The following is a 72,089-nucleotide window of genomic DNA, read 5'->3' as shown; positions in this document are numbered from 1 at the left end:
CATAATGACACCTGACAATGGTAAGGACTACTTCTTAATCAATAAACTGGGAGATCATCAAATGGCAACTGTCAGAACTAAAAGGTTTTTTGAATTTACAGGGTGAATTTACACCCAAGTATTTAAAGGGCTTTTAGGGAAACTCTCTGGACCATGATGCTGATTTAAAAAAAAACCAAAAAAACAGAGAACAGTGAAGAAGTTCCAGAGGACTAAAGCAAACTCAATGCACAGATGACCTAGGTGAGTAAATGCATTGCCATAAATCGAGTTGGTGACCTGCTAATTATCTCAGACCAAACCTTAGACTAAGAACTCAACCAGTAAAGATAAGAATGATAAATATATATACCCTAGTGGGCCATGTTAAAAACTGTTTAACTGGGGTAGAATGTAAACATGAAGGAGAAACCATCATCATTTGCCTGTTTGTTCTATCTGAGTTTTTCCTTCACCAGTGTTATTCATTATTTCTGGTAACAGAACAAGCACACCATGGCAATTCCTTCCATGTCCCAGCCATGGGAATTCCAGGTCAGAGTTCCCAGGTGTGTGCTCAGAGAGCAGCCAGGGCTGAGCACTGCTCTTTTGCATGGGGTTCAGTGGGATGTGCAAGGCTTGGGAGAAATCACTGAAAACTCGCAGTTCATTAAGTTTAGAAAACTCAGAGAACAAAAATAATTACAAGTGCAGCCGTTTTACATGATCAGAAAAGAAATCTCTCTCTTGTAAACACTTCCCACAAATCGGCAAAATACAATTGAAAAAGGAGGCTGGCTTGCTAAAGCTAAATCTGCCTCCAAAACTCCCACTGATTTCACCCTGAAGGGGTGAGGTGAAGCTTAGGTCACTTGGATGCAGATCCTGGGGCAAGATCACGCCTGCCCTCAGGAGTTACAGCCCCAAAATGCTTCAGAGCTGCTTGTGCTTCTCCTCAAAACACTCAAATAATGTCTGGGCTCCTGTAACAAGATGTGTGTTTTTTCAAACTGGTAAGCAGCAGGCTGAGTGTGTGCAGGAAGGACACAGGCATACCTGCTGCTGGCAAAAGACCTTGTCCCAGTCCAGGATTTGTTGGGCACTGGAACCCCTGAGTCCCTTCAGGAATGTCCTGGAGTGTTTTCTTGCTCTGCTTCAGCTTTCTTGAGCACAGAACCCAATTAGGCCCTAGGAATGATTGGGTGCTAATGTTTTGTAAAATGCCTTTTACTACAAATTAGATTTTTATGATATGCCTGCTCAGTACACTGCATTTGAGTCATGGTATGCTGCTAATAGCAATAGGAATTTCTACTTTTATTCTCAGAGCTGAGGTCTGGACACTACAGCCTAAGCAGATGAGCTGATGCTCAACCCCAGAAAAGAAAGATAGAGAAAAGCAAGTCTTGCAATCTATATATAAAGCCAATAAAGGGGCTTTTTTTTTTTTTTTTTGTCTTGACATTGTCAGTGCATCATCTATAAAGAAAATAGTTCTATTTTTATGTCAGTAAAGCCTACAGCATGTGTCAGTAATGGATCAAGTGTGAAAAGTAATTTTTAATAAGTGTGAATCAAAGAGGGATTAGAAAAGCTCAGGGGATTTGGGGATGAGACTTGAGTTCAGGGAATTCCACAGCTCAGGGGCATAACAGGTGAATGCTCTGCTACTCATGGATGAGAGACCTGGCAAGGGGGCTGATGAATTTGAGATTTATTATTAGAAAGTAAGCGCTGAGGGTATGTATCAATGGAGACCAATTTTGATAGGTATGAAAGGGATGATTCAGGCAGGTAATGAAAAACTCTGAACAAAATTTTAAAGTCAATTCATTGACTGATAGGAAGCAGGTATAAATCTGCCATAGCTGAAGTAATGCAATTGGATTTATTGCCATAAGCAAACATATGGGATGCAGCATACTGAACAACGGGGTCATTTGTGAATATTGTTCCTTACAGTGTGTGCCTATTACTGTAATCTAAAAGCCATAAAAATGAAGTTTAGAATGGGGCAAGCAACACAGGGAGCAGCAGTAATGCCTGCCCTACACCTGCAGAGTGGAAATGTGTCACCTGAGTGAGTGCTTCTGAGAAAAGCTTTTAAGAAGTTAACAGCAAATGAACTGAGGAGCCACAGAAGGATACAAAGCTGAAAGTTTTGGAGGACTCATTAGATGTACACAGCTGCCACCAGATGGGAAAACAGAATATGACAAACAGTGCATAATGAAAGACAGGCAGGAAGGGGGAGGGTGAATTTGGGGATTTGATTATAGAAAGCAGTGTCTTATGTGCCCATCACAGGGAATACCTTCCACTTCCTTTGTTTGTGGAAATGTGCCTGCCTTTTCCCCCCTTTCCTCCATCCCCCTCCCTTCCTTGCTTTTTCCTTCAGTGATTGACAGCCCACAGTTTGAAGAGAAACTTAGAGAGAAATCCATACCCTTTTTTTTTTTTTTGTGATAAATTATAAGCCAAATAATCTTGAGAAAGAGAATTTTCTCACAGTGGGGGCTTACGAAGAATTTGGATATGGATCCTCCACAAAGATTTTTGTACACTGTAGTAGGTAAGAACCAGATCACTGGGATCAATATTGGAACTGTGCATTGTTTAGAAATAATGTTGAGAGCTATTGCTCTTTGAGCAACCACTCAGAAAACATTTATCTAAAGCTCTCAAATTTACAATGTAAGTTCTTGTGGGTTTTTTTACCATTATTTTTGGCTTCATTTTTTTTGTGTTTTCCGTGACTTAGAGAAATAGCCATTAAACGATGATTTTTCTGTCTCTGGAGTGAATTCAAGACTGGAGAGTTACAGCTGCCTCCTTTTTGAAACCCTCTCTGTGACAGATTTGTGATCAAGGTGTTCAGCATTTCAAAGTAATGCAATATTTATTTCTGTGACTAACTCATCTATGTTGTATAGAGAATCTAATATCCTTTATCCGTGAAGTCTCACACATCAGAATATTCCAATATTTTATTATCAACTCTTCAAGGATTTTTTATTATTACAGCTTGGTGAACCTGGTATTTAATGAAATCATAATCTAGCTTTGCAATGTAGTCTCTGCTTGTTCTGGAGCAGCTTGTGAATGGAGTTGGGCTGGTATATCTCTACCCTGGAGGCACAATACCAAGCTGTGCATGGCTGCAATTCTCCTGCCCTGTCCTAGAGATATGGTTTGGTATCTCCTGGTATCTGTGGTCTAAACTAGAGCTAACAAGGAAGGAAGGTCCTGAACTGATGATTTACTTTGTTACAGAAAAGATAATTCCTAGGATGACTTTCTCAGTTTGTATACATTAGCATGCTCTGGTTAATAAGTTAACCAAAGTCAGCATGTTCTTTTTTAACTCTTACTCAGGGTAAGTAATAATGTCCCCTATAAATGTTCTGGCTGACATTTAATTTCCATTACCATGCCATTTTGCTGCCCTGTTATGACCCACTCAAGATGGAAAAAACATTGATAACTTTGCCAGTCATTTTAGATTTCTTGATGGCTCTGTAACTCTTAAGCAGAAATGTTTCTGTGTCCTGAAGGGTAAAATAAATTATTGCATAAGATCACTGTATCTTTCTGTTTATAGGGAAAAGAGAGAGCATTGCTAAATAGCAGGTAAGATAGCCGGTAGATAGGGATGGCTTTTTTATTTTTTTGTACTATAAAAAAGAAAACTACTTATAAGGAAATCCATAAACACATTTAGTGGCTTAAATCCTGCTACCAGCAGAACAACCCCCGTGCGTGTGGGATGATTCCTGCTCGGTGATGCCGAGCGCGCTGCCCGCATTCCCGGGGCTGCAGCGCACTGAGCCGGCCCCGGCAGGAACTGCACCCGCGGCCCCAGCCTCCTGCAGCCACCATCGGACACGGGGAGATCAATCTTTCATCAGCTATGCTGTGGATTCACAGCTCGGGCGGCTCTGCCGTGAAGGTCAAATGCAAAAATTTGTTAAAGTGCCCCCAGTGAAAGGGCGCGATCAATTGTTGTCGCGTTTTAATTAGCGTTCTTGTAGATGGTTTTTTTTCTTTTTTTTCCTCAGCATTCATATTAGACTAGAACATCTTCTTAACAGTGTTAGTTAGGACCTTCAAAACGAAGTGAGAGTGAATATTTATGTGGTTTTTTCTTTCGTTTTATGATATATTATTACAGAAATTAGTGTAGCAAACTTTTCAACCTTTTAGGAGATCATTTTAATAGCATGAACCTTACAGCTCTTCGGGTAATAATAGGCAGCAGTTTTAAGAAAAATAAAAGTCAACCAAAAAGCTACTTTTCTGAAAAACATTTTAAAAGAGTGAGTTAAGGAAAGCCTTGATTTAGACTATTTTTTTAAAATCATAATTATTAAGAAGTAGAATTCACTGTAAACTTGTACAGAACAACAGTTAATGGAAGTTATCATTTACATTTCTGTGTTGGAGTTCCTGACCTGAGACAGTAAATTGCTTTACCCACAGTTTTACCATCGGTGGACTTCTACCAGCCAGATTTTTGTCTGACCTCATGGCTGTGTTTTAACAGCACAGTTTAGGCAGTATTGAACTGTACCCTTACATATATATGTGTGTATATATCTATATATCTATATATATATCTGTATAGCTATCTATCTATATATATATATATATCAATATATGATAGCTCACTGGTAAGGATACCTGTCCCACCTGACTGATTTACTATTCTACCTATTATTCCAAGGGTTCTTTTTTTTTTTTTATCTTTGAATGGTCATTTCTTCAAATAAATGAAATATTAGAGGACCACCTGCAAGCAGAGATGTAGATGTGCATTGCACCCCTTTCTTTTGTTGCCTGACTTGAAGGATGTTTAGCCATGGCTACGTCTTTCCAATTAGCAGAGAGGAGGAAGGATTTTCTCAAACAAGACATGGCTTGTGTGATGACAAAAAGCTGGCCACCTATCTAAGTAAGGCACTGTTATAATTAAAGTGGAACAGCAAATCAATTTTATGAAACATCAAAGGTTTGAAGCCTATTTCATTTTGCAATAAAATGAATGTGAGACTAGGTTTTCACAGAGGAGAAAGACTTCAAACAGGCTACTACTGAGTATTTAAAGCATGGAGTGAGGATGGCTGAACTAGATTCTGTGCTTTGTCTCTTTTGGAGCAGAGGTGTTTTATTAATTTCTGCCCATTCTTATTCAAGCAATTGTTATTTCAGATCTGAGAGATTCTTTCCACGACCTGTCCTTTCCTAGCTCTCCATCCAAGTCTTCTGTGTGTAAGAATTCATCCTAGCAAATGTTTAATTGAGACTTATTCATTTTCACAAAACATTTAGATTCAGCCAAATTGCATATTCCTAGCAGGGAAAAAAAATATAAGGAAAAAAATAATGGGTTGTAATTATATTCTGCACATAGCCATAGGGAAGAGAGTATACAAGATCCCAATGGAAACCAGAGTGTGAATTACAACTCTTTTTACTTTCTTGCATAGAATAATAGTAAACCTCATCTATTTTAGAAAGATGTGGTACTTATCCAGACACCAGAGGTGGTCTACGCCTCTGTATATAGCAGTCACAAAATAATGATCAATATTGAATGTTCAAGGGAAGCAGATTGCATGCATAGCATAATTAGGTTGCTTAGGTGACCAGCCCTTGGAAAAAAACAGTTTCCAATAAGCAGCAAATTGATTTGCTCATTCTCACCTTCTCCATATTATACATGCCACTTATGCATTGCAACTCACATTTTCTTGTGCCAGGGTAAGTTTTGTCATTGAAATATTCCAAGGTGAGATTTCAGTGAGGAAAGAAGTCAGGTCAGTGCAGAACCTTTTAAAAAATATGCAACACTGAAACTTTGGCATTGTAGTTGGTTGACCCAGTTAACAATTTATTCAAGAGGTTTGTGACTCCTGGTGGGTTTGGTGATATTAAATTTCTTTTTCCATCTCTCATTCCCTCATTCCTTTCTGGGCAGAAGTCTGTTTTTTCCCACTCTAGATGTTGATGTTGCAATACTTATTTCAGTTGTACATGAGGTAATATCATCAGGATTTTTTCCAGAACTGAAAAGGGGAGTCATTACCGAATGAATCGGGTTAACTAAGCTGTAAGGGAGGCTCTGCAAGCTGGAATTGCTCAGCTGGCTCACTGGTGGAAAACAAACCTGCTAAAGCAACATCTTTTCTGCCAGATGACTGTGCTGACCTGCCTCCCTGGAGAAAAACCTGTTTCCACACACGAGGCAAGGCACAGGAGCAGGGAGGAGCAGCAGGAGGAGGGAGGCAGCGTGGGACTGCCTGACCTTCAGTGGATGCTGCTGGGCACACGGGAGACGTGTCTCAAGGCAGCAAGCAGGAGAGAAAAGAGAGCTGGGACTGCAACTCTGAGCCTCGTGTCAAGACATCACAGGCAGCCTGTGAGCTCACCCTGCCCTGCAGCATCCTAGGTACCTCAGGGGGTTTAGCTCTCTCCAGGTTGCTGCTTGCAGCATCTCCTCTCCTGTCTCCTCTGTGTCAGACCTTAAATTCTGAATGTTCATTTCTTTTCCCAACTTCTTTTCTGGAAGAAACTGAGAGTAGCTTCTCTTTTCTGTGCAGAAGTTGGGAGTAAAGTTAAAAGATTTACTCTTTCCTGCTGTTTTAGCTTTGGCTGTTCTGAGTAGCAAATGCTTGTGTCTGAAAAAATTACCTCAGGTGTACCAGCTATCAACAGTCCCTTCTTAGTGGGACACTCTCAACATTCCACACTGGGAGCAGTGTTGTTTAAAATCTTCATTAATGGCACAGATGGGGGGATAGAGAGAACCCTTTGCAAATTTGCTGTTGATACACCTGAAGGACAAGATGCCATCCAGAGGGACCAGGACAAGCTCAGTGACCAAGTGGCCCATGGGAATCTCATGAGGTTTAACAAGGTCCAGCTCCAAAGGGCTGCACCTGGGTTAGAGGAACCCCTGGTACCAATGCAGGCTGGGCATGGGCAGACCCAGAGCAGCCCTGGGAGGAGGAGCTGGGGGTGCTGGTGGGTGAGAGGCTGGCCATGCCCTGGCCATTGGGAGCCCAGAGCCCCCCGTGTGCTGGGCTCATCCAGAGCCCCGTGGGCAGCAGGGCAGGGAGGGGATTCTGCCCCTCTGCCCCCTCTGCTGAGACCCCACCTGCAGGGCTGCATCAGCTCTGGGCTCCAGCACAGCAAGGACAGGGACCTGCTGGAGCCAGGCCAGAGCAGGCACCAAGGGGATCACAGGGATGAAACACTTCTTCTTCTTCTGTAAGAGTTAGGAAAGGTCAAGAGAATTGAGTTTGCTCAGTCTGGAACAAAAAAGGCTTCATTAATTGTGGCCTATCAGTGCCTGAAGGGAGCCCACAAGAAAGATGCAGAGAGAGATAATTCACAGGAATATGTAGCAACAGGACAAAGGGGAACGGCTTCAAACTGAAAAAGAGTAGGTTTAGATTAGATATTAGGAAAAATTTCTTTGATATGAGGGTGGTGAGACACTGGCTCAGGTTACCCAGAGAAGCTGTGGATGTCCCATCCCTGGAAGTGTTCAAAGCCAGGCTGGATGGGAATTTGAGCAACCTGGTCTAGGAAAAGGTGTCCCTGCCCAAAGCAGAAACTAGATGATCTTTAAGGTGTAACAGAAACTGTTCTATAGTTTTATGATTCTCCCTACATTATTTTACAGGCTTGTGAAATGTACGTATTTAATCTTGAGTTCAAACATACACATTAAAAATTGCATGAATTAACACTAACACAAGTTTTACATCCATAATTAAGATGTAGCCCACGGTCTGTTCTCACCCCCAGCAAGGTGTCAACTCCAACATACATGGTGCTATGAATTATCTTTTTTTTGTATCAAAACCATTTCTTTAAGGAACTGCTGTTATCATATTAACTCATGTTGTAAGTGTGAACTGCAAGCCACAAAGGTTTTTCATATTTAAGGATATAAGCACAACCTATGAATGTGGATTTCTCTTAAGCAGTTCTCATAAAAGAATTTTTAGTTTTGTTGCATATGATTCATACTTTGTTTCTTTTCAGGTAGTTTCAGGTCTTTGACTGCAGACTTCTGCAAAATGTTTTCATTTCAAGTATAATGACTCCATCCAAGCATAGAGTACTGCTCCAGGTTTATTTCCTTGTCAAGATTTTGAATAACCTTTCATGCTAGCTTATATCAACTCATTCCAGTAGCAATTTGCAGGTTTCTCTCTTTAGGTTTCATCTCTGTTTTCCTTTTCCTGTTTCAAAAGCCCTCGCTTTTAATAGCCAGGGCCATCATTTCATATCCATTTGTTTTAATTCTATTCTTTATGGTGCTGCTTTCTTTTATTAAATAATTAATTCCCTAATAATTTTATTAATATTAGTTAAGATATCAAAGCACTATCTTTCTCAGATCTTGATTTCTAATACCATTGCTAGTTGACCTCAGTTCATGTTTTCATAAATTCTCTAATTCAAGAGGACTTTGACTGGATTTCATATTTGATGAAAAAATTTTCACAAGTTTCCTACGCAAGTTTCTTCTGCTTCCGGAGTTCTCAGATGAAATTCTTCACTTTCTAAAATAATTCTTTTAGAGAGCTATGTTTTTGAATTTTTATGGGCTGAACTGGTAATTGGTTTTCACTTCTTTGATCCATCTATAGACTGCTAAACAACTTTTGATTATCTGAAAGGTTATGTTAGGACAAAAGAGTTTGATTTAGTGTATCTCTACCTGATTGCATAAGTAGACAAAGCTCCTACATTAATTTCTTCCAGATGTCTTCTGCACTTCTAGATTACACAGATCAGTATTCTCTTCGCTCCTTATTTTATTCACTCTACTCTTTTTTTCTGTTTTTTTCACTCTACTCATTTTTCTGTTTTCAGGTTGGTACTTCTGCTCCTGTCTTGAACCAAATGTACCCTGGCAGGGCCTGTGGGGACAGAGGGACCCCACTGACAGCTGTCCTGTGCCAGGTAATACAGGAAGGAAGACAGAAAACTATGAGGATGACCCAAACCAGCAGGTACACTTGTCTAGACCAAGTTTTTTGTTTTGTTTGGTTTTGGGTTGGTTTTTTTTGTGTGTGTGTTTTTCTTTTTGTTTGTTTGTTTTGTTTGTTTTCTGAGAGTGAGCTTCCCAAAGAAGATCAGAAGATTTTTATGCTAAGGAAAATTCATTGGGTTATAAACTATAAACTAGTTGGTTTAACTTTTTTAAGAGAGAAAGCCACACAAATCAGATTAGGCAGCAAAAGTTAGTAAAGGCTTTACATCCCTCTTTCCCCTCAACTTCTGTGTCCTTGTGTTTCCAGGCTGAATTTTAGCCAACTTTTAATTATAGGAAAGCTGACACAGCTCTCTCTGGGAGATCAAGTAACAGTAGATTTTCTGCATCATGTTCTCCCAATACTTTCTAAATTTCAACATCTTTCTTCTTGCCCCTGCATTTGGTCCCTTCTTTCAGCCCTTGCAAGAGGCTCAGTGGTTTCTTTCCACCGGGAAGACCACATGAATCAGTTGGGGTTTTTGCCTCAAAATAACAATACATACAAGTTTAGAATGGGCAAAAAAAGGACAATTATTGCAATACTTAACACGAAGGTGACAGAAAAGTCGTGAAAGATGCAGAAGTTTGTCTCTGTCATATTACTAAAATCCATCAGTGGGAGCAGCAGCCTTCTCAAAACAGCCTTCCCAGTCTCCTAAGGCCAATTATCTGTACAGTTGAGTTAACCATGAGATACTGGCAGTTTTCATAGGAGTTGAAAATACGGATTTGTTCAGCAACTCTATAGTTTGATTGCCGAGGAATTGAAAAACCTTTCCTGTGTATTTCCTTTCTCATTTTCTGGCACTGGAAACGTAGCAGTAGTTTTCTTAAAAAAAAATCTAAAATAAAAAAAAAATAATCTAAACCTATTTTCTTTCAGTTTGAATACCTTGTTCTACCACAACTTGCCCTTGTAAAAAGTATGCATCCCTAAATCCACCAAGTCCTTACTGCTTCTCCTTTGTGACTCTTGAAAATGGGTTGAGACTTCTATGACCCTTTGGTATTTTAGGAATCTTTACTCCTTTTGTTTGTATGTTGTTTATATTGCAGCAATTTTTTCCCCCATTCTTTCCCATTTTGTATTTGTTTCAGTTGGTTTAATTGTTGATTTTGGGGGTGTTTTTTGCTTGTTTCCGTTTTGTTTTAACTAAAATTTTACTGATTCTTGAAGAAAACTCTACAACCAGGAATTTGTGACTATTGTTAAATATTAACATTGAAGCTAATTTACAGGGGTTTTATTTTACGGGCCTTGTGTTTTTCTTCAGTGATAAAGAGGATAGAAATTCTTAAAAAGTGAAAAAACAGGAAATAGTATAAAATGAAGTTGGCAATGGGAGAAAATTTCTCTTGTGCTCTGTGGGTAACTGCTGTATTTTGTGACACAGCATGTGCTACAGAAATATGTTTTCTCAGGTACAGGTGCTTTTTAACAGCTGTATTTTGATGATGCTTTGATACTTTAATTATATAAATAATATAATATATATAAAATATAATATATATAATCTATATAATATAATATATAAAGTAATATAATTATATAAAGTAATTTAATTCCTTTAATTATATAAATTCAATGAAGACTTCTGAGAAAAAAAATCCAGGCAAATTAAAAAAAAAAATTTAATAAAAAATTCGCCACAGTTAAAGACTGATTTGTGTCCTTAACTGTGATGATCAACATCTGTGCTGGAGAATCTGAACCTTCCTTTCAACACTGCCTCGGGGGTTTCTGCTGCAAAACTGATTAAATTGTACAGAGATAAGACACTTGTAAATAGTCAATAAGAAGTGTTCCTGCAGAGGCAGGAAAGGTCATGGAGAACAGTCCTCTGTGTGTAAGATACTTAGGAGGTGTTTTTAATGGAGTTTAAATTAGCCAGTTGCAATGGATCCTGCATGTGCCACAGAGGTCATGCTAAAACCATGTGCCAGCTGCATTATTGGAGCCAAGCAGAGCAGCAGTTCAGGGGGCTTTGCCTGACATTACTGAAGGTGTCATTGCAAGGATCTTGCATCCTCTCTTCCCTGCAAACACTAATTTATGCCAAGATCTCAAAAAGTAAATTAGCTTTTCAATACAGGCTCTGCATTTTTAATGTCTGTATCACAGGTTTCAGGTATAGTGCCATAATCTGAGTAACAGTCTGGGCAAATTCCCAAAAGTACTTGAGAAGGGGGTAAGTTAGGCAATAATAGTGGATTTTTAAATTTCTGGAGGATGTGGAATTGGAAACAGAGATGCCTTGATTTTCCAAAATAAGAGCTGTGAATCACTTTGAACTTGTCAGAATTCATGCAAGCAGGTGAGAGCTGACCAACCTGTGAAAACCTGGTTCTGACTGCTGCTCCCCCACCAATGCCTCCAGGCTGAACAGCTGCTTGTAGAGTGACTCTACAAACCAGTTCAGGTAAATACAAACCATTTGGCATCATCTTGTGAGACTGTCCTCTGTTCAATGAACAACAGTGAAAATAAGATAACTCACTCAAAGGGGTGAATTTACAAAGTGGAGCTGATAATTTACGTGGCTTTTAGTATTCATTTCCAATTTTTCTTATATATTTCTTCCTTTCTTTAAAATTATTGCTCTTTCTGGAAGATGCTGCAATTTATTATGTCACATATTGGTGTTGTTTTCCACTGGGGAAAATGCTTCCTGCTTCATGTGTGGCATAGAAAATGCTGTACTTGCTCCCTGGCACTGGAACACACACAGTAAACAATTTTAAAAATGTCCCATTATATGATTGCTTCCTCTCTTCCCTGAACAGAGTTATTTTTAAAACTACATATTGATTTCCCTCTTTTCACTTTAAACCTTCCTGGAAACGACCTCTCCTGTCCTGCAAGGGCCCCTGTTTGTAGATGGTGGCTCAGTTTCACAGTTAAGTAGGAGTCTTCCATTGATTCCTGGAGGACCACTGATGAGTTCCTCAGGGACCCGGGGCCAGAACAGGGAGCACTGCTCTAACAAGCACCCTTTGAGAGAAATACTGTGTGAAATAAAAGAGAGAACCTCCAAAATGGCCCTAAATTTATATTTTCATCAAAATTTCTAACAAGGAGCACAAGTCTCCCAGACTTAGCTACATTTCGGTCATTCAGTAAAATGTTTTTGCCATTCAACAATTCAGTTCACTCCTAAATCACTTGGGATATTGCTATAGGAAACCAAAAGTGCAGAAAGCCACAATCACCTCAGCATAAATCCTATGGAATCCTGATTTTGGTCTAAAAAATTTATTATGATTTCTCCATTGAAAAGATGTCATTGTGGGAAGAAGTGCAGAAGCATCAGGACTCTCAGCTGGAGTGTATTCTCTTAAAAAAAACCCAAAAAACAACAAATTGAATATTGTGTGTTTCTTCCCCCTAGAGTTCCTGGTGAAGATGTTGAGATACTTTCAAAAAAAAACCCAGAAATTGAGCTTGTCATGTAGGGCTGCTCCAGGGCCAACATTAGAAGTCACATTTATTTTTATGAATACTTTTTTGCCCATCTGAACAGGTAAATCAGACCTGCATATTCAAGACTTAAAGTAAATACTTCAAATCTTAGACACTTAAATATTCCACAACTGTTACATTTTCTAAGCAAGGTTTGGTTTCTTTCTCTAATGTGAAGAAAGTGTACAAGTATTGATATCTAAAATGAGATGTTGGAAGGGTAAAAGGACTTTCTTGCAAGGTTGAATGTATATGTATTTCCTTATAAAGGGACTGAGACTATCTGCCATTGTGTGTCCTTTCCCAGAGTTTTGTCATGTCAGTAACAAAAGGGATTTCTTTGGAAATAAAGAACTATAGATTTTTTTTTTTACATTTTCACAACACTAGGTGTATATTTTCACATAGATTAAAAGCAAGTTCCCTAAATGTTTCTTGTAAAATGAAATGATAGAATTATCACACAAAATGTTTCCTTTCAGGTTTGAAAAAAAGTAAAAAAAATAAATTACAGTAATTCTTGTGTCCATCCATCAGCTGTATTTATGTTCCAGACTGAATTGAAAAATCAATTCAAACATTTACAAAATAATCTGCTCAGTATAGTAATTGGCTTTTTCTATGACAAGGTGAAATATTTTTTTTTAAAACCATAAGATATTTCCATGGATTCTAGTGCTTTACTAGATATAATAAAATAATAACCAAATCATAAAAACTCTTAAAAAAAAGTAATTGTTTTTGCTGATGCACAACAGATCTATTTTGTTCCAAGCAGGGTGAAAAGCAAACTCCAGAGCAATGCCTGTTGCAGACTACTGAGCAGTCTGCAAGGACAGAATATTTTGTAAGTACAAATCTTATAATTCTTCACATTTTCAGTAGCTAAATGGTAATATGATCCCCTTTGTAGGTGCTTTGTCTTTTTTTTTTTTTTTTTAAGCAGTCCTTTCTTATTTTTGGTGAAACACTTTCCTGTATCAAAGCAATTAGTCTTGTCCTGTGGTTGGAATGCCACTATATCTGGTGGGTTAACTGCTTTTTGTCAAATTGTGAAATCTATTTTAGCTCTTTTTGCTGCCTGGATTTAAGAGGTGCCATGCCAGTGGGTAGCATGCTTGGAGATGGTGGCAAAGGAATGGTTCTGAAGAACTTAATTTGGTCTAGTTTAAAAGATGCCTCAGGGAATTGAAGGATGCAGCACACCCAGATGGCAGACAAGTGTGAGACAGAAAAACATGTGAAAGCAGAACATGGCTCTAAAGAAACATATGTGTGGGTTCTGACAGGTCTGCTCTAAAATTTGTCTGGCGCCACCTTATTTCTAAATCTGAAATCCATCAAAATTCAGTCTATATTTTAATATATCTTGAGTGTACCTAAAAAGTAGATGGTTGAAAATTGCTACTGGCTGTCCACATGCCAGAGCAAGGGAAAAGTGGGAGGAAAGGAGGAGCAGCAGAGAGAGAGAAATTCTTATGGACTGACTGTGGTCCCCATTCCCTTTCCCCTGCTCTGCTTGTGTTGGGAGATGTAGAGGGAATGATGGGTGTGAAGCTGAGCCTGGGCAAGGTTATGAAGGTGTTACTTGAGTTTTTTGTCTTTGTTCCTCACAACCCAAAGTTATTTTGATTACCAATAAGTTAAATCAATATCCCCCAAGTCAAATCTGTTTTGTCTGCAGTAGATACTGATATGATGTTTATCTTGCCCCATGAGGTTTTTTGTCTTATTTCTCCCACTGTCCTGTTGAGGAGAGCAAATGAAAACTGCTGGGTGAGCATCTGGCACTTGGATGAGGTCATCCCATCACAATTCTCCTTATTTTTGAAAGATTTTTGGAGCATGAATTTATAGGCAGCCTAAAATATTAAGAAAAATTTTCAATATTTTTTTTTGGTTTAGAATAAAGATGTTTTATCCTATCAAAAAGCCACTTACTAAAAAAACCCCTTCTAAATAATGTACATTTTCAGTCTCCTACTAAGGCAGAGTATAAATTAAAGATTTTTGGCATTTTGTTTGCTGAGGCCCCAGATACCAATAGAATTAAACAGAATATATTATCCATAAGAGTAACTGAGTTCAGGTGTAAACATGGGTATTTATATACATGAATATTCTTGCTTAAAAAGTGTAGCACATTTTAAAACATTTTGTCTGCCTGATGTTTCCTGTACTTGCAATGAGGAATGTATAATATAGACAGTTTTCCAATCACAGCTCCAAGGTAAGAACAGTAATAAAAGACTGTGCACACAAAAATAGAAGTTGTGTAATTCTGATCACTTCTGAGCTTTCATCTGTGTTTAATACTGATGCAATTTACCAAAGAGGAAAGAAAGGGACATCTAATATGGGGTGAAAAAAATATGTTTAGGTCAGTGAAGATTGTCCCAAAACTTTGCAGTTTCTGAGTTACATTTCTTATTAGAATGAATGTCTCTTTAATATGAAGGTGTTCCAGAATTAAAATTAAACTCTCATGGAGTTACTGTTACCAGTATCTTATTCTTTCTAGAGTATACTTCTCTATATTTTGCTTGCAATCTAAAATGACAATCTGGAAAGTGAAAAACAGAACTGGCTTAATATTTTGCATATACTTTATAACATATTTGAATAATTTATTTGAAAAAAAAAAAAGTTATTTTGACTCCTAACCTGTTACCCATGAGGAAGATGCCCCAAGTTATGCTTCTCTGAAATTTGCTAGTTAAAAAAATTCAAGAAAGGAAATTCTCTTATGCATAGGTATTGGAAAAATAACATTAAATACATTAATTTGTAGGAAGATAGCAAACTCAAAGACCCCTCAAAGTGTTAAAGACATATAAGAGAAAAATGTTTGAGCTACTAATATGATTTTACACACAATTTAACTTTGTTTTTTCCAAGAAGGTTGACTTGCATTTATAAAATCTGCTTCAAGATGTCTGAAAGTTGTCTTATGTAATTCAAATAATTCGAATAATTATCTGTCAGAAGTTTTACACTACAGAAAATTAATACACCTGCATACATCTAATTATTGCAATTGTTGTGCTTTTCAGTGTGCACATAATAATATGAGGTAATTTTGCACTACTTTTTGATAACTCCAAGAATGCTGTTTCACTAGTCTCAAATTTGTGAAGAGGTGCCTATGATATGTGTTTTATTATAATCATCCCTTGAATAATCAGATGATAGTCCTTAGTAGAAGTGAAATACCAGACTAGATGTGCTGTTCTTGTGTTTGCTATGCCAAAATCATGTGTTTCTATGGCAACAGAGTTAATCTATACTGTTTCAATTGGATGAGCCCTGTTAAATTTTCCTACCTAAAGAAATCTCGACTGTAGCCCAGCGACATTAGATTGCATAAAATAAATTGTCTGAGTCTAGTCTTTGTCACTATTTAACCAAGATGCATTAAAGAGTTCAAGGTAACACAGCACTCCCCATTCATAACTGCAGTGTGGAGAACAAAAGCTGCCTACTCTATGAAAATATGGTTGTATTTTCTCAGCTACTGAAGGATCTAAGTCATACCAAACTGACTTTTTACCTTTTGTTTGATTCTCTGCGATAAATGCATTTTGAGATTTTGAAATTTTGCCTCTCTAAACATTAAAATTTTAGTCTCTTTTTGCCATAGAACCTTGTGGAAGTTCAGATACAAAGACACCCTCATGATGTTTCTAAGCTTGGCTCCCACACCATGGGGTCAGTGAGACTCTTAGAAAACAGAATCTTGGATCCAGCTCCCAGAGATCCAACCCAATCTTCCCTGGTGTGCCAGAGAAATTCAGGTGCATTGCAGTTTCACCTTGTGAAACACCTGGTTTTCAACCAAATTAAGACACCCATAGATTTTTGTGTGTAAAAGAAAAAGAGGGGGGAAAAAAAGAAGGAAAAGAGCTCTGTCTTAGTGCAAGGAAACACAGAGCTCATTTAGGGGATGAGGGTGTGTCATGTGTCTGCTTTTGCTGTTCCTCGGCCTTAGGCTGGGGCTGCTCAAGGAGGCAGGGTTTCATTCCCTGTGACATTTCCCTGGCAGTGGAAACCTTTTTTCCTGTGAAGTTTCCTTCTCCTGGAGAACTTGAAATTAGCAGAGATATCTCTGTTCCTGTAGTTATTTCCAGACCTGCTCTTGGCCTTCTTCCTCTAAACATGACTTAAAATTTAAAAGGAAGCTAACTTGGCTTTCAAGTTTTTTGTCAAGTGACCCTGGGTGACTGTCCTCAGTTTCTTGCAATTTCTTTGTGATTTTTTTAGTTCACTTTCCCTTCAATTCTTCAGAACTGGAAGTTTAAATCAGTAGTCATGGCTGGTTTTGTTCATAGCTTGTGCTACTTAATCGAGGTATCATGAAAATTCAGGGGTAGGAATCAGAATTGGTTCTCAGCAGACAGGGTAAAAAAAGGGATTTCCAAAATGAAGTTCCTACTCTACTGTAAATGCTGGCAAAATCCAAACTTCGGACATGTTATATGAGAAAGAGGCCTTGAAAAAGATAATATTCCCAGATCCAAGCAATGCAAGTACTCCTCAGAGCTGATTTTCAACCTGCAGTTCGAGCAGCATACTCCAGATGGCACACAATGATGAGGAAATGACACGTGTGCTGCTCTGAGGGATGGAAGATGCAAACAGAAGGAACTTGCTAACAAAAAGCTCCTGAAAGCCCTTCAGGACTGACAGTCATCTGTACATTCAGAAAACACACAAAACTTTTCACTCTTTAAAAGATAGTGGTTTGGGGAAATAAACAAACAACAAAAAAATCCTGTGATAATCTCAATTATAATGCAGGATACACAAATGTTTGAAGAATTGTCATCCTTTATATGCTAATAGATATTGAATGGCAGATGTTTTCCAAGCAGAGAGATGATTAATTTGGCCTTTTGTTACAAAGAAGGAAAAGATATATGAATTTTTAAGGGAGATTATTACTTGAACATAATTTGAAGGGCTATACCAGCAATATTTTATATGAAAGACGTGTTGCATTACTTTTTTTCTCATTCTGAACAAAACTTTTCCTTGTGATTAGCCCTAATTATAATGAGTACTGCAAACTGCAAAGGGCAACCATATCTGAAGAGTCATGTGCTTAGATTTCAAGAATAATTCCATGAGACACCAATACATGCAACACAAGAGAAGAGACAATTCTCTGACTGCATTTTAGCAACTGATCAAACCCCATATTGCATAAAAAAGTTTCAGATTAAACCTGTGGAAGATGGTGAGGCTTTTGAATTGTGGGATAAACCCTGTATTTCAAGAGAAATATTGAATTGCACAGGATGTAAGTGCTGGTTCTGACTTGCTGGTGAATGAAGATAGAGTTTTTGAATATTTACAGAAGGTATAAAAGAGATTTCTAAAACTAGCAGTGTTAATGCACTTTGTAACAAAAATCCAGCTATGTTAGAGAAACCCTCCATAGGGCCTGCAAACTGGCATTCTCACATTGCTGCCCACAAGGTTCTCTTGAGACCTCATGAAAACAGCTCTCCTGAAGGACTAGTGCCATCTTAGGGCAGGCAGATGCTGAAGCACTTATCTAAAAGCAACAAAAAATGGCACTAGTAGAGCAGCTTTCCCTACAGCAACCCTCTGAAGCACATTTTAAATAGTTTATTTTGTAGTCTAGGTGGCTTTAGATAAATGCTGCAGCAATGCTCTTTGTAAATGCACAAATCTAGGTAAGTACTGTATTGTGCGAGGGGGCAAGGTTTACTTTTTGTAGTTCCACACATTGATTCTGATGAACATTTCATGCAAAAGGAGTTTCTGTAGTAGAACATTTCAGAATTCATGAATAGTAATTGAGCCCTTTAGTTCTGCACTAAACTTAAATCCATTATTCTCCATTTAAAGCAGACACATCATGTTGCTCTACAGAACACTGCTCTGTCAATTCAGTGCTTTTTTCAGTGAGCTGGGCTAGAATATTAAGCACTCTTTGCTCTCAGTATTCTTGCTGTGCTTGGCACATTTGGATTCCATTTGAAATAGGCAAATAGCAATTCTGTTGTTCACAATGAATAGCCTATATGTGTATATGCACCTTGCCTTTGAAAGGGGGAGCATATATTATTTGCCACATCTTGATTCTCTGGCAACTGGGTTGCTTCATTTCCTCTCTCTCTCTTGCTCTCTCTGCACATAAGCAGCGAGATGTAAAATGTAATAAAAGCCCCTGACACATTTCTGTCCTTTATACTGAACAAACCACTCTCTTTTGGAATTCAGACTGTAATTTATTTTTTTTTTTTCCTTGTCATGGACAAACTAAAGAAACGCATGTAAAAACAAAGAGTTAAGGGAGGAAGATTAAAGTTTCTAAAAGTCCCCTCCAATGCTGAACATTTTTCAATCATTTTTTAGCATGTAGCTATTACTGTGCCTGGGTTGTGGTGTGCTGATACAGCCATATGCCTGCTCCTACCCTGCTGCTCCAGGTAGACACAATTCAACCTCTCCCCATATAATTTTTTTGTTGTTGTTGCTGAAGCTCTGTGAATACACAGCTTAAACCCTGCGAGCATGTCCCAATGAGTTTGGGCACTGGAAGGATTTTATGTTCATCTTAAGCAATAAATCATGTGGTTTTGCTTAAATGAATTAGGGTGTTTGAGAACAGTGTGGTAAGCAGAATTTCATAAGAGCATGCCAAAATTTGAAGATTTCAGCTTCCCAATTTTTTCCCTGTTAGCTACAGTTCTATTACATTTAAATCTATATTCATGGGGTTTGCCTGCACACAAACTGGGGGGAGAAGGAATTGAATAGAGCATCTGAAGAGAAAGTGTCTGTTATATATTGCTTAACACATCTCCTATTCAGATTCCTATGACTAGGAGAAATCATGCAAGAAAATCTCTCATTTCCATCCATAGTTTTCAAGGAACCCTAAAATAATGAGATTTTAAGGAGAGATTGTGATGATGCTTATGCAGCAACATGCACAAAGCATGATGTTTCTCTCTTTTTTTGATCAGCCAAGTTGAAATACTGTTACAAGGGATAATTCTCTTTTTCTGCACCAGTTTAGGTATGGAACTGAGGTATAAAGCCCTCTGCTTCTGCATTGGCTGGTGGTGTTTCGATCTGTGCATCAAGAAGATGCTAAGGTAAAGGTGAGCAGCAAAAGAGCTGAAGCTGCCAACGTTATGATGATGATGACTTAAAATTAAAGTTGTTGAAAAAGGTTACAGCAAATCTTTACCAGCAATTAGCTGATTAGATTGAAACACCCCTGTGAAACAGTCCCTGGGGAGAGATCACAGCACACCTGAGTTCAGCTATCCCAGCACCCATTTGTACCTCTCTTGCTAACCAGCGATGTTGGCACTGAATAATTTGCATGTTTTACCTGGTTTGATAACGCTGGTGCAAAGGGAGTCCCCAGTTTCCAGCAGGAAAAAGCAGATTGAGAAGATTTACAAATGTATTCCAGTCTTCCCAGCCCAGGAGATGTCAATGAAGTGCTTTAAGATTACCAATTACAACTGTCTTGTTTGAACTGAAAGATGTGAATGGTGATGGTAGATTAGAAAATTGTTTGAAATGCAAACCATTGCCTTGCCTCACAATCAACTTTTAAAGAAAATAAGAAGGTAACACTTTGGAATTTAAAGACTGCAATTTGAATTTAATATTAATGCTTGGATTGCAGGGCTAATTGACCTGGGTCTCATGTAGTGGAAAAAAGTAGATGCTCAACAAGAAAAGCCAGTTTTATTTGTTTTAATTTTTTTTTTTTTTTTTTTTTTTTTTTTTTTTTTTTTTTTTTTTTTTTTTTGGTGAGAAAATTGAGACATTGTGCTACAGGCTGGATTTTGTTCCTTGCAGAGGTCAAACCAGTGTCTGCTTGAAAAATTCATGATCCAGAAAAGGTAATTTTTAATGAATATTTATGAAAGATGTCCTTTCTTATCAGAGCTGTGCAAGTTTTCAGAAGCTTGCCACTAAGTCTGGCTTCTGATTTTTAGCAAATAACCTGTGAGTTCCATCTGAAAAAATATTCAGGTTACATTTTTGTCTAGCTTTTTCTAGTTTTTTCTGGGTTGTATCTTTTTGCATAGTAAGACATATCACTGTGAAACACGTGTAATACATCATATGCATGTTGGTTTGTTTTTCCTGTAGGAGAGTAGTATTTTGGGAAGGTTAATGTTTTAAATCAATCCTACCACAGTGTTAATAATTTTTAAAAAATCATCATGATAATAAACATGAGTTGATGGGATTATATAGTTCAGTTTTCTAAGGTAACATGTAGCTACAATTGCCAAAGATGAAAAACTAGAAGGCTTTGCTAGACTAGTTTGCTTTTTTGAGTCTCAACTCTTACCTGCTAAGCCTTGGAGTGCAGCTGGGCAATAGGTGAAAAGAATATTTCATTTTTTGCAGTTGCTTTTGGCTTTACCTGTAGCAGCAGCTAGAAAAAGAAGCTGAGATTGGTGCCTGGTGTTTGTTATGTGTCTGAAGAACTTGTTGTGCACAGGGCAGGGAAAAAAGGATCTGGAGCCAGAGGTGCTCCCAGGACCTGCCAAGGCCCCGAGGCAGGGATGGGCTGAAGCTTTACCATGATCCACTTCCAGAATAAGTTTTGTGTTCTGCTGGAAATGCTGCCCTTAAATAAGTCCACAGAAAATGTTTCTGGAAAAAATATTGCTCCTGAGTCTAGATAGAGTCATAAAGGGTAATTACAGTACTGGATTCTGATTTCCTCTGACAGTTTTAAAATTTATAATTACTGTGTGGATTTTCACTCACTTCCCTCTCTCTTCTCTCCACCTTCTGTGTGTTGAAAAGGCTTTACATTTTTATGTTACTTTATTTCTCATACTTGAGAAGTTTAGCTAATATTCCCAATCCTCTCACCTGAAAACATTATTTACTAAGTACTTTATCAAACATCACAGTATCATTATTTTTATTAAACCATGACTTTTTAATGGATACAATTGGATGACAGCAATGCATCTTTTGTATAATGCCACCTTGGTGAATGCCCTTACACATTGGGACCATCCTGGGGCCAGCAGAGGTTTGAGGTACATTCAGCAAGGAAAGACCCTGATAATTCCACTGCAGCCTGAATTTCTGCTCTGACTGCTATAAGAGTTTCCTTTATTTCTGGCACTCTGGGCTGGTTCCCTCTGGAATTTCTTTCAGAGTTAATCCCAAGTGGATGGGAATTATTCATAACTTAATTTAAGATAGGAGTACAAATCTCAGCTGGTGGAGGTAGTATATTGCCTCAGAGTTCTTTCTAATGCTCTGGCTGGTAAAAATACTGATTTTGTAGACAATCTCAAAAGTGATATTAGCTTTTCATGGAATCTGGGAGGGTCCTGGTGGAGAACAATCAGCTCATGATAAAGTACTGAGTTCCTTTGGTTGTTTTTAAAGATTTTAATTTCAATTATGTGAATAACATAATTTTGACCTGAAAAAAAAAAAAAAAAAGAAAACACCTATTAATAAGAAAAATGCAATATCATGTGACTGTAAAAAAATCATAGTTGAGTGTATTTGACATTTCATGGAAGATAAGGAAAAAAAAACCCAATCCACATCCAACCCCAAAATGGGCAACAATAACAGGTAATTTTTCATAAATATCTCAAACAGGTAATTTCAATAAACTGCAGGATACCAAAGAATCCAAAATTTTCAATGTGTTACTGAAATTAAATAATAAAAGGCTTTCTAAAACTGTTTTTGTTATGATAGCTTGTCTTATACCTGATAAGTAAAGAAAGAGTCTTGAAGAACAGCTGGTTTTGGAAAACAGAGAAGGCAGGTAGTCACAAACCTGTTTTGACTGTCATTGTTTTAGATGACTGTTTCTAATGGATTTGATGAAAAATGTGATAGATAGGCATAAATCTAACATTTGTATCTCAGAAATGACTTTTAATTACAAGAGAATGTTAAGGGTCTAAATCTATAAAATTAAAACAGAGTTAAGGTCTTCTGCTACTTGGAGTTCAACTTGTCTGACACTGTTTGTGCTGTTCCCTCCCCCCTCCTGTGATTATGTATTTTTCCTCTCACATCAATGAATCCATTGCAAAGAGCAGTTCTGTGACCATCTTGGTGATGGTTTCTCCTGTGCCTCCACTCTTCATGCATAATTTAGCTCTGAGAAGATCGTGCAGGGGTGGTGGTGAACCTGACTGCCACCTCCCCAAACAGACTGATGAGAGAAATCAGGCAGAATTTATTGTTGGGTTCTGTGGTTCTTTTCCTCTAGAATTTTGCAGCAGTGCTTCTGTTCCTGAATAGTGGGAAATGCTCTCAAAGTGCAAAATGAAGCATCTTTTATAAATAACAATAAGGACATAATGAGACATGCAAGTGGCTGCCAGCCAAAAGTACCTTTTTCTCTCTCTTGTTCAGTCCTACATCTCCATACAGTCATTTCTCCTTTGTTCCCTCTTGTGCTATTTGGAGCAATATGTCTTTTTTTTTTTTCCCCACAGAAAATAAATAGTAATATACTGACAACTCATAATGACACCTTGTTTCTTTCTCATTAGTGGATGCAGTCGAGCCTCATCTTTAATTGATAATTTAACTGATTAGTCCTACTTAAAAGTCACTCCTGCCAGGTTGAAATATATGTACTAGGCAGTCTCTTCCTTCAACACCACCTTCTGTCCTCCTTCACTGCCCTGCTGCACTGATTTCTTCACATTTTGGTTGCTCACCTTCTTTTGGATGGACAGCCCCAACTCTGTCCTCACAGCAGAGCTGTCCCAGCCCTCTGAGCATCATCTTAATGGCTCCCTATTGTGGGCAATGGGGAAATCAGCAATTTAAGAAACCAGTGTCAATACCAAGTTGACAATGAGATTGTGATTATTCTTAGATGTCTTTAATTGTTATTTTAGACTGCAGGTTGGTTTTTTTCTTAACAAAAATTATTGTCTGCTAGCTATAATTTGGTAACTTTTCTTTCAAAAGACTCACAAAACTATTGCTAGCAGACAATAATTTCTTAATAGTTCCTTTAAAAACTCCTACTAGGAAAAGCTTTTTTGCTCATTTTGGCCTCATCCTTGAATTTTCATTTGGGTTTTAACTTACATGTATCAGTTGTTCAGCTCTGTTCCTGGTAAACTGAAATATTTAAGCATTTTCTTAATGGCTTCACCGAAGTAGGGTTTAAGATTTGCTACACGTTTCTTTTAAAATAAGATCTAACAAAAGAACAAGTCATTAATCAGCCTCTGAAAATTTGTAGCCACATTTAATAAAATCATGGTCTGTATATACTTAGACAAAAAAGCTGGTGAAGATCTAGCCTGAACTGCCACTTAGTGTTCCAGGGGTTTTTTCCTTTTCCTTTTCCTTTTCCTTTTCCTTTTTCCTTTTTCCTTTTTCCTTTTTCCTTTTTCCTTTTCCTTTTCCTTTTTCCTTTTCCTTCTCCCTTTCCTTCTCCTTCTCCTTCTCCTTCTCCTTTTCCCCTTTCTGAATTTGGAAAGGATAAACAGACCAAGTCCAAACCCCAAACACTCCTTCATGTCACTGAAGTCCTTAAACACCACAAAAGAAAAGCATCCATACACCCACAATAATACAGCTACCACAGTTTTTGTTTTTGTTTTTTTTTTTTTTGCCTCAAGGGCATCTGCTTCTGGTTCCTGGACGGCAAAATTCCTTTGTCTGCCCCCAAATCTGGCAGAAAATCTTCAAGGTTTGGAGCCTGACTGGACTCTGCAGCCCCTTATCACTTCCCTGTCAGGAGGGAGCTCTGCAGCTCTGAAATCCACCTCACTGTGGATTTCTCTCTCAATTTGATGTCACAGCTTGGTTTTGATGTTCCTTCTCCTCAGGGAGCTGCTGAGCAAGGTATTTATGAGCCCCTACTGAGAGTCCCTCCAAATAAACACGTGGAAGTTGCTTTGTCCATATGCAGTAGCTCTGTGCTGACTGAAAGTACCACAGTAAAAGGATTGATTCTAGAAATTCAGTCTCCCTACCTGAAAGTAGGAGATTTTTACAAACCCCTTACAGTCAGAAGAAAGCTAACTACTGTACAATGCAGTGAAATGTAATCAGGTTGTGAATAACCTGTAATTCACATACTTTACAAAGGATTTTAAAATAGCTTTCTGGGGTTGAAGCAATTTTGCCCCTATTATTATACTTACAAATAAAATACTTTTTCAAGATTTTTTTTTTAATTTAAGGAATTGAGTTTCTAAGATTACAGCAGGCTGCAAAAGATTACTCCAATTTATGCAATAATTGAATAATCTCCTTAATACACTCTCTGTTGGGCACTCAGACACATTTGAAAGCCACTGCAAAATTTCATACTCCTCTGCAGCCCTGGCGACTCTTTTGTGCCTCACAAGCAACAGGAATTAAGTATTAAAGTTTAGTCTGGGCACAGAACAGAAAGCTAGGAAGCTTATCCTGTATGCTGGGCAGATTTTGAGCTCTTCTTAAATTATTCCACAGTGCCATGCAATCAAAGTGTTGTTTTGTTTGGTTTTGGTTTTTTTTAGCAAGCCAATAACTCATGCACCAAAATGGGATTGCTTGGAGAGCCCTGCTCCTATGGCAAACTGCAGCTGACTCTTTTTCTTAGGGCAGAAATCTGTGTGTGATGGGACAGAAAGCTTGGTCACAGCCTCTCCTAGTCTTCCTTTCCTCAATCATTGTGAGAAATCAAAGTATTGGTTGGTTTTTTTTAAATTTTTTTAATGAGGGATGTTAAAATTACGGCTCATTTGTGTCCTTTTTTGTCTAGGAGTATTATTAGATGTTTTGTAACTAGGTTGATAAACCATAGCTGGAGGGTTGAGAGTCAGTTAGTAATTCAGAGTGTTGTTTTGTTTGGTTTTGGCTTTTTTTAGCAAGCCAATAACTCATGCACCAAAATGGGATTGCTTGGAGAGCTCTGCTCCTGTGACAAACTGCAGCTGACTCTTTTTCTTAGGGCAGAAATCTGTGTGTGATGGGACAGAAAGCTTGGTCACAGCCTCTCCTAGTCTTCCTTTCCTCAGTCATTGTGGGGATTCCATCAGTTACCAGCCTTGTTCTCAGCCTTCTGCTTTTTTAATTGATTTTGTGCTTTGTGACCTATTGAACTCAAGGTCTCATCTTTGAGCATGATGAACTTGGGAGGTTTTGTACATTTAATTGGTGCTCATCAGCACAAGCCACAACAGCAGGCACTGAGGCCATTGTACAGGCCCAGAGGCACTGGCTATGAGGGAACTGAGCTCTGGTTATTTCAAATATATAAATGTGTTGAATGAGGTTTTGCTTAACTGAGGATATATGAATAAATAGCTCACTAACGCAGTGAAAGTAGGAGAAAACTGTAAAAAAATTGGCAGAATGGGCTGCAAGGAGGAGCTACCTGAAGGTTTTTTTGCAGGTCAACCCTGGAAATATCCATGAAGAATATTTGGTCTGTTACCTGTTAGCATTTACTCAAATAAAATAAACACATAGCAGCAAAATGTATATTCCTTGTTTTAAAATGTATTCTTTTTTTTAACATGTGCTGCCTTTTAGCAGTGAATATTTTTTTTTATTTTGCAGTGAGGTATTAGTGTAAGTGTAATGAGTGGTCTTTTTTTGTGGTAAAATGTTAGATTCCTATTTTCATAAATGTACATTTCAAAAGGCGATAAAATTTTGTTCCTTGATTTAAAAACTTGGTTTTCATTTAAGTAAAGAAAATGCAAACATGAATGCTGAAGAATCAATCTGGAATTTGTATCCTTTCTTCTATCTGAATATTTCCATTTTTTTTTCTTTCCTGGTTGAAGTGCAAATTCAAAGCAAATTGTTGTGAATCTCAACTATTTGTGGGGTATAAGATCCCTGTATTAAAATCCTTACCAGAATAGAGTGTTACATAATAGAATAATAGAATTTTTTAGTTTGGAAAAGGCCTTTAAGATCATCAAGTCCAAGCTTTAATTGTGGAGAAACCCTGCGAGCTTCTCCCATTGATTTAAAAAACGTTATTTTCCATTTAAGTGAAATAATTGGCCAACCCTCCATCTTCAGAGAAGTTGCTCAGAAGAATGGAGGGGCTAAGTGGCAGACCAGCTTCACAGCCAATTTTCTCTGATTCTGTGGTGATTACAAACTAATGAGGTGACCTTGGGAACTGTATTGACTCGGTGCTTGCCACTCAGAACAGCACCACTGAGTGGTGTGTGTTAGTAGCTGGAAAATGTAAATACTCCAAGCAAATTTATAATTTAATACTGCTCAGACAAGCCCTGAGATTTGCATAGTTGGAGTTCAGCTCCATGATGTGCAGGGATTATGGGAAGAGACTAACAGCTGCTATGAGGTGAGAAGGATTTGGGGTAAGCAGCATTGTATTTAGAAGAATTTGCATGGCTGGGCTTTAAATTGGTGTGGTAAAACAACTTTGAATTGCACATGGACTTTTGAAGGGAATTCAAAAGTTGTGATTAAAATGTGTTTGGATTTGTTTGTTTTTTCCCTTTTTAGTACACAATTTTCTTCTGTGTATATTCAGGTCTGCTGTGTTTTATGTCATATCAAAAAAAAAATCCAATTGTCTGATCACTTTTTGTTTGACAAGCTGCTCTTTTATTTTTTTTTTTTAGCACAACAATCCAGCTTGGAAAGCTGTTAAAATTCATTGGATGCCTTTACCTTGGGCCACTCAAAGGGATCAACCAAAAGGCTGCAACTTTTGGCTGCCAGAACGACTTTTGAAAGTTCCCCTCTGCCAGCTCCCGTTTTGTGGAGCAACAGTGACAACCAGCGGCCACTCACTCACCTGAAGCCGGCTGAGTTATTCCTTGTGGCTGCAGATATCCCTGCAGATAACCAACCACCCACACCCATTCCTTTCCAGCATTGATGATTTTATGATTCAAAAGCAAAGGACGGAGGTAATCTGTTTCTTTTCACTTTTACTAACTCTGGGGGTGAGTTTAAAGGAGCCTTTGAGTGTAGATGTGTTCTCACAATTCCGTACAGAGCTGCCGGATCAAAAAGGTCCCTGCTGACCCATGTTGCCCATGTTTCAGTAGTGTATCTGCATATTTATGGCCATTAAAGGTTTCCTTGCCTTGCTGGTGGTGTGTGACACAGATCAAATCAAATTAACTGTGCAAAGAAAGTCGTGGTTTGATCCTCCTGAAGAGAAAGGAAAAAGGTTTGAGGATAAAAGTCACCCTTTGCAGATTGGCAGTTCATACACATAGTATTAACTTGAATATAAATAATACACATAGCACTTGAATATAAAGAATTTGAAAATGACTTGTGCTGTCTGCATCTTTGTTTATGATTTCTTCCTTAAAACTAAAAATTTAATCTGAGAGAGTTACTCCTGGTGGTGATGCTGTAGCAGATCTGGTAAAAACAATATTTTCCACTGCTTTTAATGAAGATATTTGTTTCACTTAAGCTCTGAAGTTTGAGCTAGCTGTACTTTGGGATCAGTGGGGATATTTTTGTGGAGAGGTGCCCTTAAACTTGAGGAAGATACTGGGTGTCAGTCCAAAGGAGTTTGGTTTTTATTGTTTAAAGTTGTTCCATGCATTACATTTCACTGCCTAACATAATGCGAATGGTTTGCCTGGACTGGAAATAACCCTCTAAGTGTGCTATGGCATTTCTTCTCCTTGGCAAAGATTTTTTCCCCCACTATACTAAAATGAAAAAAAAAAAAAGGTGGCATGGGGAGTGAAAGGAAAAAAAGGAAAATAAAAAGAATCTCCAAACCTTCATTTCCTCCTCTCTGGCACAGTTTTATGAGTGCTTATGGCAAATTTGCTTCTGTAATCATAACTTGAACCCATCTGGGGATGAGATTGGCTGCTAGCTTAGTATTTCCACTTAACATATTCATGATTAGCATGCACAGAAGGAGTAGAATTAGGATGAATGTTTTTGGAACAGTACAGATAAATCCTCATAAATGTAGTACAACAGCTCTGGAAATGCACAGTACTGAAATGTAATGAAGCTGAACTCTGTAGAGAGTTTGGTATTCTCAGTACCATGCCTCTCCTAATGAACTCATTTAGATTAGAAAATGGATTTAATATTTTATTGGAATTAACCTGAGCCAGTAAAGAGGATTACAATTTCTTTCTATAAATATGGTGATATTACAGGGTGAGGTAGCATGTTACATGAATATTAAGCATTTTATGAGCATTGTCATGAAGCCAGAAAGAGTATAAGGTAATTAGGTTTTAATATAGTGATAGTGTTCTTATAGTAATTAAATTTGAAAAGTGATAAAATTATATTTGAAAATTATTTAAATCCATATTATTTTGCATTTTAATACCTTTAAAAATATTTAAAATTATGTTTCACCCAAATAACCAATTTCAACTGTTTGGTTTTAAACATAGAAAACTAAAAATACCACCTGTCCTTAAGACAGGGAAGCCACATTCCAAGAAGTGACAAGTTTATTCCATTTTTGCTAGAACAGTATCTGATGGTGAGAGAAAATATACAGAAATGAGCAAAGAATTTTGGCAAAAATGCATTACCTTGCTTTGTTTATCAAAGCCTTGCAAAGTTTTGTTCCAGTGTTTTTTCTGTTTCTTAGACAGTCTTTTAGAGTCACAAACTTGCTCTTAATTGGAGTCTATGTTCTCTTACTTTTGAAAGGTTATTCACTGAAAAAAGGACTAAGTCTCTCTCATCTTAATTTTCTTTATAGATGCCACATTAAAAAAAAAAACAAACAAAAATGCAAAAAGAGAATATTGAAAAGCTTGGTAAATTCTTTTGTGCATTATTCTAAATAAAGTATGTGTTTAAAAAGGAAATTTAGGATCTGAAAATGCCTTTTAATATAGACAGTCTGTTAAAATATTCTCCTGCCTATCTGAACAATTACTGATTTTAGCAGCTGGAACTTAGTGCTTGTTGTGCTGGACAACAGCTCTGATCCTGAGGGAAGCACAGGACAAATGCAGGTAAAGTCGGACAACTCAGAATGGATCCAATTGGATGTTTGACTTCTTGAGAGAATTTCTCCCTCTGCCCCCCAGTATCAAAGCTTTTCACTGAAAATGCCTGAATGCACAGAAATCCTTTCTGAAGGCACTGGGAGTGGTTGTTTCCTTTGTGGGAATGTTCCAGCAATGAGTAACATTTGCAACCTGTTTAGGTTATGAGAAGCATCAACAACATAAAACCCATCACAGTCAGTCCTCAGAATATTGTTTGTGCTGAAAGAAATGGTCTTAAACCTAAAGTGTGTGTGGGAAAGAGAACAATCCCAACAAGGAGCAGCTTTCTGTGGATGGACATAGAATATCTGGGGGAGATAAACAAGAAAATGTCATGTCATGACTATGGTAACTAGAATGAAATCAGGGAAAAGTTAAATAGATATATTCAATGTGACTATTTTTTTTTTCAGTTACTCTCAAAATGAACATGATACAGCAGACAGAATGTGGTACCACACTACCTATATTGCTGCCAGGCCAGGGTTTTAAATGGTTCAGAATTCTGAGGGATAATCCAATGATACAGAACTTTGCTGCATTTCAATGTGAATTGAGCAATGGAATAAAAATTCAGAATTTAGTTAAATAAAAATGAAGAAAAAATAGCTATGAAATGTCACAGGTTTAGACTGATCTATTGAGTCTGAAAAGATGTTTCCAAAATATTTCCTTCTCTTGTGGAAGACAATGGGAACTGTATTATTCTCTGTTGCTCTGGGTCTTGTTATACCTAAAAAAAAAATTACTACCATTACACTTTTGCATCACAGAGTTATAATACAGTTTTTTGAAGAAAATGGGGTTATGAGTCAAAAAGTTGTGTGTGATGGGAGGAAAATATATTTCAATGATGAGTCATTCAAAAACCTTTGCATGTTTGTACTGATCAGAGCCTTAATACACTCAGGACATTTTCATTTTTTGTAGTACCACATGTATCAAGGAAATCTAGGAGCAGTTGGGTGTTGTGAATACTTTCTCTCAAGGCCAGCTCTCAATTTGCAAATTGGCCAGATCTTAATTTGCAAAATGTTGAACTCTAAAGATTTTACTTGGTGCGTAACAGGGAGATGATAAATTCTATCTCAGTTTTCCACCAGTTTTGAACAAATGGGTTCATATGCATGGACTGGTGAGTCAATGTTATTAATCCTAGAAAAACAAAACAAAAAAAAAGAAGGGAAATATGGAAACAAAAAGGTGAGAAGACCCCATTTTTTTTTTTAATAGTTGCCTTGGGTTTAGTCTACATTCTGGTGGTGGTAGCAGTTGTTATTACTCTCATTCTTTTGGTTCCCTGGATCTGGAATTATCTACATGCATCACTAATTTTGGCATTCCTGCCATATTTATGGAGAGAAGTTACAGAATCACTTATCCACATTATATTAGTCTGCTTGACCAGCAGTTAACTGTGGAATCAGTCTTTTGCATTATTCTGAGTGCTCCCAGCCTCAGCACATCTTCAGGGATTCTGCCTTTGTCTCCTGAGTCACCATCATGACCTCTGCTTCTTCTCCACCTACACACTGAGGGTAGTGAAAAGGAAAGGGGAATGGAGCAAGAGGGATGGGAACTGATAAAAAAAACCTGCTTGGTACTTCCCCCTCTTCTCTTTTCAGCTTTGCTTAAATAATTTCATTTAATTCCTGAGCCAGTTCTGGTAGTAAATTTTCCCTGAAGAGGTGGGGAGCAGCAACAACAGCCTGTCTGAGGAGATTTGCCTCAAGGCAGGACTGGAATTCCCCAGAAGGTTAAAATGCTGCATAGCATTGTACGAGTGGCCTCTCTTCTCAGTGGAAGAAAATCTCGAGAGGTGGCGCTCCTTTTTATTGAATTTTGATCTTCCTTTGCTCACAGTACTGTCCTATGTGAAGTTCTGCATTGGGCTTGAGCAGTAAGCAGGAGGGCTGCAATGACAAATGGTGAATTTCAGTAGCAATGTCGTAATAACACAACATTGAGTTGTAATTGTCCTTTTGTTATAAATACATTTTCTTCCTTGGGCTCTTATCTCTGTTCGCACTCAATTTTTTTCATTTTCATAATTAATTAAAATGGCAATGTACTATAACCAGTGATTGAATTATATGATATTACTTGCCTAAGGCTATCAAAATTAATCAAAATAAGGAGTGAAAGTTTTGCTATTTTTAATACAGCTGATTTGATTCCTGGGTTTTTGATCAAATTAAATGAAGGATCAAATTAACCAGTGATTAAATTGAGTAAAAGGCACTTTGTATGCCTGAAATATATTTTAATTTAATTAATTTCAAGACACAAAATATTAACTGATGTTTTAAAAATTCATTTGTATTTTACTGTTTAATTTTCTAAAAACTATTTCCTTTTCAAGTTTAGAATCTTTTACAGGAGAAAAAAAACACACTTTGAAAATTATTTTCTTCTTATTCCTTCCATTTTTCCCCCCATACCTTTTCTGTTTGTGGAGAATTTGGTGCTATCATAAACTGGTATTGGGGAGCTTGTGAACTCAGCCTATGAAGACCTGATGTGCCAAAGGCTGGTTTAGCAGAAATCTGGGACTCCCCAGAATAGAACTTGCCAACCTGAGAAGATGATTTTAACCACAAAAGACCTCAAGTTGTTAACATTTAGCCCACAATTTTGCAAAATTGTTACCATATTGTCATATCAAATTTCATTTTGCATGCTGTTAGAATCTAGCTTGTATCTTTGTTTAATGGGCTGATGCAACCGCTTACTGTATCCTGTTTTTGTTGAAAAGAAGTTGAAAAATGAGATTTCTGTTATGGTGCAGAAGTCATCTGCATGAGAACAAAATAATCTACTTTTTTTTTTTTCATAGTAAAAGAAAAACTTGGAACTGGACTCATGTCACTGTTGTGATGTTGTGAAGGTCCCCAGGACAAGGTGAGAGATGAAAATTTGACTCCAAGTTCTCAGAAGGCTCATTTATTATTTTATGATACTATATTATATTAAAAGAAATTATATACTAAATCTATAGTAAAGAATAGAGAAAGGATGCAGACAGAAGACCAGAAAAGAATGATAATAAAAACCTGTGACAGACTCAGAGAGTCCGACACAGCTGGCTGTGATTGATCATTAAGAAAACACAATTCACATGGAACCACTGGAAGACTCACCTACCACATTCCAAAGCAGCAAAACACAAGGAGAAGCAATCAGATGATGATTATTTACATTTTTCTCTGAGGCTTCTCAACTTCCCAGGAGAAGAAATCCTGGTGAAGGGATTTTTCAGAAAATATCGCAGTGACAAGTCACCTACAGGGAGTTTGCACAAAGTGATGGGAAGTGGCTGACCTGGTTGGGGTGCAACTGCAAGAAGCTGAGACTGGAGGTAATTCTCTTAAAGGTGGATTTTACTCAGCATTTAACTTAAAGGTGGCTTTTACTAAGAATCTGAGTTCATCAGACTCAGAAAACAGCATGGAAAAATGCAAGGTGAAGGTCAGGGTCCAATTTTGTGAATTGTGGCATTAGGCAAGCACTGCTTTGTCTTGAAATGCTTCTCATCCACTTTTTATCATTAACAGAAGTGAAATAAAGCTATGAGTGTGTAAAAATACCTAAGACTGATTAAAAGTATTCAGTGTTGTGTATCAAGGCTGAGTGTATTTGTGCATTTGAGGCACTCGGAAATTTGAAGCAGAATGTATTAATTTGCAAGTGGAATATAATCTCATTATTCCTCAAGTCCTGGAAGAGGCATACTTAAAGGGTTAGATCTATTAAGTGTGATCAGCATGGTCAGTCTGTTGCAGCTGGTTTTGATTAATGCATTTATTCTCTCAAAAGGAAAAATTATGTTTTACTGGGAGGAGAGAGAAATTGAGAAATGGACACTTAGAGTAGTATGAAAGTGAAGAACTTTCATACTCTAAGAAGCATTTCATAGTAACTTGAAGTGTCATTTTGAAATAAGCTTTGCCAGGAGGAAAACAACTGGCACAAGGTGGATCCTGAACTACTCTGTGCTTGGAAGTCATTTTCAGTCACAAGGAATAGAAGCTGGGAGATAAAATTTTGGCGTTGGCAGGTTGATAGTCCTGGTGATAACCTTAGGAGAAGTGTGTAGGACAGGAAAAGGCACAAGCTGCTGGACATTTAGGAGATAAAGGGCTGATAAAGCCAAAGAGAGGAGAAGCAATGGAGAGCCCTAGCCTTGCATAGCTTAGAAAAACCAGGATTTTGGCCTGATCAGGATGTCAGGTCAGATTTTCCTCGCTGGCTTGTGCTGCATGTTCTGTGCAGGACTCGCCCTTTAGGATGAGCACACTTTGGGCCTCAGGTTAATGTGGGTGTTTGATGTTTTTGGGATGCACAGTGCCCACAAAGATGGGAAGGTGTCTGATGTTGACAACTGGGTCTGCAGGCACCTGCAGCTCTTCAGAGTATGTTACTACACAGAAAAACATCATCTCTCAGAAACCCTAGAGGCAGGATCCCTTATAAAATCTAAATTGATTTCCTGTCACATATTTTATGTTTGATAATGAATGTTTAATTCAGTGGGAAAAAGATTTTGAGTTTCCTTTCCTAGCCTTGCTATCAATTTGGAATTAGAGTTTGGACCTGCATTTCAGTAGCTTTTTCCTGCTCGCTGACCTGCAAAAAATGAATGAAACTCTAATTATTTACTTTATATGGTACTTGCATGACTAATGCATTTTAAGATTCTTGGATAAACGCTGTCATGGAGCAAAGTGGGTTTATGGTCTTTGCACTGTGCATTTTAAAACTGCAACTAAAATATTTGGGGAATTGTTTCATGAGTGAAATTGTTTTATGGGTGTTATTGGAATATTTTGAGAAAAGCTTGGAACTGCAGGTAGAGTTTCATGCAGAAGTCAGTTATATAACTATATTTCTATTGCATTTTTGACAGATATTTTATTTTCTGTTCCAGTTTTAACCTTGAATAGCAGTGGTATGGCATCTGTGAGTTCTTGAACGTTGTTTATTATTTTCTCAGATGTTAGATTATAGAAGTAGTTCTGATTTATAGAAGTAGTTCTTCAATCATTAACATGTTTTTCTTTGAACTTATTCCTTCCTTCTTCCTACTTCTCACTTAATTTTAAGAACTTTAGTTGTCTGAAAAGATGAAAACAGTAAACCAACCCTTTTTAAAATTCCATTACCTTCCTGTGATTTTCTCTTTTTTTCTCTGATGGATATAATCGAAATTCTTATGCTTCCTCTTTGGTGTTATGTACTTTACATGACATCTAGAGGCCAAAATTGATGTGAGCTGTAATTAATCTTTCTGCAAGGCTTTACAGACCAGGGATAGGAATCACACTGTCTGCATACTTAAAGTTGTTGGACATCCCAAAACAAATCTGCATTCAGAAACTCTATTTCATGCTGTCATTGTCCAGCAGATGTAAAAGATCTGTTGAGGGGGGATAAAAAGAGAAAAAAAGAGTGTAAAATGAAGACTGCATTTGTTTTATATGCAGTCCCCTGTGAAATTAGTTCACATACAAGTTGTACCACAATCTAATTAGAGCATCTGACATTTCCTGTGACAACCAGAAGCCTTTAGGTAATCAATAATGTAAAGTGGCTGATTAAGTACACCTTCATTTCCACCTGTATTCTCAAGTTAATATGCAAATTCACCTCGCCTGTTTCATTTCAAGTACCTATCTTCTGATTCCTTGCTTTAGCTAGATCTAGTTCATCCATCAAAAGATCAAAAGACCAAATTTTGCTGTATAAACCATAATATGTTGTGCTGTTGTAGATTTATATGCATTTTGTGAGCTGTTTCAAAATCTTTCATTCAATAAGCTTGAGCGTAATGAAGTTATTGTTATGTATTTGCAAGCATATTACTAAATAGAGCAAGTAGAAAATCACTCATTTTTTTTTGGAGATAGAGTTTGCATAGCTTAAATTTGAATCACAATTTTTAATTTTTTTTTTCTGCTTTGTTATCAGGGAAGAGTAAAGATTCATTTTGTGATGATGTGTTCAGGAAAATATTTCTCTCTGTTGAAGAGAAACATCTCTTTCTGTAAATATTTGTGCTTTTTAGACCTGGTTTATCATTTTAGGCTATATTTTTTAACCTCTCTTTTTCACCCTCAAGTTTACTATTCTCTCTACTCTGGTTAAAAACAGGTCTCTCAGAATGCAGCCCATTGATTAGCAATTAGCTAAGCTTGTTTCAAGTCATAAACACTTTAGACCTTGAACTGATGCTTACACTGAACCTTCCTAACTAGTTTATGCTTCCTCCTCTAGCCTTGGAATTCGGTTTGGATTGCCAACACCCAGCTGCAGTGAATAAGAGATCATTATCAACAATAGCAATTAGCTTCTGTGTCATGTTTTGCCTAAAAGAAAAATAAATTACATTGCTCTAGAATTCTTTAAAATTAGATCACGGTGGAGTTTTTGTTTAACACTTACTCAGTCCCCTAAACTCCAGTTCAGAAGGGTTGCTCTGGAATGGTTGGGACAGTGGTCCCTTCACCAAGGCAGGCAGGGTGTCCTGGAGGTGGCAGGATTGCAGGATGCCAGGGGCAGCAACTGGAGAAGCTAGAAGCACAATTTAAGCAATTTTTCTAGTGTTTGTCTGCAGTAAATAACCCTAATTGGCTTCAGCTTCCTATTTCTTCAAAAGACTATTTTAGCTAAAAAATTCAAATGTCACGGTGGTTTCTGCATTCTCATGAAGGACAATAATTATCTGGGATTGTTCTTATGTTATAATTTGAAATTATATTAATTCAGTTCGTTATCACTCCTTTTTTTAACAGCAAAAACTGGAAATAAATTTAACATTTTAATGTCTAGACATAGCACAGTACTAGAACTCAGTAGAAAGTACTTGAGGAAATGATAGGCCTAAATTTTGGTGGGTGTCACACCTTCCCCCCTAAATTACACAAATATCTTTGTGTGCTGGGTTTGCCTGGCCAGGTTTGGGTGTCAGGGGGTTGCTGTAAGAAGCTGCCAGAAGCTTCTTCCATGCTCAACAGAGCCAGGATGGACATGCAGCTGGCCAAGGCTGATCCAGCAGGAATGGTGGCCATGGCCTTGTGATAACAGGTTTAAATAGGAGGCAAAATGGATTGTGCAGATGTAATGGTGGCCAGAGAAGAGCAGGGTGAGGACATGTGGGAGGAACACCAAGGTCAGTGCAGGATGAGGGGCAGGAGGTGCTCCAGGCACTGAGATTCCTCTACAGCCCCCGGTGACACCAAGGCGAGGCAGCTGTGCCCCTGCAGCACATGGGGATGCAGAGATCCATCCACAGCCCATGGAGGAGCCCATTCCAGAGCAAGGGGATGTCTGAGATGAGCCTGTGACCCTGTGCTGAGAGTCCTGTGCTGGAGCAGGCTGGGGACAGGGACCTGCAGACCCATGGAGAGAGGAGCCCACACAGGAGCAGGTAGGACCTGTGACCCTGCAGGGAACCCAGGCTGGAACAGGCTCTGCCTGGAGGACTGAGCCCTTGGAAGAGTTGTAGCAGGTTGGGGAGGATGTTGTCCATGGGATGGACTCACACTGAAGAAGTTAATGGAGAACTGTCCCCATGGAAGGAACCCCGGGGTGCGTCAGGAGAGCAAATCCTGTCGCTGGCAGAGGTGGAAACAATGGGTGTTGGTGACCTGAGCATAACCCCCATTCCCTGTCTCCCTGTGCCACTGGGGGTGGAGGTAGGGCTGGGAAGGAGGGAGGAGTGGGAGGAAGGTGTTTTTAAGGTCTTGCTTTACTTCTCATTATCCTGCTCTGATTTTGTTAGTAATGAATTCAATTACTGTCTCTGAGTTGAGCCTGCTTTGTTCATGATGGTATGTGGTAAATGCTCTCTCTCTCTGTCCTTTTCTCAACTCATCAACCCTTTGTTAAATTTTCTCTCCTCTGTCCAGCTGTGGAGAGGAGTGATGGAGAGGCTTTGGTGGGTGCCTGGCATCCAGGCATTGTCAACCTGCTACACTTTAAAATTAGTAAATTTTGGCTTCTATATTTCAAATTAAAATAGTTTAATCCACAAAAAAACCCAACTAAAATATATAATAGCACATATTATAAGACATAAAATAAGCACTTATTCCTGACAAGTTTCGCTACAGATTCCTGTCCTATAAACTAAAACCAAAACCTGACCAACTAAAAAAACCACCTTAAAATTTCCACATCTTATAGTGCAAATCAAATCACAGTTTTTCCTTCAGTGTATTCAAATATTTTAAGTAAACTGATGGAATAAGAAAATATAAAGGTGACTTTAGATAAAACAAGAGAGGATATTGAAGGTTTTATTGGAAATGCCAGAATATGTTTATTCATAGATTTCTCAGAAATAATATTTATAAGTCTGTGTTCTATGCACATAAATATTTGCATTCCTGAAGTTTTAACATATATTTTGCATTCCCGAAGTTTGAACATATATTATGATGCGAGACCATTGACATCTCCCAGTTATCCAATTTTTTTAATGCTCTACAATTAATTTTATTTGTTGACATTTTCAAATTTCCTCAAAATATTTTTTCATAGTTGGAGTACACATGTAAGCTAACATTGTTTTGTGTGAAGCTTAGATATTTTTTTAATTTATATCAATTATTCTGGAGGAATTATCACATCCTTGTGATGCTTTTGTGCTTAAAGGACTCTTCCTATCCTAATTGGTATAAGGAAAATGTTTACCTATTAGTTTCACTCTTTTCAAATTCTTTCAGTAGTTAAATACCAATAATGCACAGGAAAAATAAGATATTTCTGTATGAGTTCTGATTTTTCTTAGCATCCTGAATCATAATTTATTTCCACTTTAAAAGCAGATTCACCAACAGGCTAAAGGAAGCAGAGCATGCCAGCCAGCTCAGCTGGGTTTTATGGCTGTTTTGCCTCTAAATAGTCAAAGAATGCTGATGATACATAAGACCCTAATTTTGAAATATTTCTGACATCAGCATGCTGTATGAGGGCAAAAGGAAGAGCTCAATATGCGAGTCACAATTTCTACAGGCTCTATGGATGTGCAGTGTTACATTTTTTTTTTCTTTATGGTGCTGCTTCCCCAGCAGAAGGAATGGTGTGAAAGGGAGCTTTTCCATATGTGGCCAAGTGATTTTTAAATTCCATGAGAATGGAGCTGAGTACACCCCACATCCCATTTCTAATGCCTTTATTCAGTCTTCCTCTGGATATATTACAAAACATCAGAAATTCTGCATACAAATTTGATTGACGCATTAGCTCTGATGTCACAATTACCTACCAGTATTTAGTTAATTAAAGATAACTGTATAATAAGAGATACTAAACTTCACTTTTCTTCTTCTTGAACAGAAGATTATATACAGGAATTCCATGAATAAACTTCAAGAATCCGTAATATTTTCTTTTTTGAGGTCATTAGCTGAAAAAAAGACCAACATACAGCTAAATGGACCAACACTTTTCTTACGGGAGTGAAATTTTAATTAACTTTAACTCAGATTAATTAACTACCTTGTAATCTCACAGAAACATGAGTCATTCTCACAGGCCAAGCAGTAATTTCAGGGATAATGCATTACATTCATGGCTTGCAGCAAAAGTCTTTGCAAGATGGCTTTTGGTCAGTACAAGTGGTGCAACAAATGAGATTCTCCCTGAGATTTCTCCAGGCTGAGCTGTCCCAAACTCAGCTTTTCCTCATAGGAGAGGTTCTTCAATCCCTTGCCCTTGTTTTTGTAGCCCTCCCCTGGACTAACTCCAGTTTGTCCATCTCTGTCTTGTGCTGGTGAGCCCAGCCATGGACCCAGCACCCAGGTGTGACCTCACCATGCTGAACAGGGGCCAGCATCACCTGGCATGTCTGCAAACAGCACAAAGCTTTGGGAAATTCAGTCTGTGGTTCATCTGTTTTCAGCCACATAAAATATCCTGCCTGGCTTCCAGCTCCCAGCTAGAGGACAGCAGGTCTCACTTGGGTTGAAAGTCATATGTGGCAGCCTTGTAAAGCTGTTTAGATGCCTGCATGCTAATGAATAATTTATTTAAGCAGCTGACTCTTATCCCCACTGTTTGGTTTAATGTATTTAGGTTGTTTTTTTTTTTTTTCTTTTTATCCCTAAACTTTTTAACTTGTTTCAAAAAAAAAAAAATTAAAAAAAATTATCACTAGTTGCTCTTAACAGCTGCTACTTGTTTATTTGTAATCTTTCATGTATTGTGTATTTTGTTTGCTTATTCATCCCAGATTTTTTTTTTTTTTATTCTCAAAGAATGTCACCTTACCTTCTATTTCTTTTGTTTTAGGATCTTATCTCTCTTCAAAATATCAGGTATTCTGAATAGCAGCTAACCACAGAAAAATAACCTGATACTGATACAATAAGGTAGGAATCCAAATATGTCAGAAGTCAGTAATTTGCTGCAAATAAATTGGTATTTCCTCTTCTTTACTACATTGGCTTTCCCACACCATTGAATCCAGCATTGGCTATGACCACATAGCCCTAAGTGCTGGACCTTTGAGTGCATCTTTCCTTCCAAAGGGCATCATCTCTCTGTAGGATGAAGATCTGTTCTACTATTCACCAGGCATCCCTAGTGATATTTAGGTGATTATAGAGTGAAACACAATTTTAGGCTTATACAAACAGCTGTACAGAATCCTGTTGCATGTGCCTGCATGTGCCATCCCACAATTACAGTAAATACTAACTCACTACTAGGGCAGCAATATTTTTTTACTGTTTTGAGGCAGCAGACTACAAGGAGTTTGAATGCAAGCAATGACCTACCAGCAGGATCTTGGCCATTTCTGCTTTCAATGTATTTTTAGTGAATAGGCCTTTAAGAAATCAATGAAAGCTCTGAAATGGCCATTTTTCAAATGGCTAATCTCTTCTTCAGCTTTTCCCTTGTATCAGATACCGGGATCATTTCAGGCTGAAACACAAACTACTTTTCTCTCTCAGAAAAATCTTTTATTTCTTTTTTTATCTCAAGTTTCAGCTTCAGCTAATGGATTTGGGCAGCTCTTGGAATTTACATACCCAATACCTTCCAGATGACTTTGAATTCCTTACAAAGACATGGAAAAGGAAGTTAGATCTAAAGATGTTAATTATTAACACCGATATCTTTTAGCTTTCACATACACAGATTATCAGCTTAAGTATAGACTTATTTATGCCACCAGTGAGGATCATTTATTTGTAGGTTTTACGTAATACAAATTGTAGGCATAGTCCTGATATATCACTTTCAGAACAACAAAATTAAGAAAAGAAAAAAAAATCTCAAGAGTCAGGGTTTTGGGGTTTCTTCTAAATTTTTAAATATTAAATATTTTCCAGTGTCAGAACATTGTTCAGTCATTTAAAGTAAGCCCCTGGAAACTGAGTCACCTCTACCTTTTTAATTGCAAATTCTGGCTTCTTGTTGCATCTTTTGATGTTGCTCTTGGAATCTGTCATTCTCTCACACACTGATCATATTCTAGAAATGTGGAGTTATACTAATAACTATCTAATTACTGATGACTAATAACTAATTTACTAATACCCTGGTGCTGTAATGAGCTGGGGATGAAGGAATTTTGTGCACTTTTAGTGTCCCCATGGAATCTTTGAATAGATTTTAGCTCTCCTAGAGATGGAGGAGTCCTCCTCTGTAGGTACAAAATCTACATATATTAGTGAGGTGATGTACATCAGAGCTATAAATTCACCTATTACTTAATTTTCATAACAGCAGTAATGAAAGGTCATGCCATAATGATTTGAAGAAACACTCCTTGAGTTGCCAGATTCCATGCATGGTATTTGGTATAAAAATAATGCTCAGAAAACTCTGCTTGAAAAATGGCATTATAAAATGTAGATTATATTTGTATCTTCAGTTAATATATTTCACATATTTCCTCTGTCTTGTTCTCATTAATCAGAATAAAATATTTCAAAAATTAATCAATTTATGAAGTCACTTCAGAAGTGCGTACTTATACATTTCCTTCTTGTTATTATTTAAACAGGGATTTTTTTAAAAGAATGATTGACAAGGTTAATGACATGACAGGAATATTTTTAGAAGGGTATTTGATTGGATTTTTTAATATTTCTGCTATCAATTATAATATTTTCACCAGTTCCTGCAAGGTTTTCTGGTATGCTTTAGTCTAGTTTTGTGGATGTATTTCAAAAATTAGGAGACCACTCATTAGATTTCATGCTTAAATATTCCAAACAGCAAATTTTTTCTTTGGGGTGGCTTATAAACTGGATTTTGGGATAGAAATGAGAATTTATCATCAATGCATCTATTACCAATTCATCAGTGACATTTGGGTGACCTTTTGTTACACAAAGTTACTGAAGTGCAGTTTGCAGCTTGCTGTGCATGATTGTGTAACACTAAAACCAAATTCAATTTTTGGGGCTTTTGTCCATAAGAAGAACAGTAAAAACAAAGCTTTCTAGAAATGAAGATATCTAGTCTCTTTTATGTTATGTAATATCTAGTCTAGTAGGTGAGGTTTTAAGGAGGGACAGATTTGAAGAGTCAGCACCTGGTGTTTTGATCTCTCAATGTGGACACAATTCTTGTTGCCAAAACCAGATTTCTGTGCCAATGATAGCAAGTTTATAACACCCTGAATACAATAAATATAGGCTGGATTAGGAGTGATTAAATCTGTTAATCTGTGGAACCTAAAAAGGGATATAAGTGCTTGATTATATATGCATTTTCATACACAATACATCACTGTCAGCACATTTTGAAGGGGAATAACACACTAGGAATTTATTCACATGGGCTTCCTACTCAGAAATGTACTTTCAGGCAATGCATCTTTCATGGTGAAAAATAACTATAACGGCAAACTTATCTCATTATTAGATCTTCCATAGATATTTTGGTCCTGAGCACTGTAAAAACTGTAAAAACAAAAGATGATGAAATTTCTTTGAAGAAGCTAGAAAGGACCAACAGTGGGACAGAAAAAAAAAAGAAATTCTACAGGTGAAAGTGAAGCATTACAATGCCTTGTTTGCTTCCACAGAGCTGGCCACATGCAAATATTGAATAAGAGGCTGAGCCAATTAAAGGCACAAGGTCCTTGCATTTTGTGAAGAGCTCCACACGGGGAAGTTAAAATAAGAGATGTCAAACTAATATTTAAATGTATAAACAAACAAAGTCTGAATAAGTAAATAATTTACCTGCAAACTGCAGAGACAGGACACATTCATGACAATATCCTTGTCTGTTGTTATTGTAAAAGTCAAAATGTATCCATATTTATTTTAATTTAATCTTTACACAAAGAAGGGGAAAGGAGGAAGCCTGACTTCCATCTGGTAAGTACTGAACCAAAGTGATGGTTTGTATTTAGACTTATTGTCTTAATATTATTACTGATTTCAAAAGTGACATTGCTCTTAATATGGATAATGAATAATAATGGATAATTAGCAGCAGGTGATCTGGGAGTGGCTTTAGAAATCCCAGATGTTGGGCCCTGACAGATTAAGCTGAGATTCAGCTGCAGGAAGGAAAGGGAATTTCCAGCTGTGCCATCCAGACAGACACCAGAACTAGAATTTGGTTTTATGAGCCAACTCTATGGTTTCATGGAAAAAAAAGGCTAGAAATTATTTAAAAGATGTATAAAAGAGTTGAGATGGTAGCTCAGTTTATTTGAAGATACCCCATTTCAAATAAAGTAAATTCTGACAGGAGCTAACCCAGAGTCTTGTTTACTGCAAAGTTGTATTTTGTAGGCTGTAAGGACTCAAAGATTTGAGGAGAGGCAGATGAGTTTGGTTATCAGAGTTTGGCACATAGAGAAGAAAAAAATCCTGTGCAACACAAGGAAAGGCAGGAGATTTTTCCAGTTTGGATTTTAATCACATTCTCTTGGCATTCTTGAAGGACTTTCCAGAGGGTTTGTGTTATCTGTGAATTGGGTCTGGAGAAAGTCCCAGCAGCTCCACTGGTGCTGTTCAGCAAAATTGCAACCAACAAAGAGATCTTGACTAAGTTTGGTGTTAAAATGTGCTGTTGAAAGATGAGATGCACAATTCTTGGTGCAAAATCTTTCAGGACAAAGCTTCACATGGCTAAAAACTCTTGTTAGTGTAGTCATAGCCAAAGAAAGATATACACAAACTTTTCTTTTTGTGAGAAGAAAAAAATCCAACACTCCTGATATCTGGACATGTGGAAAAATAGTGCGGAGAAAATCGAAGTTTAATTTAAATAGGATTATTTTAAGGCAGAATTTCAGAATGTGATGGAATTGTTTAGGCATTATTTCTCATATATAAACCATAAGTACTTTTAGGAAAATACCTTCTGAAAATACCTCTTCTATGCCTAAACACATTTTTTTTTCAAAGGCAAAAGACTGAAAAAATTGACTGTTAGAACAAATACACTGTTTGTGATACTTTTGGCCTTGTTAATAATATACCTGAAAATATCAATGGTGTTTGAATCCTCAAGAATCAAGTTATCTTGTAAGATTCACTGCCTGGGTCATCTTAGAGTAAGTAGTGGAAAATATTTGATTTATGGCTATATTGTTAATTTACAAGGTATCTTTTCTTTTTCATTATATAAACTGAAGGGATACCAATTATACTTCTAGTGCAGATCATTTGGAATGCATGTTACAGCACAAGCTTTTACCTCATCTAGAACTATACCCGAGCACTTTTTTTGTTCAATTTTCAATAATTCTGTAGCAAATCATCCACAGTATTTTATTTATTTATGCCTTCCCTCAAATAGTCCTTGCTTCAGTATCTTTCATTTTAAAATGAAATAAAAATTTACTGGACCATGTCTGGGAGATGCTTGTGTCTAATAATTTCATTAGCTTTTCCCTGATGAATTTTGTAGACTTCACTTCTTCCACTGAGATGGGCTTACATGGATCAATTAAGTGCAGTCATTCCCTAAGTGGAAAATCAAATTAAATGCAAGACAGGAAAATAGAATGGTTAAACTATGGCACTCTGCTGTGAGATGGGAGTGGCTTTGTGAGGAGAGCAGTCATTCTTGGAAGATGTTACTGTCCAGTTTTGCTCTCCTTTCTTGTCTGTGCAATCTGACACCCAAAATATGGACAGCTCTTGATGCTTTAACTCTTGCTGCCGTCAATAGAGCTGACTTGTTGATTGTACTGGGGAGAAAGCCTGGTTGTGCCTTTCCTCCTCCCAAAAAGGAGTGCCTGGAGTACTACACTGAAACCTGGGAAAGGCAGTCCTGTCTTCTGGCAGTGACCCAGGAAAGCACTGAGGGCAAAAGGAATTTCTGTTTTGTTGTCTTGTCCTCCGTGAATAATGGACCAAACCTGACAGGGGGACCTCTGGCTCAGGGCACTGCTTTGCACATGGAGGCCTGAAAAAAACTTCTGTGCATTCAGTGAAACAAACCAAAACTCTCAATTAGTATATTCTCAGGTGAACAAACTGAATATAATCCCATCTTATCTATATAATAGAATTTTAAATTTTTTTTTCTTTTTTTGTGGTTTGGAGACATTTCTCAATTAAATAAGTAGCTGTTAAATACCTAGGACATGTTCTGATATTATGCCACAGCATATTTGAAAGTCCACATTAGTAAATGCCTAGAGAGAGAAATAAACTTTACAGTGTCTCCTTATCTTTACTAACTGCACCAAACACTGTGCATTGGAAAATATGTCAAATCCCCCACAAAAAAGTTTTTGACTGCTACAGAGGTTTTTTCTTAGTCTCTTTTTTGTACATAAATTAAGTTTGGAGCTGTGAGCGTGGGTAAAGCCTTAGGGCTTGTTGGACTCCAGCTGAGATGCCTAAGGCTCTGTGTCAAGGCACAGAGGTTCTGAGATATTATCCACTGATTAGAAAGTAACGTTTTAATTTGAGGCTTGGAGTCCAACTGCTCTTTCATTTAGTTTGACATCCTCCTTGTTTGCCTTTCTGGCATCATGCCACAGATAGTGCTGAAGCTTCTCTCTCTTAGTAAAAATAAATCTAGAAAGCCTCCTATTGTTTATGAATGCAGGTTTGCCATTAAAGGTGATGCAATTGATGCCATTTGGATGATGGAATTCAGATATCATTGGATAGCACTGGAGAAATCGACACACATTCACAAAAGAAAAATTCAATGTTCTCTCTAGATGTCTCTGCATTACCCATTTTTAGACCATAAAACAAATAATTCTTTTCTATTAGGAGAAATCAGTGAGTTCTCATTTATGAAAGCAATTCACCTGCAGTGTGGAAACTGAGAACTGTTTGTTTGCTCATCTGTTTTTTACACCTTTTTAATATCTAGGTGTATATGACCGAAATGGGAGATTGGGCCTGTTTTAACTTACATAGACATCCAGAATATTGGACTTTCATCACAAATTTACTCAAAGTTAGGAGTTATTAATAGTTTGGAAACAACTTCTGAAAAGCTGCTATTCAAAGCAGGAGAAAGGCACAGACACTGAAGTAGAGCTCCTTCTGAAGGTACTGTATGGCCTCTGAGATTCTTTAGGGATCTGTTCCAAATATCTGAGGTTCTCAATTAGTTTAAAAAATACCCGAAGTAGACTCATGCCATAGTGTCATTTAAGTAATAATTTCATATAAAAATATCCTGTAGTGGCCATATTCTATGTGCTGGCAGCAGAAATGTTCTGTGTTGCTGCATAATATTTTCACTTAGCAGTGAATGGTTACTCAAAATTAAGCAGACAAGAAGACTGAATAATGCATAAGATCTGTGACACAAGCAGAAATATAATTCCTTTTTCCAGGACCACACTCTAATGCTTTATCCATAAGATTATCTTTTGCTGTCAAGATCATTTATCTAAAAATTGAATAGTAGAACTGGAAAAGATAGAAGGGAAATCAAAGGACCTATGGAATGGTTTCTGTATGAAGAATAATTTTATAGACAAGGACTCTTCAGAATGAAAGAGAGAGCACTGAAGGGAGAATATGACATAGGACTGTAAAATCAAGATTGCAAGAAAGGAAATGAAGAATTTCTCATAAAAAAGGAGGGAGTGATTGTTAACTGGAGCAAAGTAGAAGTTTATTCACTTGATGGGTAGATAAAGAGTGAATCGCATTTCCGTAGGATGTTGTGGCATTAGACTGGTTCTAAAATGATCACAAACATTGATGAGATAAAAAGCAAGCAAGAGCTATTAAATATAACTAATTTAAGCACAAAGGCATTAATAAAGATTCATTATTGATATTTAATATTTATTCTGACTCAGAAAATCCATAAAACATAAGAAACTAGAAGCTGCCAGCAGAATTTGTGTACTTTGTCCCTGAGTGCTTCTCCAGGCATCCTCTGCTGGCCACCCTCAAAAGATGGGCTACTGAGCTAGACATAACTTTGGAACTCACTTTGGAGCTGCTGACGCATTAAACAAGGTATTGGAATGAGAAAATCAAATGTTTATATCCCAATGCTTAAAATTAGCAGTGATACTTCATGGGTACATAAACATCATCTGTGTGGATTATTATTCATATCTTCATTGTCTAAAAATTCCTTCATTTTCATTCTATTAAAGAAAACTATCCATAGAATTATAGCAGCAGATCTACCAGGAAGTATTTTTTTATTCCAGATAAAGGAGAAAGCTTTGCTTTGTGGCGTTGGTCATGGTTTTTGTTTTACTTATGCCTGAGAACTTTGTTGGAATGCTAAGGCTTTACTCTTTAAATTACTTAAAGCTTATAGTCTGGCAGGTTTTGCCTTCCTGTTCTTTCCTGAAGCAGGTTTCAAGGGAATAAAGCTGCACATAAGATGAAGATGTACCTTATCAGTGGTCCTAAAACAAAAGAGATAACGTCCCGTAAAAGCCTAACCATATATATGGAATAAAACTGGCCATAAATAAGAGTGATTTTGAGCTGTACTACTGATATCTGTTGTCTGAATCCAGTAGTCCTGCATCCTGTCTTGGAGAATGACCAACGTGGGCTGCCTAGGGACCAGAGCAAAAAGCGAGCAGGGACACAGTGATATGTCCCAGAATGGTCTCCCAGTCTCCCATTTTGCTGCTCAGGGACTGTCTGACCCAGGGATGGCTGTAAGTAAGTGTATAATTAATAATTCATTGTGGTCTTCCACTTTTCGTGAACTTGTTCTCTTTTCCCTTGGTGTTGTGCAGCTTTTTAGCAGCCACCACATTGTTTCCCCTCTTGTCCCTTTCCTCACCATTCAACCCTGTCAAAAATATGACATCTGTGCTCAACACAGAGTACAAATAATGTGAACATGTACATTAAATGCTTCTAATATGTCTAAGTGTAATGTTTATGTTGAAAAACAGAATATTCCAGGACAACAGTGATAAACTTTGTTGTCAAATTTTGCATCCCGTCATAACTTTTCACATGGATCTTCTGAAATTATTAATCTATTAACAGTGCTTATTTTTACAATAAGCACTAGTTTGTTTTGTTGAAAAGGGTCTTGGGTGAAGGCACAATATTGATGAAGTTTGTGCTTGGTGACATTAGATACCTACCAAGCTCTTAAAATGTTGAAAAGAGAAGAACAATTTAAGAGCAATTCAGCCAGCCTCCTTCCCCCAGTTATGTTTCTCTCCTGCTTCTGAAAAGTTGTGTGGTTTCATCAAGAGGACCAAGACAATCTCAAATGAAGTGCTGTGTATATCACTTTCAGATGTAGTGTGAGACATTATTGAGGCCCATCCCTAAAATACCATTCAGCCCATCAAAATATTTCTTTGACAGAAACAGGACTTTTTCCAGAAAGATTTTAGAGCTTACATATTGCCAGCCAATGTTTTAATCTGAGGTTTAAAAGAACAGGAAAAAGCTGAGTGAGAAAGCCTTGGGTAAAGCAGCCTCATTACCTGGTAAGTTTATTTAATGGTTGTACTTCAAATACTATTTGCAATATTCTGGGACTATGACATTGTGTGTTTGCTCAGAAAATTTGCAATAATACTTCAATGTACTTTTTGTGTATAAAGGATTTTACATATGCTAACACTGGATTTTACTTGTTGGATTATTACTGATTTTTTTTATGGCCAAATAGATTACCAAATTCTAGTTTACTCATTAAAAAATAAAAAGTTTGGCAAAGAACAGAATTTTAGGTAATACTGAGCACCAATATTGTCTTTGCACAAGCAATATTATATCTAAAAATATTAAAATTCTAGTCTTTATATTGTAGAAAAATAAACCATAATAAATAATTACACACTGTCATTATGAATGGCAGCCCATACCTTAGTTCCATACAAGGTTTATTTAAAAATGCATTTAAGCCACAGTGACAGCAAGTGTCTTCTTTCTCCTCCTACATTCCAAAGATGAAGCTTAGCAGGCTGGTTTGTTAGGTAGATGAGAAGGAAGAATATTTCACTTCTAGCCATGCTTTGTACCTCAGCATTGCAAATCTCCAAGATTTTATGTAAACCTAAGTAGGTATATGTATGAAAATAAAAAGCAGAAGAAAATGAAAGACAGCAGGAAAGACATCTGTAGTTTTTCACCCCTGATTAGCTTCATTTTTTATTTCTTGCATAAAAACCCCTGTCTTTGAAGCTTAAAAAATGAATGATTTTCTAGCTTTTCATAAAGGGTTTTAATGCCCAAAAGTTTGAAGGCTTTGCTGCATCTCTCCTGGCAGAGTCCTACATTTTTCCAGTTTTTAGTCTCAAATTTATAAAATAACTGCACAAAAATAAATTCTAATTTTATTTCCTTCTTATGATGATTGCAAAAGTTTGTGATTTAAAACAGATAAGCAGTTTGGTCTGGCAAAATTAAGATTTCTAAAATAACATCCTTACTTGGACTTTCTTGATAAATTTCCATATTTCCCTAGTATAAAAAGGAGGAATAATTATACAAAACCTAATTTTTCTCCAGTACCAACGCATGCTAACTTTAATGCTTGGGAACTATTTTTATTTTTTTTCTCTTTCATCTCTTTTTTGCAGATTCTAGGAGACAATCTATTGTGGATCTCACATTAGGAAAGTTATTTCAAATGAGACTGGAGCAGTGGTGCAAAAAGCTGAGTTGTTTTTGAGGTAAGAGTAAGAAACAGGATGCAGAGGTAAAAGTAAAAAGCAGAGGCTGAGGATGCTCCAGCTTGGGACCTGGAGGACATCCTCACACATTTCTGTGTGGCATGGGAAGTGGCTTTCCTGGCAAAAGCACAGAATTGAAGGGACTTCAGTTCTAAAACTGCTATTGTGTAAAATCTGTTTCCTCCTTCAATTCAAAATAATTTTCTCTCTTTAAATATTTATTAATTTATTTGAAAAGTAGAGCTAACTTTAGAAAACAATAGAAAATAAAGCCATGGGAGGTTTCTGAGTTGATTAACAATAGGGAAACATATGGACTTTCAAATATTTAGATGCTCCTCCCTTTTTTCCAGAGAAAAAAATATCACCAAAGGCATCAGTTAGGATTAGAAGAAATGTTCAGAAATATCTGAAATGAATTTCATTTAAAGTTGTTAGGAGAAAAATGCTCCTTTATGTTGAAACATAAGATAATCTTAGCAGGAGATATGACAGAATTCCCTGTGGGTCTTTTTTTACTTAGGGCTATAAAGGTGAGAAATGTGCAGTAGAGAAGAGTTCTTCAGTGTCAGGACCCAGACCAAAGGTCTTACAGCCTTGTCATGGTTCTTCATAATGTTCTTCAGAAAAATTACTTCCCTCTGTTCTTTTTTGTCTAATCCAAACTAGGTGACACCAACCAGGCAGTGTGCTGTGCCCTAAACTTTGTGTTCTTGCCACCTACCCAGGTAAGCATATTTTATTTTCTTGCCTTCATTTCACTTCCTAGAGGTGCACTCAGGAGACGCTGTTAATGTTGATGAGGAGCCTGGTGTCACCCAGCTCATGCAGATAAAGACAGAAGAGAGACAGGCTGTTCTGAGATTTGTTTGAAGATTAAACACATCTCACATCTAGACTGGGAGGTTTTGACTTTGAAACCAGGAGAAGGTGCAGTGAGTCAGTGTGAATCAGAGAGGAGGCAGTCATAGCTGCCTTCCAGCATTAATGAGCATTAATCTAGGATGCTCTTACACAAACATTTGCTTATTTCTAATGAAAATTAGGTTTTTCAAAGAATTGTAGTTACAGAAATAATATTTGGAGCAGGAAGGTTTTAGAGTTATTCACACTATATGGACATCACCACATCTTTTACTTGTCAAAATCCAGCTGGCATCCAAAGTCAAGAACTGATTTAATTTGTTTGAAAATTTAGAAGTGTAAGAAGTAGAGACAGAAGTAAAACATCCAGTGAAAACCAGCACTGGTGCACAGCTGTTTTATTTTCATCATCTGCCTTATTAAATTCACAACAATTTTTTTCTCTATGAATCAAAAACTAGAGATAAAGACTCCCAAATTCTTTTTGCTATGAGGTAGAAATAATAATCTATTTTGTATTGCTGGCTACAGATGATTCAGGCGTTGAGGGCAGGATATCAGATCAAACACCAGCAATAAAAATAAAATTCTCCTTTACTGACAACCAGCTTACACACACAGTGCTAGGTGATATCAGAGTGGTAATTCTGCACACCAGATGCTGAATGAAGGGGCTGGACCAAGCAGCCATTTCCACTGTGGACTCAATCTAAACACCACCCAGTGGATGCTGTCAGATCCAGTCAGGTTTCATGGATTGATATGCAATTCCTTGCTAGTTCAAAGAATAAGCAATTTTAGCAAAAGTTCCTGCTGTTCCCAGTTATCCTCTGGGATTCAAGTTTCCCTAACAAGAGAACTTTTTCAACACTTTTCTGCATTGCTCATCATTCCTCAGAGCAAATGAGGCCATACACACCTTGTTTTATACATACCTACCTTGTTTTGTATTGTTTTTGTTGTGCCCAGCACAACATGTGTGACATTGCTTCATTTTACATGAATTCTGGGGTCATTGCTTGTTTGTTCTACATGAATACAGTAACTTAGAATAATAAGGCATTTATTTATATTATAATATTTCTCCTTTACTTGTGTCTAACTAATGGGGACAACCTTGGAAATAGCTGTCAAATTTCTTTGTTTACATTTGTTTATTTTCTTCTGATCACAATCTCACCTCCTTCCTTGCTGCTGTGACAAGTTCATTACTGGATCCCACCCCAGCTTTTCTGTGTCAGCCAGGCATCCCACACTTCCTCTGCACTCAGAGGAACATCTCCTTGGCCAGCCTAACCCTCTGGGGAACAGTCTTACTGATGCCTTGAGTTTTAGCTTTCATCTTTTCAGATTCTGTACTGCATTGGTGTGTGACTCTGAACTTCATATAAAGTGTTGAGAAGTTGTCCTCACAGTTTAGTCAGAAAAAATCCTGCCTGAGAACCAAGGACACCATTGCAGATTCAGGCCCAAAAAGTATAAAATCCAGCAAATTCAGGAGAGCAGTCTGGGAGGATGGGACTTCATAACCTGAAGCTGTAATTGAACAATTAACCTCAATATGGAAATGGACCAAAACTTATAAAAGTTTGAAAAGTTGGGACCCGTCATCCACCTTGGTTGGAACCATGGCCAGGCTCTTGTGCTGCCCAAGGTGTGTCCTTTGAAGGCCTTTTCATAAACACCTACTTTGCTCCTTTAACTCTGTCTAAGCTCTGTTCTAAGTAGCCTCTCAAGGCTTCATAAGAATTCTAAACAGGTCCCAAGGTCTGTATGAATACTCATATGTACTACATCTCTATTGCTGGAATGATCCAGAAAGGCATTTACATATCATGGGTAAATTCTTTCCAGTTTTACACAGCTGAAGGATTGAAGTTTCATCATGGTTTGGTTTGTTTTCTCCAAGGGTTTGTCAGCTGGTAAAAGGACAAAGCTGAACACTATGTGAAAATGATAAATAACTTGATAAATTTCTTGAATGAAAGAATGAAAAGCTCTTTTTTGTCTATTCACTATGTACTATTGAAATAATGTGTTGTTTTAAAGAATTTTTAATCACTTAAGAGTTTCTATTTCAAACCTTTTTTCAAACATCTCGCTTTTTTCAAACATAAATTTAATTTGATAGGTGTTTTTCCATAAAAAGTAAAAAAAAAGCGGTGGGATGGGGGGAGAGCAAATCTTAATTTCCATGTCAAAATGCCATTTTTTTATGATGTATTGCTTCTTTACAGAGTTCCTGCAGGGGTTTGCAATATTCACCTGTGCAAGGAACAGCACACTGTAATTTTTCTTGCTTAATTTCCCTGCAGGTCCCCTCAAAGCCTGTAGATCCCTTTTTGCAGGGATAATCAGTTTTCAGTGGCCTCTCCTGTGCTTATGAATGCAATGTTCTTAATGAAGACGTTGAGTACCTTGAATAAGGAGATGGGCACATAAGCAAAATGTGTTCTGTCCATGCTGTACCTAAACCAACTAAAACCACCATGGTCTAACACTCAATAGTGTAGTGTGCTAATCATAATGTAGTATTAGTAATATGGCAGATAATAAAAAAAAAATGTAGAAAAGCTGTCAAAATTGGGAATAAATTTTTTTGCACCAGAATGAGGCTGAGAGTTGCATATGGAATAACATCCACTTGATAGGGGTGTTCTGGGTGGTGGGTTTTGAAAAAGAATTAGAATTTCCTTAGGGAAATAGAGGATCTTTACCTCCAGGAAAAGAAGAATTCTTTGACATACCTGCCTTGCAAATGCAAAAAGAAACTGTGATGATGATGATCATAAATGTGTAAATCCTCATGTGAGAGGCCCTTCCCACAGATCTGAGGGAGGGCTTCTTATAATTTGTACTATTTATAATAAGAATGTCAAAATGAGAAGCCTGACTTGGAGCACATTTATCTTAATTTTACCTGTCTAGAAATTTAACCAAGTGAAAATGAAATAGTTTCTGGTTTTCATAATCTCATTTATTTTATTACATGTTACAGCAGAGAAATATATCCTGTGATTAAGATTAAAAAAAAAAAAATCTCGTACTTGTAATTAGGCACCTGCACAAGTTTTGCAAAAGTTGAACTCTTGCTAGATTCCATCCACCTTGGAGATGCAGGTAAAATTATTTTTATTTTGTTGTAAATTCACTCAATGTCAGTACAGAACAATGAAACTTTGAAAAATGAATAGGTGATGCATGGGAGAAGCAAGTATAAAGACCTGTCTGGAATACAGAATTTAGCCCCCAACCATCTGTCTTTTGCTCGCACCTAATTTTTAATTCTGCTGTTAAATGTAAGATCAGCAATCAACAGATAAGTAGAGATTGCAGGAGTGGGCCTTGTGATTAGGTAGAATCAGATTCATTTTGAAGCTTCTCAAAGAGAATATAAATTGCACAAAAGTAACTTAAAAAAAACATAAATTCCTTTTACTAATTTTGTGGGTTTATTAGTTTAGTTGGTTGAGTTTAGGCTTTTGCTTTTTTGATTTTGTTTTTTTTTTTTAATCATCAGTGTCCACATCCTGATTTAAGTTTCTTCAGTGTAAATCCTCATGAGATGGTGACTTAAACTGTAATACTCTAGATTTTGTTATTGTTATTCTCACTAAAAGCTGTGGAATCACTCCACATGGGAACAGCTGCAGTGAAATTCTTATTCCTTATAATTCAGCTTAACAAGAGAACAAAGCTTCTGTTTCTATGAGAAAGTCTTTAATGTGTAACAAATAGTGATATTTAGCTATTAAGAAAAATTTTATTTGACTTTTTTTTGAATTCTATTCCTTTCTCATCTAATATGGAATTCTACTGTCCAACATGTAGTTCTATGAGGAAAAAAAAATCTAGTTTTGCTTTGGTTTTTTTATTTGTTATCTACTTTAGATGTAATGAATCTATTTGAAAAACCATTGTCTTGATTTTGACATATGACTTGATTTTGATTTTGGCTTAATAGCTGGAGAATTTGGATCTTCAGAAAGTCTTTGAAATTGTGATATATTTGATAATATAATCAATTGCATTTTTAAAATTTGTAATATTAGAGATTTGCATACATTAATTTTAGCATATATTAACATTACTCTTCCTTAGATATTAACTTTTAACATATGAGAAACAGTTCCTTGTATTACTGAAGGAATAAAAAACTTAGATAAAAACTTTCTCAAATTGTTGAACAAACTAGAATAATTTATGAGACCCATGAAACTAATTTTTGGGTTTTTTATCTTAAAATTTTTCTCTACTCCAATTTTAACACTGTAAGGCAAAATGCCTTCACTGGTCAAAGCTAGAATTAAATAAATTAATAAAACAAACTAGTTGTGTGAAAGAGACAGTTACTAATAAAATGAATGATTCCTGGAAGGAATTCATCTTTCAGCCCTCACTGAGATAAATGAATTTAATAATGTAAGAAATATTGTAGGTCAGCACCATTAAGAATCAGCTGTTTCTGAAGGAAGAAGAATTAATGAGTCCTGAAGGCAGAAAACTGAATTTGTTTGTAACAAAGAAAGAACAGTTTAGTGGTCACATTTCTTGACTGGGCAAGAAGCTTGAACTTGATGTTGGCAGGAGTGAGTGTGTTTGCAGTTTGAGGTTATTCATTCAGTCAATGTGAGCACATCTGGTGTCTCACAGAGCTGCTTGACAGCTCTGAGGGCAGAAAGAGGAGAAATCTGGTGACTGTGTCTGTGGAGATGCCTGCAGCAGTGCCAGGAGTGTGTCCAGAGACACTGCAATAAAATCTCCTCCTTGTCCAGGGAAGATGAAGTCTCCAGAGACCTGCCTGAAATGTTTCCACTTTTTCTCCTCTAACTGGATACTGTAAACTAAAATCTTGAAGATTCAAACCCGACTAGGTTTGCATATCTGGGGAGAGAGCAGTGGAGCTACCACAAGGTGCATCTCTGAATTCAGGTGGAGTATGCTTCTGGGTGTCACTTGAACTTTCTGATGAAATGCTAATGCAAACACATCTTTCAGATGATAGTCTCAAAAATTCAGTCATAAATGTTTTTTTGACGACTCCATATCTAGCAGGCAGTCAAACCCATTACAAATCTGGTTAACCTGTTAAGAAATACAAAATTGTCTTGAAAGCTGTGAAGAAAGCCTCAAGAGCTGTCGTTGTACCAGAACAAATTACCTCTTGAAAAAATCTGAAAGAAACACTTGAGTTTTCAGTCAACAAAACTTGTAAAAAGAGTTTGTGTTGACATCACTTTCTGAGATGAGACTACAGCAGATTATTTTGATAAGACAGGTGACAGAAATTCAAATGTTCCAATGAGTCCAAAGGCTAATCTAATATGATCTGACTCTATAGACCCAGCCTGAAAAAAAGTGGTCAATAAATATTTTTGATTGCATGCCCCCTGCAAATTTGTCTGCTTATTCTGTCTTGAAGAATAAAGTCTTTTAGAAGCATTTTGTATAAAAAATAATAGAAGAAAATACGTCATCCCAAACACACACAAAAAAGAGGAACAATTGCCTTCTAAAATGATACACTGAGTTTCAAGATTTGCCTATTTCAGTCTACCAACTCCAACTTTTCACATCACACACAATAGTGCTGTCAGTGGAAGGTTAATTTGAAATTTGTCTTTTTCAAGCTCATTTTAAAGCAACCTTAAGTTATTTTGGTAATCTATTGTAATTCTTCAAAATTCAAATATCCTAGGCCTGCTGGTTCTCTGTTTTTCATTAATCTCTGACTTCCAATAAGACATCTGAGTAAATAACCTGTTATTTCCATTTTATGAATACATATTCTGTGAATCCATGATTTGCAGAAATTTGGCTCTGTGAAATGCTGTGGATATAATAGCATTCACTATCCATTTTCTAGTTCATTTACTTAGAGACACACACCCCCTCTATATTTGGAGGAAAACCCAAACATGTTTTTACCATTTGTGGCTAAGCACCAGTAGTCCAAATTATTGTTTCACAAATACTTGCTGTTGCCATTATTATGTTTTGCTAGTTACCTTCCTTGACTTGCAAACTTCTCTTACAGTAATAGATATTTCAGATAGTTTTATTACATGCCATCTTCGTTTGCATCATTTCAGCACGTTCCTCATGCAGAAAGTGGAAGGTGCTTTTATCATCCAAAATCATGAATGCAGCTACAGGCCAGAGTCATCAGAGACTGCACAGACTGCAGAAAATATTGTCTTTTTATGGTAGCCAGTTGCCTGTTATTCACAGAAGATTTACTACTGTAAAAGAGAAAGCTCTTCAGGATAACCTTTGAAGTGCTGTTTCCAAAAAGGATGACTTGAATTCTTACTAAGGCTATCTAAGTTCTCCAGCAGTGAAAAAAAAAAACCAAGAAGGGAGGTTTGAATCATGGGCCTTTATGCCCATGACACATTACCTTCCAGATATCACCATTCACACTTCAATCTGTCAAATGGCACCATGGGGAGCACAGGCTAATGCAGTCATCTCCTGCTAAGGACATAATGTCAATGATTCTATCCTGTCATGCACCCAAAAGAGAAATATGGTTAAAGATAACCTCTGGACACTTAGCACAGAGGTGGATTATGAAAGGCAAGAGCTGAAACACCATGTGGGACTTCTATTGAATATATTCTCTCCTGCTAAAATAGCTTAAGGATGGATGGATTTGTTGCCAAAATGGAGTTAATGGGAGTTAAAACAATGGACAGACAAGGTCATCTTGTTTAAACTGCTAGAATGCCTGGATCTTCAGTACAAATGTGAAGTCTGCAGTTAAATCTCAATAGTTTTGAACATTACCCCCAGGAATCATCAGTCCCTATTGTACTAAAAGCAGTTTTGCAATTGAAGGTAAGTTTCAAGAGGAACTATCAGGGATCTCTTTGCAGCTGCTTTTTTTGGGTTGATGTCTACTGCCTTTTACACTGTGCTCTGGAAAAGAAAGCCAGCTAAACCACTTCAACAGAAGGTAATGGAAATACTGGGTCAGAATTTATGTTCTGCTCCAGATGGTTTTTAATAGTTAAACAAACTATATTTAAAATTATTCAATCTGTTAACAGGACTTTTTTTTTGGAGGGGTCCTTGGTTTTGGGTGGAGTTTGGTGTTAAACCATGAATCCATTCATAATTGAAAAAGATCCATCTCTGAATATTGTTTTTTCAGCAGGTGAGAGTCCATGTTGTGCTGCTCTGTGGATGACTAATAATGGGATAGAGCAAGTCTTAGTTGCTATAAGAAAATCAGACCCATGTAATTTGGCATATCTGTGTTTCCATGTGCTGTTATAACTCCTCCTTCTCCATCCCCTCCGTAACATTTTAATATTTTGTTCAGTTCCAGCAAAGGACACAGGCAAAATATAGTTTTATTCAAGGTTTTTGAAAATAAATTTTTGGGCAAGAAAATAGACACTATCAGTGTTGAAATGTGAAAAAAAAAATAGCAGGTGGTTTTTGCAGTATGAGACTACTTCCCTAGGGAAGGAAGCATTTCTCAAACATACCAAGAGCTTTGTAAGCTCTTCCCATAGTTTTTTCCATCAAGGCTGGTACTCATGAGACTAAAAACAATGGAAGCAGACTTCCTTAGCTGTGAGTCTGACAATTGCTTCTTTGCCTCTAGACTCCCAGTGGGAATCAGGTCAATTGAGTAGTGACAAGTTAATTATTGTGTGATATCTGGCTGTTTTATCTCCATAAATTCCGTTCAATTCCCCAGAGGAGTAATTTACATCATGAGGAGCCCAGCACTGCAGAAGAACCCATTGCAAACCAGAGGCTTTCACCATGAAGAACTTCCTCTTTGAAAAAGAGATTCAAAACTTTGGCAGAAATTCTGCACTTCAAACCCTCATCTGCTAATAGATGCACAACTCCTCTGACCTTCTCCAGGTAATAATTTGCCTTGAAGGCTTCTAGTTCATACAGAGCTGGCTTCTCTTCTTTCCAAAGGAGAGGGACTGCTTTCATAAGATTCCAGCAGGATGACAGAGTAATGCATGAAAACAGCCTGTACTCTTTGCTCTCTTTAGATTAGAGTACTTCATATATCTTCCTTCACTTTATAAATATAAATTTTGGAAGAATTCTGTTGAGGTTCATCTTATTTTATTTAAAAAAACACACACACACCAACCCACTTTCTCCCCACTTAGTACTACTAAACTAAGCACTACTTAGTAGCAGTAACTAAGTAGTACTTAGTTACTACTACTAAGTAGTAGTAACTCCCTACTTGGGGAATTTGAGTTGTTTCAGGAATAAGAGAGATTTCAGAGGATGCACTACAAGAGCAGAGTTTTCTGAGTGAATTGTAAGACCCCTTAACCAGAGAGACCCCATTGTGAATACCTGACCAGCAGCTGACTGCAGGCAAAAAAGTAACCACTTTACCAGGGCAATAAGAAAAAAAATTGACTTTTAGCAAGTGACAAATCATATATTTCTGATTTAAGTCTAATACAACAGAATGGACTGTTTCTTTGAAGTCATTTCCTTGAATGGATATATTATTAGACTGTCCTAATGCAAAATGATCAGCTGAAACTAATCTCACTAATGAGGTTCATTTGTTCTTTGACAAAGCAATAAATAGTTTTCTCAAGAAAAAACTTAACTAATAGTTGAGCCACAGCCTTATAATTAATTTTTTCTCAGGTGGTTGCAAGCAGAGAAACAAACAGCAAATTTTTCATTTGTTCATCTCTTCAGAGGAACTGTTTAGCACAGATATGCTTGATTAATGGATTTAATTTGTTCCCTTCTCCTCCAGTCAGTTTTCATATTACGCTGGTTATCAGAGGATGGGACAATAATGTGGCCACTCTCATTGTACTGTATTCCATCAGTGTCAGGGCTGCCTTCTAGCTCCAGGTCTGCATCTTTAACCTTTGCAGTCCTACTGAATCTTTCATCAATCTGTGTTACAGTCACCTTGGGAAGGAAAAGCAGAAGCACTCAGTCAGCACTTACAGGTAGTAAAGTGTGTCATTATTTCTTACAAAATGCTGGCAGCAGTGTACCTTTCATTTCCCACAGAAATATGATTTGTGAGATGAGCAGCCCTATGGTTAAGAGAGGGAAAATGTAAATTAATCATCTGCTTACTACTTGTATGTTTTATTTATATTTATGCGTGTGTGTAAATGTATAAATCATGTGGGTTTTTTAACCTCATGGAGTATATATATATATATATATATAGACACTATATTTTGCTGATTTTAAATCTGATTACTGTTATATACTTATATTCTGTATGCCTGGTTCAAGCAACATCATAAAAAATAAGACAGGCTTCAAAAACTTCCATTTCACAATGTTAGTTCCCTCCCAGCAGAACAGATAAAATCAGAGACACTTGCTAAGGTTATTCCAGGTTTCAGGCTAGAAAAGGGCTGCATAATTACAAGGTGCCATGTTCTTTCAGTTCCTATTATACTCAAAAGGAGTTTAAGAAAATTTAGTGGGAAATATATTGCTTCTGTAAACGACATGGTACATGCTTATGCAATAAATCAAGTTTAAAAGATCATTAAGAATTACTGAAATAAAAACCTATTTTAGAGTGCCACTATGGGGATGCATGGTATACCTCCTTTGAGGATGATGGCATGAAACTGGGAAAAATAATTCTGGTGAATTTGTGGATTTGTGATTTACATTCAGATTTCTTGATTCAGCAAACTGTATAAATGAGTTATGTATTTCCTGTATAAATGAGTTATGTATTTCCTGAGACGTCAGATGCATTTCAATATAGGACTGCAGTACAGACATTTATGTGTGTTCTGATTTCAGTAGTGTAGGAATGCTGTAAGAGATCATCTAGGCCACAGAACTTGTACAATATAAGTAGACAAGAACAATTACACAGTGGAAAAAAACCAAAAAAGAGCTGAGGATGACTTGCCCAAAGTCCCAGAGCAAGCTGCTGTCACAGCCAAGTGTGAGCTTGAGATCTGGATCCTGCTCAGATCTGGCTGTTTCCATTTAAGGGCCTTCTGCCCATGGTATTCCTGATGTATTTTGTTTAGGAGGACTTAAAAATACCATGATTCCCACTAGACATTTTAATACTTACCACATCAGAAGGAAAACCATCTGTTCTGCAGAGTTTACATTGGAAGAACTATATATACTAAAGCCTTCATTTGTCAATGACAATAACGGCCTGGCAAATTGTGAAATATTGGGGCAGGTTTTTCTCATTCATCAGGATCACACCATTTATTTTGTCTATTTCAAAATGTGAGCATCAATTGATATATTCATGAATTTAACTTTTCTTTTGCCTGACCCCCTGGAAAGTGAAATTGTGAAAGTTAAAAACTCCCTGATTCATATTAGATATTTTCTTGCTCTGATAATTTCATTATGATCCTGACATCTAAAGCCAAATGTAAATGGAAAAATTAAAAATTAAAAACAAAATAGATGGTTGTCTAACAATGAGATATTTTAGGAACAATTTTGAAACTAACATTGACCAGGGTGATAATTTTGAAAACTGTCATTCTAGTCCTTGGTGGGGTTTTTTTTGGTTTTGTGGGTTTTTTTGGTTTTGTGAGGGTTTTTTGTTTTGTTTTTGGTATTTTTTCTGTTGTTGCTTTTTTAAGTTTAGTAAATTTTCTTGTGTTTTATGTAAAGACTTTTTCCTTCTCACTCCATTAAACACCGTTTGGTTTCCCTAGGCAAGTTCAGGATGACCACACATAAATATATGGTTCTGGTTTTGAAAATATCTGAACCAAATTGGTTTTGGTCTGATTTAATCAGGATTTTTTCTTGTCTCAGTGAGTATACAAGAAACTCCACAGGAAATAAGTGGTCATGTTTTATCTGTGGTGTATTATTTTGCTTGGTAAAATGTACATTTAAAATGTCTATTGAAAGTCTATTTAAAAGCAGGGTCTATTTAAAATTTCTGTGCAATTAATTTTTACTTTTGAAAGAACACAGTGTACAATTGAGGAAGACTAGCATTTTTTCTGTATGTAAATTTCTATCTAAGTTTTCAGAGAAAAACAAATCTGGAAAAACACTTTAATAATTGAATCTTGAAATTATAGAAATATTGCACATAAAAGCCTTTTAATAGAGTAGGCTTAACTACCTGGATTGACTTTTATTACCTTTTATCACTTGCTTTTAAGGTTAGCTTTACAACTAATGTGGTTGACAGAGGGGAATTGAAACAATATTGTGAAAATCAACACAAAATAGCCAAAAGCTGATAGCTTTTGTAAGAAAAAATTAATAGACCTTTCAAGCAGACAATGTAGTTTTAAAGATCCCATCCTCTGCCTGTTGATAATGGCTGCTCTCTGTTACAGAACAGAAAAGAGAAGCAATCAAACCCAGAAAGGCAAAAAACACACAAAACCCAGACTTCTAATTATGTGTGGCTGGTAATGCTGCCTCACTAACAGTTGGTAAAATAAGAGCCCTTTGTTCATTCTTAAAGTTTCCTGAGTTGATGTCTGCCTCAGGCTGAAGCCTTCCAAGCCTACCTGAGCCAAAAGAGCTCAGGGTTTTCTAAGAGCAAGGCACAATTGCCTTCTACAGAGCCAGAGGGAGGGACCCAGGTGAGTTAGGGAGAGACTGACACAAGGAAATATTTTATGTGTTTCCAGTTAACCCACCTGAGCCTTTCTACAAATGTACCATAACTCTTTGTAGTTTTTAAATTATTGATGAGCCGTAGACGTTTCTTTTATTCCAATAGAATTTCAACACTTTGGAGGCCAAACTACAGGCATGCTAATGAATTCAGTGAATATTTGAATGCATTTTTTTTTACCTGCTTCCTATTTTGACAGAAAAAAAGAATGACCCACATCCTGAAAGTCTGATGTGGACATGGGAGGTCACTGAACTTTTTCTCAGCACGTGATCAGAAAAATGCCTTGAAAAAGCCACTGTTATGTGTGATGGAGCCCTGCTCTGCTGGGCAAGGCTGAACACCTTCCTGGCCATGGCAAGCACTGAATGAATTCTTTATTCTCCTTTGCTTGCATGTTGAACTGGTTTTATCTCAGTCCATGAGTTTTCTCACTTTTGCCATCCCAATTCTTTCCCCATCTCATTGTGGGTAAGTCACTGTGTGATGTGCTGAGTCCTACACAATAACTGGGGGATACAATAAAGATTCTTTTATGAGTAAATGCTTTTGGCTCCTGTAGGTAGCAATGGAGAATAACACAGCAATTAAACTGCAATTCACCTCTTTTCCTCGCTGTGCAATAAATAAGTTTGCCTTGCAACCTGCAAGTTCCAAGCTAAGGAATGCTTTATAGGATTATCTCGGGGATGTTTTTTCTCATGTAGCACGGTGTGCACATGTGCCCCTGAGCAGATCCCTGAGTCTTCTTCCAACTCTGTCATTAACATGAGCATTAACAAGCCTGGAGATGACTCAGTGAAAGGTCAGGCGCTTCATTAAACCCCCTTGTCAGCCACTGGAGGATTTCCAGCGATGGTGAGCTATGACAAAAACAACCAAATTTACATTGTACTCTGCACGATTAACTCCAGGAAATTAGAGGCAATTTAGGGGTACAACTGAGGAACTGGCCAAGAAGAATTATACACATCTGTACTGAACCAAAGTGCCTCAATGCCCAGGCAATTAAAACACTGTTTGTACAGAAAGGACCATTATGTCCAGCAGTTTGAGCCTGTAGTCCTTAGTCAAAAAACAGGACATTTTTTCTCAAAAGAGACAGTGGAAATCAAAAAACCTCCTGCCATCATCACTAGCATATTTCCAATCACTAAAGAGCAATTCTTGTTTGGAAAGACTGTGAATGGTACATTTTGATGCAATCTATGCCTGCTGTGTGTCCCATATAACCACTAGCCCTAACAGTGAAGCAAATACTGCATTTCTTCTGTTTTCAACTTAAATACTCTGATCTGGCACTTTGACAGAGGTGGTCACAATCCTGAAGGCAATAATTCACTTTTAATGTCCTGTTACAAAATCCAAGAACAAAAAGAATGAAGAAATTGTTAATTTGAAGAAGGTGGGGTAAAAAAATTCAATTTTGGTGGAGGGACAGTTTTGTATTTTGTATTTGGAAGAGGCAAGGCAATTTCCTGGATGCTTATCTTACAATTTTTCCCTGTTTTCAAAAAAAAATAATTACCCGTTTTCCTCTCACAAGTACTGGGTATTTTACTTGAAGGGAAGAAATGCAATTTTTCAACTTATATACAATTTTTTGCTGTAACATATTTACAGTACCACAAATGCACATAACACTCAAACCCAGAATGAAGACCAGGAAGCAAATGAAAAAAAAAAACAAATTAGATACAGTTTGATACAGTAAACTTGGGAAATTTGTGTACTTATCTGGTGTAATAATGTATTTTTTAATAATTTCATTTTCTGAAACCTGTTGCAAATGAAATATGAATTAAACCAACGTCACACTGAACTTTTTTACAATACCTGAGAATTGCAAGCCCCTACTAAATGAGCAAGATTAGCCTAATGAATTCAGTTCTCTTCTGTACCACAATTTTCCTTGGGGAAAAAAATTAAAAAATAAAACAAACCCAACCAGTTAACATTTCTTGACTTCTACAGATATCAAGAAGACAATTTTCTGACTTGAATATTATGTGACAGCAATGGAGATTGAGAGGTTCAAAACTATGATACTGATGGTGAAATATTCATTATGAGAAATAGAAATATGTAGTTTGGGGTGTTCTTAACAAGATATCTTTATTCTATGAGTAGCCTCATAATACAAGTTTTAACAAAAATACCTGTTTATTTTGGTTGATCGGTGTGTATTGCATAAATGTACATCATGGAATTTTAAAAAGTTGGTAGATCTCTATAATTTGCTATTTTTGCTGTGGTTTTGCTGCTGTTAAAGCCTTTCACCCCTAACACATACCAGAAATAGAAATATGAATTGTCAGCTGGCATGTTGAGAATACATAGCATACATGAAGTTTGGCCTCTTGTTGTCTTCTAAATGGAGCTTCTGGTAGTGGTAGATTTCTTTAATATCCTAAATAATCTTTCCTGGATTTTATATGAACAGAACATTTCCCTTACACCAGCAGAATACTTGTGTTGGTTGGAATCCCCCTAAACTAGGATTACTGGAAAGGAGTTCATTTCTTCTTCTCCATTTTGTTCCAGAAGTTTCTGATTACATAATTTAAAGAACATGGAGCTAAGTATTCCAGGAGGCATTGGTAAACAAGATAGTGAACAAAACAAAGTCTCAAAAACTTTGAAAGTACTTTGGATTCCTAAACATAGTAAAACTCAGGTCTCTGCCATTCTTTATGATGTCCTATTTAGTTTGCAAATGTGGGTATGCTGTCACAGTCTGTGCTCTCATCTTCAGATTGCTGTGAAATTGCATCTGGAAAACTTTCTTTTTAGTGCTTTTTGTAGTGTTTGTATTTAAACAAGAGGAGTAAACCCAGTGCCATTTGAACTAATGTTTCCACAATGTATTTTTGTGGATAACAAAGGACTTGAGGACCTGCGAGACCTGAGGTCTTTTTTTTCCTTCTTCATTTACATGTCAATGCCTCTCTGATAAAAGCTTCGGAGAAAAATATTTTCCAGACAGGCTTTTGTTTGGGTTATTTCACTCTTAACAGAGAAGATAATGGGTAATGTACAGCTTTACACTGAGGTGGGGGAGATCTTGTCAAGGATTGCAAAGAAAGCATGACTGTGCTCACAACATATCTTCCAGCAACTGCAGTCCCTCTTGTGAATGGGGACAGTGACATAAAGTGTGATAGGAGGCAGATTAGCTGCATCTCAGTGTCTTCTGCCAGCACATTATGTTCATGTCATGTTCTTGAATTTCATTTACAGATAAGCCCTGTGAGTAATTGTAGCATGAAACTCAAAATTGTAATCTACTTTTGATGTATGGAAACAGAGGGAATTAGATTAGGTGAATCTTTCAAATGACATTGCATGTTATTTAGGTTTTGAGCACATGGTTTTTTTACAGGCACAGTTTTTTTTCTGCAGCTTCACTTTAAATGTTTTCAGCCTCCAACAGACTATAGTCAAAGGCAAGAGGGATAAATTGGTTCACCAACAAGCCCTTGAGTGAGTGGGTTTCCCCTTAATACATAATGGTCTTGCAAGCCTGGGTGGAATTGATGTATACCACTTAATGTTATACATTATCCTAATGGTCTGAATGCCATTAATATTCCACCTTAAGCACCAGTAATTAATATTCTAATGATATTTGACCTAAAATCAATATCTGAGTAGATTCCACCTCCCTACCTTTCTCCCACACATCTCTGTCAAATGTAAGAAGCGATTAGAAAATGGATTATATGATTTCCTGGTTATTCCTTAAAAAGGCTTTTCAAAACCCTTGTGAAATACAACAAGCAGAACATTCCATTTGAATGCAGTACAGTTCATCTTTCTGCTTAAGGAATAATTTCCAGATTTAAGTGAAGAAACTCAGTTTGCACAAGGATGTCATAAACCAGAGTGATGTTCTGCAATCCTAAGAAAATTTTAGTATCTCTCCAGTTAACTTATGTGCAAGGAAATCTGCTGAACAATACTGATCTTGGGTATTAGTAAAAATCATCTGCCCATCAACCTGTCTGCTCTGAAGTCATGTGAAACTGTGAGAATGGGAGTTTGTTGAAAAAATTCTTAATTTTTTTGTGTGTTTTTAAAGGGGTTTTGCTGTTGTTGTTGTTTATGGGGTTTTGTTTGTTTGCTTTTTGTTTGTTGTTTGGGTTTTGTGTGTTGGTTTTTTGTTTGTTTTTTGTGGGGTTTTTTGTTTGTTTGTGGGGGGTTTTTTGTTTGTTTTTTTATATCTTCCTGCTGTATCTTATAAATTATTCTTCTATGGATTCATATTTGTTCAGAGCTATAAAAGATAACCATCTGCCTTTACACCTGAAGGAAGTCATTTCCTCAGTCACAGCAACATAAAAACCCATAAGGGTCATGATGGGAAATTGCTCACTTAATGATGTTAAGAGCTGAAATTTCACATCATTATAAAGAACTGTTAGGGCAGAGTTGTTTTGCAAGCAGCTACTTTCCTCTCTGATGTATTTGCTTTGCTTTGAGAATTAAAAGTTATCTTTGTGTGTAACTCGTGGAAAGATGAATCACTGCACAGATCCCCTCTTGTAGACAACAAATGAATATTGCTGAAGCATTTTATTGCATTATTGCTACACTGTGCTGCTTCTGCCATTTCACAAATACCATTAAACTGAAGATCAGTCATAAGATATGTAAGATTTAGCATTAAGGGTAGTTAACACGTGTATATTTTCCATGCTCAAGCAGCAGACTGGCCCCTTTGGAATGTGTATTTACAAACAGATCCACTTTGCTGGCAGTTTTCATTGCACCAGTTAGCATTCACTTCTTAGCTGCTGTAAAACTGCTTCTCAGGAAAGTCATTTTAGTGAGATGGACCTGCAGTAGCTATGTGGTGTTTAATGATCATTAGTGACTAATGCTGGGTTTAATTTGTCACTGAAAAAGACTTGGATACCTGCAATTCCTACAGATTTCAGCAGAAGAGAGGCAGTGAGAACACACTTTATTAATTTACTTTACTTGTTTTTTCTTTTATGTTTTATGCTTTACTTACTTTATTTGGGAAATGCCTTTATGCATAAAACTGAAGTAATCAGGTAAACCTGAAACTGATGAATTTTTGTTTTGAAGGCCTCTGAAAGTGCCCTTCTAGGGCCTTTTAGGCTAAATGAATACTATCCTATGGTTGTAGTCCCAGGACTTCACACCTGTAAATTCTGGATGTTCTTTCCCTGGGACTGCTGCAGTGATTCAATTTGAGGTGCTCAGGGATTTTCTCTATAGTCACTTTCAAGAAAGTATTTTCTGCAAGGAAACTTTCAAGGCATTGTAGTTGACAGAATTTCCTTTGTTTGAACACAAATATATATAAACTTATCATTAATGTCCCTGTGTATCTTCAATTTCTAAAGCATCCTTTAGGTTTTCTGTTGCAAAACACCATTCTTGGCATGTTTTGTTTCCCTGCTGTCCTCTCTAGGACTTGAACATCCTAATAAAATTGTGCACCTCATGCCACTCAGGGGATTTTGCAGCTTGTCAGCAAAAGGGACAAAATACAAAATAGTGATACAGAAAAATAATAGTACATCCTACTTATATATGACTTTTTTTTTCCTTTGCATCCATCTTAAAGCAAAACTGGTATACTCTCCCAAACTCAGATTCTGCTAAGCACGACATAATTTGATCCTTTCATTTAAAAAGTTCATTCATAACTACATACCTTTTAATCTCATGTAAATGATTCCTGAATGAATGGTATAAAATACTTTTCATTATATATTTACTTGAGGATAATGAAAATTGCTTGGGAAATTTTCCATAAAGACACTTAAATATATTAGGATTGATATCTATCTGATTTAAAGCTTGCAGAACACAAGGTAAATCTTTGATACAAAGGTACTTTAGATAAAACCTTTATTGCTTTTGAAGATATCATTTCATAAATAAGACAGATTCTAAGAGTTAGTGTATTTTACAGTAGTAATAGAGAGCCAAAGACAGGAAATCCTTTGCATTCCTTTGAGTGAGTTCCATTATTTTACGGGTGTTCACTCCATACTTACTCTGTGGTTGTGAACTATAAAACAACCAGAAAAAAGAATTTTATTTTACTTTTTCTATCTTTGTTTCTGAAAGACAATTTCCAAAAGAAAAAGTGAAAATCATAATTCAGGGTAGTTTTGTTGGTCAAAATGAGAAAAAAAATAAAAAAAGATGTGAAGCCTGAATCAGATTCCTGCCTCCTAGGCAGAGAGTGTCTTTTAATGTTTGTATGATGTAGCTCTCTTACTAAATAACACTTTTCTCTCTCTGACATTGAGTCTTACATTATTCTGACCCTAATTTTTCTTCCAGATCTTTCTATGCTGAATGAAGACAGTCTGCACCTTGTCTAATATGAGCTAATAACCTCACTGAGACCTTTTTCAGGCCAAGGCCACACAAAACATGTTAGGGTTGCAAATATAATCTATTTAAACTTAACTTCAGTAATTTTGATGGAAATTATATTTTGGAAGCCTCAGTACAAATAACTGAGCAGGAGCTTGGGAGTGGTTGATAGTGTTAAGTAAGAGGATGGTAATACCTGGAAATTATCAAGGACAATGACTTCAGCTGTGAATTCCTTGTTCTGCCATGGAAATCACATAACTTCTTTAGATGGATGGTCCTGTACCCCCTCAGGATGAGTGTCTCAATGACCTATTGTCCTTTGTACTTGTAGTTTCTAGAGTGCCTGACTTTTCTTCAAAATTCTACATTTGCTTGCATTGAAATGAACATCCACATTTGAAGAATATTGGATAGGAGGTGCAGAAAAATCATATCAAACTGCCATTCTACTACCACTAAACAGAACACTTAAAAAAGAAGAAATTCAGTGGCATTTGCTTAATTTGCCAGCTGAAACACAAGCACTGGTAAAGCACTGCCACATATATATTTACCCTCCTACAGTATCAGGAGAGACTTAAACTGTGATTTAACAAGTTGGGTCACTGTTCCACCACTGACTTTTTCCTTTGCCTTAACAATCTACTTCTCCAATAAACATTGTCAGGAATTTTAATTAAAACAAATCACATGGACCATTGACTAACAAATCTTGAATTTTTAGTCGATGACCAAACCTTAAGTTTGTAGAGACTTAGGAGACAGTGAAAATATCTCATTAAAAGGGGAAACCTCCCAGAAATAGAGTTGGAGTTCAACACATGCATGGTGAATATAATAGCTATAAAACTAGAAGGGAATTTTACTTTTACAGATATATTTTAAGCCCCAAATAAACCAGCTAAAATGTTATTTCTCTTATTAAATACTACACCAAAAAGACCAAAGGAAACAATTTCTCAGGGTGGAAGTAGTATCAGACAACATATCTATATAAAGCTTCACTCAGTGAAAAGAATACATAAATTTCTGACAGAAAAGAAATTATTATTTAAAGAGAAAACCAAGAAACTGCATCCTTACAAACAAATATTTTTGCTCAAAGATCTATGTCTCTTACACTTGTTCTGTACAGATGTGTCTGTCCATAAGGATCATCCTTTATTGTAAATCCAATAAGTGCCCTAAAGCCACAATAACAAACTTTTTTTTTTTTTGAGCAGGATAACAGGTTGACAGTTAAACAATGACTTAAATAATACTTTAAAACCAATTGTTAATGTAAAAAAAAAATCTGCTTGTTTTCCTTTTTTTGAAGAGAGGAAAAGAATGAAAAGACCATTGCTCATTATAAGTATGTTCAGGAGAAATAATCTCATCTAACCTTGCAGTTATTGTTGTGGGAGCCATAAATTCTTCTCTTTTCACTCTTTTAAGGGCTGATGCATTAGCCATGAAAGTCAGTGGAAGGTTATCAGGACTTACAGGAATAATTTACCACAGCTAAACATCTGCTTTGTCTTCAGAGATATGTAAGCAATCAGTCACATTTGAGTTTCATAATATGCTACATACTACTAAGTGTACATTAATAAGAATTATGTGAGTATGTTTTTCTTATTTTTAAAATAATATATTATGTTAAATATTGATGTAATAATTTGACCTGTAATGTATTGGATTGTACAAAGAAAAGATCATTTGTGTCATTTTTAAATTATGGAATGGAAAAGACTCTGTGAAGTATTATTTTATGATGAAAACAAGAGAAGTGTAATATATTCTATGAAGGTTTCTATGAAAATACCACAGTTACTACTATAAAGTTTTAAATATTTTTTCAGTATTTTCTGATTAAAATTTTCTTCACACCTCTTAAGTAAGAGTTTGTTGATAAGTGAATAAAAAAAATCTGCATTTTGAATCCAGAGCAATGCAGTGATTTCATTACTTCACAGCACCTAAAACACTTTAAGAATGAGACATTTGCAGTTTCATATTTGCAGTGTAAGTTACTGAGAAGAAAAAACAGGGAAGACCATTTTTAAATCTAATCACATTTAAAGACTGAATCTCTTTGATACTAGTTTTTTAGAGGTAAAGGTGGCAGCATAAATGCAATCAGACTTTAGCCTGCTATTGCAACTTTTTGTCAGAATTTACATAAAATGGTGCTTCAGGAAATGTTTGTTCTGAGGCCAACAAAATGGTCCAGATTTCCCTCTCTAATATTCCAGTCCATCTGGTAGAAAAATTGTTGCCTCTCATTAAACTTAATGGTATCTTCAGAATAAGTTATTTGATAACAGAGAAAGCCTTTCATAACTCTTTTTCTGGTGGCCTCTTCTACCAAAATGGCACCCAAACAATAAGGCTGGATGGTCAGTAGTTTCTTAATATTAAATTGCTGAAATATACCATACCATTTGTGTCATGGTTAGGCTCAAAAAATAATGTATGTGGTTTCGTTTTTTCTTTTAATAAATCTAGATTGGGTTGTACACAAGTGCAGTTACAAGACCTGAGCTACATACAGCTCTTTCTGTAAAGAAGAAACAAGAGTGAATCATTGCATTTTTCATCATCTCTGTACAGAAGCACTCTATTTGTTTTCATTTTCCCAGTCACTCAAAATGGGAGGAAATAACTGAACTGAACAAGTTAGTAGATGATCCAGGAATCTGTTATTTTAGTTGGATACATGTTCGTGCTACATAAATTGGATCTAAAAATAAAAAGCCCAGTAACAACAATAACAACAACAACAACAAAATCCTTGTTAAACTAAAATTCTTTGTATCTTTAGGGAAGAAAGAGGCAACAATTGATGTGAGGAACATCAGTCTCTCAAGATCTCTCAAGATGCTGATTTTCCCAGTAGACAGCGACCAGAAGTGGTATTATACAAATAAATTAGATGAAAGGTAAGTTTGTGGATAAAAAGAATTTTCTGTTTTAATATAACTTGAAAATTTTAAGACAAATTTCTCATAGATCCAGTCTACACAAAGCACTGGTTCTTCCCTTTCTCACCTGATTTACAGTTAAAGAAATCAATGAAAAGAGCCTACTTTTCTATAGGCTTTACAGTTTTTTCCAAGCCACATTTAGAAAGATATTTTCCCATTGGAAAACTGAACTCCTTCCTTAGACACAACAAAAATTCTATTTTGGCCTGTTGGGATTTTATCCCCAAGCCCTTCAGTTACATTCTCCTACACAAGCATTTTTTGTAGAGAAATGTAAAGTTTTTCCTCACTCTTTTTCAGCAGATGTTAATACTTGCAGTCTGGGAATACTGTTTGTTCTTCTTTGCCACCTTTGAACTGACTGGTTCAAAATCCTTTTAAACTTTAAATTGCAGAAAAAGTTTGCAAAGCAGAGAAAAGTGGCACATAACTTCACTTTGAGCCAGTGTTATACAGGAGTTATTCAATTAAGGGGTTGAAATAGAAAACCATATTCAGTTTGAAACTTGGTCGTGTATTTGGATAAACTGCAAGTATGAAGTTTAGAGACACAAGGAGTCTCTGGGCTGAGAACCACATAAAGAAATAAGAGGTTTATTTGCCTCAATTTTGGGATCTCTGGTGTAATTAAAATTAACTGGCTATTGGAAGATAGACAATTAGAATCCTCTGAAAGAAATCAGGTCCCATGATGTGTTTTCATAC

The 72,089-nt window shown here is 36.8% G+C and overlaps 2 long non-coding RNA genes across 2 annotated transcripts; both read left to right on the top strand.

Moving 5' to 3' along the window:
• Nucleotides 1-39,750: 39,750 nt before the first annotated feature.
• Nucleotides 39,751-49,573, top strand: LOC143693488 (uncharacterized). The gene is made up of 3 exons (XR_013181192.1): nt 39,751-39,867; nt 47,439-47,589; nt 49,479-49,573. It is a non-coding gene; the product is annotated as an uncharacterized LOC143693488 (long non-coding RNA).
• A 2,178-nt stretch (nt 49,574-51,751) lies between these two features.
• Nucleotides 51,752-71,339, top strand: LOC143693486 (uncharacterized). The gene is made up of 4 exons (XR_013181190.1): nt 51,752-52,089; nt 58,147-58,319; nt 69,853-69,947; nt 71,222-71,339. It is a non-coding gene; the product is annotated as an uncharacterized LOC143693486 (long non-coding RNA).
• The last annotated feature ends 750 nt before the right edge of the window (nt 71,340-72,089 follow it).

The sequence above is a fragment of the Agelaius phoeniceus genome, chromosome 2 (genome assembly GCF_051311805.1).
Source record: "Agelaius phoeniceus isolate bAgePho1 chromosome 2, bAgePho1.hap1, whole genome shotgun sequence".
Taxonomy (NCBI): Eukaryota; Metazoa; Chordata; class Aves; order Passeriformes; family Icteridae; genus Agelaius; species Agelaius phoeniceus.
This window is presented reverse-complemented; position numbering and strand designations above follow the sequence as displayed.